The sequence below is a fragment of the Electrona antarctica genome, assembly GCF_951216825.1.
Source record: "Electrona antarctica genome assembly, chromosome: 12".
Lineage (NCBI taxonomy): Eukaryota > Metazoa > Chordata > Actinopteri > Myctophiformes > Myctophidae > Electrona > Electrona antarctica.
In genome coordinates this window covers 5,806,051-5,878,139 of record NC_136793.1, presented here as the reverse complement: position 1 = coordinate 5,878,139, position 72,089 = coordinate 5,806,051, and the positions used below count along the sequence as shown (strand labels likewise).

The following is a 72,089-nucleotide window of genomic DNA, read 5'->3' as shown; positions in this document are numbered from 1 at the left end:
GGGAGAAACTATGCACAGCTGCTAGACATGAGACTAATTAATTAGAGCGACAGAGAGAGAGAGGAGTGTGTGTGTGTGTGTACATGTGTGCGTGTGTCAATTTAACAAAGGTGCAGACGATCAGAAATCAGCAGAGAGTGATCTACGTTTGTGCTACTCTATGCCGTATTGAAGTGGACTCGGACCCAGACTTTTCTTTTCTCCCTGGAAATAAAAACGTCTGGGATTCCGAGGCTATTGTGCAAACTGTCAATCTGCATATGTGTGAGCATTCTGTGTTTTCCCCCTTCAGAGTCAGATTACGTGTGGAAACTGTGGATTACTGGTTAAACTTTCAGACAGTCTGAGTGCTCACATCAAATCTACAAGCTCTCGAATTTGGCCAACATTATCCTTCTTTTTTTTATTTTTTGCGGCTTACGCCTTTTATTGGTTTTTGACAGTAGGCTGACAGGAAACGGGAGAGAGATGGGGGAAGACATGCAGTAAAGGCCGTGTCGGGCTCGGGAGTCGAACCCGCGGCACACTGCGACTGGATTACCAGTCGGGTGCCCAGACGGTTACGCCACCGCCTGGGCAACATTATCCTTCTTTACATAAGCTTGTTTGAGTGAGGACAGCGGGTGATTATTATAATTTTTTTTATTTTTTATCCCATGATTTTGCAACCCATTTTTTCACCCAGTGTCAATTATCTAATGTAATCCTGGGCGCTACACTTCCTCTGCCAACCTGGGGAGGGCAGCGGACTGACCTCATGCCTCCTTCTATGCATGAGGAGTCCAAGCTGCTTCTTTTCACCTGACAGGGGAGAATTTCCCCGGCCGGACGTAGTGCGTGGAAGGAACACGTTATTCTGACCAGTTCCTTTCCCCTCCATCAGGCGCCCCGGCTGGCCAGGGGGAGGTAGTTTAGAGACCAGGATTACTGCATGTTTTTTGTGAGGGTACCTACCCTAGGGGACACGGGGAGAACATGTGAGGGTACCTACCCTCTACCCTAAAAAGCGTTCATATTTTGCGGGAGAGACGGATGAGGAGCAGAAATGAAGCGCCAGTATATCGATCAGTTCAACACCATGGAGAGCGCCCTGGATTAGGAGAGACGAGTCATTCTTTCTGCCGCGCTAACAGCTAAGTCAACGGTAAGCTAACATGAGTGCAGAGCGTAGCATACGGTAGCCGAAAGGCGAACTGAAAAATACAAAAAAGGAAAAAAAATCTGAATATTCCTCTCTCGCCTGGTATCATTGAGGATGCGCTAGGAGGACGTCTACAGACGTCGTATGTACCCCTCGGTTCGATTCCCTATGACGTTTCCAGACGTCCTATGTACAGAATGTGTTAAGAGAGTGCAACGTACACCAGCGTGGCCAGTTTCTCTGCAGTGTAAGGGTCCCACAGGTCTATTAAGAAGAGAGTGCAACGTACACCAGCGTGGCCAGTTTCTCTGCAGTGTAAGGGTCCCACAGGTCTATTAAGAAGAGAGTGCAACGTACACCAGCGTGGCCAGTTTCTCGGCGGTGTAAGGGTCCCACAGGTCGATCCACCAGGTGGAGCCGCTGTACGCCGCGGTGGCAAGCAGGGCCCCGTCGGGGGAGAAATCACAGGAGGTCAGCAGGTAGAAGGTCTTGTGGGCCCCTCCCGTCAGGTTCCTGATGAAGGTGTACGACCGCAGGCTCCACAGACACACCATCTGTTCAGGGAGACCAAACACATCGCTGCGTCACGGACGGTTGTCATTGTCGTTAAACAGTGAGTTTAACCCATTCTGACCTGAGATCAGATTCTAAAAATGTCTTCTACATCCTGACAGTTTTCTGAAAAGGCTATGTTTCTATGTCAGTCGTTCTTCGATTTTTCAAAAATAGCAGACCTACAAGCTCATAGCGCGCCACTCGGTGGCGCGCTATGAGCTTGTAGATCTGCTGTTTTTCAATAGCTAAAGCATAACATAATGCTAACACCAAAAGGGGTTCCCACCCCAAAATGGGTTAAAACACTCATTTTGTGATGCTGTGTGTGTGTGCTGGTCAAGACTGGTCCTTTGCAAAAAAGAGATTTAGATTTTCAGTGACTCTACAGAACAATATAAATATGATCCGTCAGAGAAAATGAGAGCAAGTTTACAACAATGCCTGGAAGCTCCTCTGGAGAGGAAGACAGTAGATTGAGAACAGCTCTCTCTCTCTCTCTCTAGAGGAATGAACTACTGGGCCGAACAGCTCTCTCTAGAGGAATGAACTGGAGAGGAAGACAGTAGATTGAGAACAGCTCTCTCTCTCTAGAGGAATGAACTGGAGAGGAAGACAGTAGATTGAGAACAGCTCTCTCTCTCTAGAGGAATGAACTGGAGAGGAAGACAGTAGATTGAGAACAGCTCTCTCTCTCTAGAGGAATGAACTGGAGAGGAAGACAGTAGATTGAGAACAGCTCTCTCTCTCTCTCTAGAGGAATGAACTACTGGGCCGAACAGCTCTCTCTCTCTAGAGGAATGAACTGGAGAGGAAGACAGTAGATTGAGAACAGCTCTCTCTCTCTCTCTAGAGGAATGAACTACTGGGCCGAACAGCTCTCTCTCTCTAGAGGAATGAACTGGAGAGGAAGACAGTAGATTGAGAACAGCTCTCTCTCTCTCTCTAGAGGAATGAACAGCTGGGCCGCTGGGGAAATTAATTAGAAGAACAGCACCGCTCCGGAACCGGGTGGAGAGAACCAGAGTCATTTTTACTAGTTGACTAGTTGCCTAGTTTACTAGTCGACTAGTTGCCTAGTTGCCTAGTTTACTAGTCGACTAGTTGTTTAACCACCTATTATGTAAAAAAACAAAAACTTGTTTTTGTTTTTTTGGAAATACATATTTGTACATTTAAAAACTGTGTACATTGGTGACTATAACTATAATCTACCTGATCTTGAGGCCTACAAAATCGGGGAAAAAATAATAATATATATATATATATATATTTTTTTTTTCTTATCAACTAGTACCAGCAAGGTCGACTAGTGGATTTACTAGTAAACTAGTCGACTAGTTGCTTAATGCCCTAGAGCATAGCTGGGGATCTAGACCCACCAAACCAGTCCATGCTGCCTGCCGGTCAGCAGGGATGGACGGAAGGAAAGCATTCAGTGGAAGGATGATTTTAACCACTTCACCCATCCAGGACGGGAACCTCCTTTTGGGTGTTTTACTTTAGCTATTGAAAAATAGCAGATCTACAAGCTCGTAGCGCGGCACTCTGCTATTTATTTTTAATCGTGAAAATGTGGCGCAGATCTTTGAATATAAATTCTTTCAGAGCGAACGTTTTTAACTCAAATCTTTGCTTCTGGTGGGGGGGGGGGGGGGGGGGGGGGTTGTCCTGTATTCATTGTTACTGGCAGAGCTGTGTCACTGATGTCGCATCTTCACACTGTGTAAAAGAGACTTCAGTCTCAATGTGGTTTTTACTGGTTAAATAAAAGGTTCAATAAAAAAATAATTAAAACACATGCAGTACTGTGACCTAGCAGCATTCTGGCATAATGCTGTGCCCAAGACTCACTCAACCTTCTGCAGTGTGGTGGCAGAGTCTGGAGGTTAGAAAAGTGTGCTTGTTTCCAGACCAGAATACGGTATTATTTGTGAAGGTGAAGGACTAAAAGCACATTCTATAAATATCTTCTAAATCCTGACAGTGTTCTTCTGAAAAACCCTATGTTCCTATATCGGTGGTTCTCAAACTATTTCATGTCAAGGACCCCCAGAATGATATGTATTTGGCCACGAAGGACCCCCCCAGAAGCAAATATTTGTGTTAAAAACGTTGTGAAACGCTGTGAAATAACACATATTCAAAGATTTGCACACATTTCACGATTTTTCAAAAAATAGCAGATCTACAAGCTCGTACGTAGCGCGGCACTCGGTGCCACGCTATGAGCTTGTAGATCTGCTATTTTTCCAACAGCTACATAATTCTTATAACACCAAAAGGGGTTCCCGCGTCCTAAATTGGTTTTTGTGCCACATTCGCAACACAGGAAATAGCTGCTCTACTTTTTTAGAGATTGTAGATCTGCTATTTTCCGGGAAAAACACAACCATGTAGAAATCAGGCATACAATCTAGGGTGAAAAAAAAGTTGAATGAGGAATGTATGTTCAACCCCTCAAATCAGCAGCAGAGATGGTCAAGCTGCCCTTGAGCCAGGCATGCACTCAGTCCCCGAACCGCTCAGTCAGTGCCAAAAATGGGACGATTTGGAGGTTGAACTTGGCAGGGATGGATTTTGAATATCAAGAATAAACAGGATCATTCCCAGCGGGCCGGTTCTATTTGTGGTGCCCATAGAAGGCTGTGCAGGTTTTTTGTGTGGGTGGTTTCTTTTCTGTTTTTTTGCCCGTGGTAATGAATGTAATGAGCTCACAGAGCGGAGAGAAATCGGCCTAATGGCTTGTCTCTTATCCCATTCTGGGCAGGAACCCCTTTTGGTGTTTTAACTAAGCATCATGTTATGCTTTAGCTGTTGAAAAATAGCAGATCTACAAGCTCATAGCGCGGCACCGAGTGCCGCGCTATGAACTTGTAGGTCTGCTATTTTTTGAAAGATTGTGAAAATATATTCTTTCACAGTGAATATTTTTAACTCAAATATTAGCTCCCTGAAACAACATAATTTCAGATGGGGGGGGGGGGGTCGGCTGGCCAAATACAGATAATCTTGGGGGTCCTTGACGTGAACATGTTTGAGAACCACTGATATAGAAACATAGGGTTTTAACCCTGTGAGAACCACTGACATAGAAACATAGGGTTTTAACCCTGTGAGAACCACTGACATAGAAACATAGGGTTTTTCAGAAAACTGTCAGGATTTAGGAGGCATTTGTTGAATCTTTTCTCCGGTCGAAATGGGTTATCACTGACACTGGCCGAGCACTCCCTCCCTCTCAACATGGACTGGCCAAAAGTCTGGAGGGTCCACAACGAAAACACAGAGCACGCAAACTGCTAACTAAGCAGAAGTACAACTTTCAAGTTCAATCATCGACATTAGGCTTAAATATTTGACAAAGGACAATCAAGGACACAAAATCTAGAAGCGAAAAGAGAGGAAGGACAGTGTTTCTCTGTCTTTTATTTTTTTTGTAATGTTTTTTTTGTGGCTTTCGCCTTTATTTTATATATTTTATGGGGGGGGGGGAGACATGCAGTAAAGGCCGTCAGGAGCGGGAGTCGAACCCGCGGCACACTGCCAGACTGGATTGCCAGCCAAGGTGCCTGGACCACTGAGTAGCGGTGGCCGAACGGTTTGCGGAGCGGTCTTGATACCGGAAGGTCACCAGTTCGTATCCCCGGACCGGCACGTTCAAATTACCACCGCTGAAGTGCCCTTGAGCAAGGCATTGAACCACTACCATGAAATGTTCTATGAGCAGGGCCTGGCTGGAAACAAGTATCTGATGCTTAGTCCAGTTACCCTGGGTAAATATAGTAACTTTGCTTTGCTTTTGCTTAGCCACAGCCCAGGCCTGTCTTTTCTATCACTATAGTGACTATAGTGATTGACTATAGTACTATATAGTCCATTCATTGAAGCCACTAGATTTGGGTTTAGGGTGCTTTGAGTCGGCGTGATTTTCATGGGCTGTTAACGGTGACAACGACCTTGGAATGCGTCATCGGTGAGAGAGGGGCTACCTGCCCAGAATATTAATTAGAGAGGAGCCCGTTACCCCGGGAGGGAGGGAAAGGCAGCACCATGTGGAGATCTGGGGTTCTCAGAGGGTTGGCTTTTTTGCAATCTAAACAAACCCTTCTGCCAAAAGTCTAGGTTTAATCAATTCTGACCTGAGATCAGATTCTGAAAAAAATGTCTTCTACATCCTGACAGTTTTCTGAAAAAGCTATGTTTCTATGTCAGTCGTTCTTCGATTTTTGAGTGGTGCAACCACTCCAAGGAACAGCAATGTCCGTGTTCACCTATGTGACTCGTGTTAACCTATGTTTGTGTGTGACTCATGTGTGACTCATGAGTACCAGTAGGGGCGCTGTCGTGCCAGAAACAGAGAGAGAGAAATAGTGCTGAGAGTTGCACCACTCAGTTCACATGGGTGTGATTTTTCAAAAATAACAGACCTACAAGTTCATAGCGCACCACCGAGTGGCGCGCTATGAGCTTGTAGATCTGCTATTTTTCAATAGCTAAAGCATATCATAATGCTAAAACCAGAAGGGGTTCCCGCCCAAAATGGGTTAAACCCAATAGGCTATATGCGTGTAGAAAGGTATTTACACGACACTGGTTGCTTCCTGAGGCCCCCCCCACCATAAAAGAAGGGATAGATACAGTAAATTATATTTATAATATGGAACAGATCACTTTCTGTCTCAGACTGCAGAAGGAGAAATGTATAAAGTTTTGGTCTAATTTGGGTGAATACCTTTGCGACCAGATTTTGCAGTGGCAAGGATTGAATGACTGAAATTCTGTCTTACTCATGCGTCTATTTTTTTGTTTACTTATTTAAATTATTGCTCACAACTTCATATATTCTCTTATGTCTTCCTATGAGTATTATATTGTATTGTACTTTAACATTTCTGTACACATCATCTCTCTCTCCCAAACACTTTTTTGTTTTGTCTACGTTTAAAAATAAACCTAATTAAGATTAACAGTTTGACGGCCACTAATTGTTTAATCCAGGGTTCCACACCGCGCGTAATACGACATTTGTTTAATGCGTTTAATTCACCGTTTTAAAAGAATTAAAAAGAAACAGCGGATTTATCCGGGACCTGATGACGAGGCCGTCGCGTTATGATGACGAAACCGGAAATCAAGTCATCATCTGGGCTGCTAGGGCTTCTGGGAAATTGAGCTCAATGTAAGTGGACGGGGGGTTTGTTTGGACTACAATGCCTCATAGAGGCGGACCCTGTAGCGCATTGTAATGGCCGCTGCTGTGGATGATCATAACATGCCGACGGACGGATTTTTGTCGTTGAAAGCTGCAAATACTTCAGCGTATGCTCTAAAAGGTAATAAAACAATCTCTGCAGCGTAGAATATTTGATTAAATAGCGGGTAACGCGTATTTCGCAGTAGAACTGTTAAGATAACCCAGACTGTCTGGCCAAGCAAACCAAAAAGAATAAATTAATGAATTTAAGAAGAATAGTACCACATGGTTGGACTGGAAAACGTTAAACGTTTAGAGTCAAAGGATAAAGCAGTGGCACAAACTCAGAGCCATGATGCAATGGGAACTTAACCCATTTTGACCTGGGAACGATTCTACAAATGTCTTCTAAATCCTGACAGTTTTCTGAAAAACCCATGTTTCTATGTCAGTAACGGTTCTCAAACAGTTTCATGTCAAGGACCCCCAAAAATATATGTATTTGGCCGCCGACTCCCATCTGAAAATATGTTGTGCAGTGACCACCCCAGAAGCAAAGTTAAAAACGTTCGCTCTGAAAGAATATATATATTCAAAGATTTGCACCACATTTCCACGATTCTTCAAAAATAGCAGACCTACAAGCTCGTAGTGCGCCACTCGGTGGCGCGCTATGAGCTTGTAGATCTGCTATTTTTCAATAGCTAAAGCATGACATAATGCTTGAAACACCAAAATGGGTTAAATGAAAAAAGAGAAAACACCAACCTTTAGATACAGTCAGTCTATTTCCGGCCACCCTGAAATAGACTGTATGTAGTTCATGCGACTTTGTGCTTTTCTCTTTTAAATTTAGATAAAGTTTTTTCCACAATGGCCGGCCCGGCGCCTTTGACAAGGCCAGAACGCACCAATGCAACATGCAACTACTCGCAACCGTTATTCCCGATGGCAGTTGCAAGGAGCTGCATTGGTGTGGACTGGCCTTAACCCATTTTGGGCGGGAACCCCTTTTGGTGTTCAAGCATTATGTTATGCTTTAGCTATTGAAAAATAGCAGATCTACAAGCTCGTAGCGCGCCACCGAGTGGCGCGCGTGGATAGAATATACAGCAGGCTGTAAAAGTACATTATTGCTCAGTCACGCTTTGTTGAACAAATAAAAGTTAAAGAAAAGACTTAAACCACAAGGACAAAAATAAATAAAAAAGGATATATATACATATGCGCGCACGTACACACACACACACACACAAAAAAGGTGCTTCAAATTCATTTCTAATGGGTGGACCATCTATTTACAGCAGCACCCGTTGATCTAGAATCTAGTGCCACTGTGAATAGACGGTCCATAACCCATTCAGGACGGGAACCCCTTTTGGTGTTTTAACTAAGCATTATGTTATACTTTAGCTATTGAAAAATAGCAGATCTACAAGCTCGTAGCGCGCCACCGAGTGGCGCGCTACGAGCTTGTAGGTCAGCTATTATTGAAAAATCGTGGAAATGTGGTGCAAATCTTTGAATATATATTCTTTCAGAGCGAACGTTTTTAACTTTGCTTCTGGGGGTGGTCCCTGGAACAACATATTTTCAGATGGGGGTCGGCGGCCAAATACATATATCTTTGGGGGTCCTTGACATGAAACTGAAAATCACATGAAAAAATTGAACTGAAAGCTCTGTAGGTCTGCTATTTTTGAAAAATCGTAAAAATGCGGCACAAATATATATATATATATTCTTTTTATAGGCCTAAATGGAATAACTGTCCCAGATCTAGATCCCAGAACTAGGACACTTTGTCACAGTCATGGCCGTCCAACCCAACCCAACCCAGGTAGTGGATTTATAGGTCAGTATTTGTCCCAGTCATGGCCGTCCAACCCAACCCAACCCAACCCAGGTAGTGGATTTATAGGTCAGTATTTGTCCCAGTCATGGCCGTCCAACCCAACCCAACCCAGATAGTGGATTTATAGGTCAGTATTTGTCACAGTCATGGCCGTCCAACCCAACCCAACCCAGGTAGTGGATTTATAGGTCAGTATTTGTCCCAGTCATGGCCGTCCAACCCAACCCAACCCAACCCAGGTAGTGGATTTATAGGTCAGTATTTGTCCCAGTCATGGCCGTCCAACCCAACCCAACCCAGATAGTGGATTTATAGGTCAGTATTTGTCACAGTCATGGCCGTCCAACCCAACCCAACCCAGGTAGTGGATTTATAGGTCAGTATTTGCTACCGTGTCGGGGCCAGAATACATCTTGTTCATGTCAAACCCAGTGATGTGAGGCCAACGAACCAACGCAGGACAAGTGGCTTAACCCATTTAGACCTGAGGACGATTCTATACAAGAAATGTCTTCTAAACCAGGGAAATGGAAATGGAAACGGAAATGCTTTGGCAATGTCTCGGGACCCCCGCCCCGCCCCCTCCCGACCCCCAATATAAATTGACTGCTACAATAACCTTAATAATAGAGACAATACACCATAAATAAATACTGAAACCAGATATAATCATTAGGGAAGGTGTATGCATGTACTATGTGTACTATATGTAAACTCTTCATTTCCATGCCATTCAGTTGCAAAAACAAAAAGATTAAATTTTGTATTTTTTGAAAGTTATTTGGCGACCCACGGGTTGAGAACCCCTGTTCTAAACAGTTCTAACAGTTTTCTGAAAACCCTATGTTTCAATGTCAGTGGTTCTCAAACCTTTTCACGTCAAAGAAGCAAAGATTTTACTTCTGGAAGAATATAATATAATCAAAGAGTTTTTTTTTCACGATCTTAAAAAAAAAAAAAAAAAAAAGCAGATCTACAAGATCGTATATACGATCTTGTAGATCTTGTAGATCTGCTATTTTTCCAATAGCTTAAAGTATAACATAATCCTTGAAACACCAAAAGGGGTTCCCGTCCAGAATGGATTAAACAAAAGGAAGGGTTAGGTTATCTTTGCAGTTCCAAGCTGCTGAGTGCTGATTAATTCAAAAGGCAGCGTCTAGGAAAGCAGACAGACAGACACCGTCTGTCCGTAGAGGGCTAAACTAAAGCAGACAGACAGACACTGTCCCATAGAGGGCTAAACTAGCAGGTCGTTTGACGTCTGCAAATTGTCAAAGGGCTGCTGTGGTTGGTTTATAATTAGCCATTCATCTCCGTCGACAGATAATGAGACGATGAATGTCATCAATATGTTATGAACACAACATTAGCATAACTCACCCTGTCGAATCTGCCCACTGATGCAATCATGCTGCAGTCTGGCGATATGCAGCAGCTGCTCACCCAGTCCTTATGGCCCGAGAGCACCTGCACACATTTACCTACAGGAAGGACACACAGGGGACACACACACAGGGAACACACAGGGGACACACACACAGGGGACACACACAGGACACACACACACACACACACACACACAGGATACACAGGACACAGGGGACACACAGGACACACACACGGGACACACAGGACACAGAGGACACACACAGGACACACACAGGACACACACAGGGGACACACAGGACACACACAGGGGACACACACAGGGGACACAGAGGACACACACAGGACACACACAGGACACACACAGAGGACACACACAGGTAAGCCAAGAGCCCGAGCTATACACTGAATAAGAGACTAACTATTGCTGCAGAAACGTTTTATTTTCCTCTTTTAGATCGCGAACAACAGATCCATTCCTGTGAATCTGACACAGAGCTGATTAAGTACACAAAATCACACCAGACGTGTGAAAAGTGAGGGGCGCTCCTATCGCCGTACATCATCATGACCGCAACATGTCCATTTACTGACGTAAAGTCTCCATTCGTTGTCAATTAATTTTTTTTTTTTTAAGCTTAAGCAGATACAGGCTATGAGAAAAATACATTCAAAGAGCCTATCAATGATCTGCAGCTACTCAGTCAGGCGTACAGTATGTGTAAACTGAATGTTGGATGAATGACAGTCCTTGAGCTTTGTGGGATTACAGTCACATACTTTGTTCAGCCTCTTCTTTTTAATGTTTAATGTTTGTGTTCGGACAAAATAGACGATTTGCTCGTCTACTCTACATATGGCGTAAATTCTGCATTCATTGTCAATGGCATTTAATGTTTGTGTTAGGACAAGAATCTAGCGCCCCCTCAAAAACGGCGTGGATCACCTTTCTTTGTCAAGTCCCAGATCCTCAAGGTCTTGTCACGAGAAGACGATACGAGGGTCAGCTTCCCGTTGGGAGGAAACACCAAGTCCCTCACGATCCCCTCGTGGCCTTTGAGATCAAACAGAGGCTGACCTGGATGTCCAGAAAGATCAGAACAGGGAGACCAAAGCATCAATGTTGTTGTTTTTGGCAGCAAATTTTGATTTTAGTTTTAGTCATAGTCTTTTGAATAGTTTATTTAGTTTTAGTCACATTTTAGTCACCTGGAATGTGTTAGTGTTAGTCTAGTTTTAGTCGACTAAATGCCATGAGATTTTAGTCGACTAAATCTGCAGTTGATTTAGTCGACTAAAATGTATTTTGGTGGGCATTGATGTCGTCGTAATGACTGTTTTTACACTTGCTGAAAATAACCGATCTACAAGCTCACCATGCGTCGCGGCGCGACGCATGGTGAGCTTGTAGATCTGCTATTTTCAGCATGCAACCAAGTGTAAAATGACTTATACTGGATCTCTTGTCCACTAGTCCCTTCCTAACATTTTAGTCTAGTTTTTATTTGTTGACGAAATCGTCAGTATATTTAGTCATAGTTTTAGTCATCATAGCACAGTTTTCATTTAGTTTCAATTTAGTTTTCTTCAGTTGGAAAAAGGTAGTTGACGGACATTTTTCGTCTTAGTTTTAGTCGACGAAAACAACACTGCAAAGCATTCAGCGGAACCAGTCATGTGTGTACAGTAGAGCAGGGGTAGGCAACCTTAGGCACGGGTCACCCTCCCCTGTGCCAACATTGGCACAGGGGAGGGTGATCACTGGCACACTGGCATTAGTGTGAGAGAGAGAAGGTTTTTCTATTAAAATTAAATATTCCAAAAAAGTGTAGTCAGTTAAATTAAGTCCATTCACATCTACAAATTACATGATAATTTACATCCTGCACATAATTGTACATTCATTCAAACTCCTAACTCATGACTGGGGAGGGATTAGGTGGGTTATTGCTCTGAGTTTAATGATGATTACAAAGATATTTTCTAAGCTCGTTATGTATATCCTATAATCCTATATGGATAGGTAGAGCAGGGGTTCCCAAACTTCTTCGTGTCAAGGACCCCCAAATCAACATTTATTAGGCCACGGACCCCCGTTTGAAAACATATGCCAGAGACCCCGACAAGGGAGGAGTTTTACGGCTCTAGCAGTGATTCCGAAACATATTCATTTCAAGGACCCCCCAGTTTCACACGCCATTATGCTACGGACCCCCGATCTAATGGCATTTCTATCTCTGGTACCCCCTATTTATATTGTAAAACCACTGTTAATTTAACTCTGAGAGTGTACAAATGGAACCAAATGGACCCGTTAGGGTCCATTTGGTTCCATTTGTACACTCTCTGAGTTACAGACCCATAAGGGTCCATTTGTTTCCTAATATCTCTAATTGAGCTAGGTACCCCCTGGAACTCCCTCAAGTACCCCTAGGGGTCCCCGGGCCCCACTTTGGGAACCCATGGCATAAACATCAGCGGAACCAGTCATGTGTGTACAGTAGAGTACAGTCCAGTCCAGTGACCCGCTGAGCAGGTACCGCCTGCTGTTTACCTGTACCTACAGTCCAGTGACCCGCTGAGCAGGTACCGCCTGCTGTTTACCTGTTAAGCATCATAAACATCAGCGGAACCAGTCATGTGTGTACAGTAGAGTAGAGTCCAGTACAGTGACCCGCTGAGCAGGTACCGCCTGCTGTTATATTACCTGTTAAGACATTCCACAGTTTGATCACGCCATCCTCCAGGCAGTGGCCAGCAGCAGGGTGGTGGGCTTGGACGGGACGTACTTCTGGTTCTGACACGTGGACGTCTTGTGGGGTCTGGGTCCAAAGGCCAGCCCCCACACGGCCTGGTCGCAGCTGAAGCTCTTGTCCTCTCTGTCGCTTTCATCTTCCTGGCTTTCTCTGAAAGAGACATTATATTTGATTTAATTGAGTGTTTTTTAGTTAAAAGGGGAGAGAGAGAGAGAGAGAGAGAGAGAGAGAGAGAGAGAGAGAGAGAGAGAGAGAGAGAGAGAGAGAGAGAGAGAGAGAGAGAGAGAGAGAGAGAGAGAGAGAGAGAGAGAAGAGAGAGAGAGAGAGAGAGAGAGAGAGAGAGAGAGAGAGAGAGAGAGAGAGAGAGAGAGAGAGAGAGAGAGAGAAATAGCATTAGCAGACTAGAATGAAAAGGATTTACATGCAATTCATTGAAATTGTATTTTTACTTGTAGTTTAGTCTTTTCTTAACTTATATTTGTTCAGCAAAGGGTGACTTACTTAGCAATGAATGTACTGTATCTTATTGTATAAAGCCTGCTGTTATATCATATCCAATGGCATCCATACATTCAAAGCTGGGAACTGACAAAAATGTGGCCTTAGTTGGCATTTATTGCCATGGTTGGCTCACCTTGGCCCACACCTCAGATGTGTGTGGGGGGGGGGGGGGAAGAATGGCTCACCTTGGCCCACACCTCAGATGTGTGTGTGGGGGGGGGGGGAAGAATGGCTCACCTTGGCCCACACCTCAGATGTGTGTGTGGGGGGGGGAAGAATGGCTCACCGAACATTGTTTTATTGCCATGGTTGGCTCACCTTGGCCCACACCTTCACGATTTGAAAAACCGTGAAAATGTGGCGCAAATTTGGAATATATATTTTTTCCGTTAACTAAAATCTTTGCTTCTGGGGGGGGGGTCCCTGGATCAACATATTTTCAGATGGGGGTCGTGGGCCAATTACATATCATTTTTGGGGGGTCCTTGACATGAAATACTGAGCACCACTGATACAGAAACATGGAGGTATTTCAGAAAACTGTCAGAATTTAGAAGACTTTTTTTTTTCATTTCGACGTCAGGCCTAAATGGGATAAAACAAAAACCTTGACCCCTTACTCGGCGTCCAGTGGCCAGGCGACGACCCACACGATGCCGTGGCCCATGGACCAGGCGAACCAGGAGCCGTCCGGAGAGAAGTCCACGCTCCACGTCTCGCAGCCAGCGCGGCCGTCCAGCGCCGGCGGCCGCCTGGTCCTCAGCTCCAGGATCAGGTCCGACGGGTCGGCCGCTGGACGGAGAGAGAGAGAGAGAGAGAGAGCCGGGGGGGGGGGGGGGGGATACAGTCAGGCTTTTGTTCCGACCAGTGGCGTTTCCAGGAATTACATTTTGGGCAGGCAAGATGTGTGAATTGTCCCCCCCCTGCGCACAATCAGTAGCACTAAAAGGTTTTCAAAGAGATTTACCTGCCAGACAGTAGGATCCCACTGAGCATTTTTTGGTCTAATCTAATCTACATCTAATATTCGTCTAAAGGGCCGTCTAAAAATGCGATAAAAAACGGCTAATATAATAGACGGTCTATATATTTAAACAACCGCTAATCAACGTCTAATCTAAGGAAAGACATTTAAAAAACTTCCGAATCGGATGCGAATTCGGAATTTTTATTGGCGTTTCTCCATCGCTTTTCCGAAAAACGCGGCCAGCGTGCAACCACTTTTAGTGTCATTAATTGGTGGTTCCGTCCGTGGCTCAAATGGGGAACAAATAATGGGCCTTCATATGAAAATGGTTGAAAACAAGTTTTTTTTTTGTGATCAAGTTTTTATTTTATATTTTGTTAAAAGAAAAGGGGGTTTCCCCCACCCCACCCCCCCACCCCACAGGTTGAACAGCGAAACAGATAAAAAATTACAATACATCAAAAACAATCATAATAATAATAATAAATAAATAAAGCATTGGAAAAATTAAAAGAAAAGAAAATAAGTCAGAGATGTTGGCATGATTTAAGTTTTTGGGACAAGCAGTTTTTTTGCAGCTGTCAGCCCTAAGAGCAGGAGTCTTCTCCTTGTCAATGTCAACCCAATCGCTGAATCATCATTCAACAAGAAAATATTAGGCAAGAGGGGAATTCTAGTTCCCATTACCTCAGATAGTACTTCTGAAACTCTAGGTTTCTGGGTTGAAAACAAGTTAACCCATTCTGGACGGGAACCCCTTTTGGTGTTTTAACTAAGCATTATGTTATACTTTAGCTATTGAAAAATAGCAGATCTACAAGCTCATAGCGCGCCACTCGGTGGCGCGCTACGAGCTTGTAGATCTGCTATTTTTGAAAAATCATGAAAATGTGGCACAAATCTTTGAATATATATTCTTTCAGAAGACTTTTTTTTATTCATTTCGACATCAGGCCTAAATGGGTTTAAACAACTGGCCTAGACTATATGACTTATAGTCAATGTTAGGTTGAATGTGATGTGACTGCTGTTGGAGAAGATTGGTGCCTTGGAGTCGAGCACAGTTGTTAGCGTAAGCAGTAAGCACGGCACGGCGGGCTGTAATTACAGTAGCAGGTGAGGTGGTCACCAAAACCATCTGGCATTAACCCAGATAAAAAAAACGTTCGCTCTGAAAGAATATATACCTATTCAATAGTATTCAAAGATTTGTGCCACATTTTTACGATTTTTCAAAAATAGCAGACCTACAAGTTCATAGCGCGCCACTCGGTGGCGCACTATGAGCTTGTAGATCTGCTATTTTTCAATAGCTAAAGCATAACATAATGCTAACACCAAAATGGGTTAAAGGAGAATTCCTTGCTAGAAGGCTTTCTTACCTTTATTTGTAGTTGTTACGTCCCCACCAAAGAGGTCCAGGTGTTGTTTTGTGCAAAAGCACATTATTGGCTATTTCCCCTACCATAAGCCCTCAATGAATTGCATTGAATTGAATGGGGCTATGGGGTGTTGTGCTAATTCGCTTATTTCCATCGCTCAAAATATCTATTTATTTTGTATATATCCTCTCTTCATAATGTAAATAGTATCCCAAGCGATAGCCGCAATTTGCAACTCTAGATTTGTTTACAATGGGATGAATCTAGAGTTGCAATACCCTCCATTGACTCCCCACTCATCCAATTTGGTTTGCGATCTGCTTGTCTTAAACGACGTTAAACTCACCAACATTGCAGCTCTAGTCCAAGCTTGAATTATCCTCTTTCAATCTGCCGAGCTTGTTTTTCATAAAAATCCCCCGTAGACATGTTATGAGCTACTTTCTGTCAAGAAATTGACAATGCTGCAATGTTTGTGAGTTTAACGTTGTTTAAGACAATCAGATCACAAACCAAATTGGATGAGTGGGGAGTCAATGGAGGGTATTGCAACTCTAGATTCATCCCATTATAAAAAAAATTGCAAATTGCGGCTACCCAAGCGACACACTTTACTACTTATTTTGATGGAAATAAGCGAATTAGCACAAAAACCCAACCCCGATCGAGGGCTTATATCACGGGAAATAGCCAATAATGCACTTTTGCACAAAATCACACCTGGACCTCTTTGTTGGGGACGTAACAACTACAAATAAAGGTAAGAAAGCCTTCTGGAATTCTCCTTTAATTAAGAAAAGATTGTGGTGGACACGAATCTTAATGCAGATGCCCACATGTCCCCTAGTGCCCAGTTGTCCAGGACGTTTTTTTTGTGTGTGACCGTGTGTGTGTCACAGTGAGTGTGAGTGTGTGTGTGTCACAGTGAGTGTGAGTGTGTGTGTGTGTGTCACAGTGAGTGTGAGTGTGTGTGTGTGTGTCACAGTGAGTGTGAGTGTGTGTGTGTGTGTCACAGTGAGTGTGAGTGTGTGTGTGTGTCACAGTGAGTGTGAGTGTGTGCGTGCGTGTGAGTCCTGAATGCATCAGTGCTGCTGGGGGTCAATGGGTCGTACAGAGTATACATACACCGCACGCACGCACGCACGCACGCACACACACACACTCGCTCAAAAAGAGAGCCATGCAAGCGTTCAACCAACGCTGCGCATCGGCGTTGAATGCTTAATAGAGCTTGTTCCACTACATGATGACAGTACAGTACAGTACAGTACAGTACAGTACAGTACAGTACAGTACAGTACAGTACAGTACAGTACAGTACAGTACAGTACAGTGCAGTACAGTACAGTTCTGTGAATGTTTTAGTACATCCAGAAGCCAGCAGAACAGAAGCAGCAACCTTGCTGCTGGATCATGGATTATAAATAAGCTGAATTAAGTAACTACGCCACGTAGACGAGACAGCCAGTCGAGGGTACGTCCTCCGAGTTTATGATGTGATGTGTGTACTATTATTTTGTGCTAATGTCATCTTTCATGATCTTGCAAATATAATATACTTACATGATGTCCCTTCTTGCAGACGTCCTGCTATGTTTCGCTCCGAGGAGCACATTGTGGCCAAACGGAAGGTTGTTGGTTGACATCCAAAGATTATCACATCCTCCAGATCGCGTTAAAGGCGGACTGGGCTGACTGGACTAGACTTCCTGGGTATGTAATATTCTCCCTACAGCAGCAGCAGGGTCCAGTTCAACAGTCCATTGTAAAATAAAAGAAAATCCACAGACAGGTTCAACAAGAAAGAAGCCCTTCTATAATTATTTCTGGGCGGATTTCCCTGTTTGTTTGTTTGTTGTTCTGCTGCTCACATCTGTCACCACCTCCACGGAATGTAAAAACTGTGGTGTGTGTGTTCACTGTGGTCGGTGTGTGTCTACTGTCTGAGTCAATAACAAAATATTCAGCTGATTTCCTATTCAGCCGGATTCCGCCTCTCCCATTGGCCGCTCGGGGCCGATGCTCTGCGTGTTTGCTTCCAATCCGTCCAATTACGTAACGCGTTGCCTCCTCCCTTTATGGGCGCGTTCGGAAATAGCGCACTGAGCGCACTGTGCAATGCAAACTAATAGGCGAGTGCGCTCCGGTGCGGTATTTCCGAACGTGCCCTAAATCTTGGTCGACTTGTGTTGTGTGACGACGCTAGATGTCGCTGTTTTTGCAATGTCAGGAACGTGCACAGCACTGCAGAAGTCAGTTTATTTGGTTTAAAAGCAATTCCACATTAAATCGTTGATTGATTGATTGATTGATTGAAATATTTATTAACCGTTTGCAGAATTACAGTACATTTCAAGCACAACTCAATACAAAGACTGTTAATTGTGAGTGGACGACCCAATAAAGCATTACACTTGTTTACAAGAGGGTCCACCTTGTTCAATTCATCAAAACATTTAGAGACGTACAAATAGACATTTCTATATATAGCCAAAGAACAGAACAGGAATTCATCATTCTTTGAACAAGCTTTATTGGGTCGTCCACTCACAGTTAACAGTCTTTGTATTGAGTTGTGCTTGAAATGTACTGTAATTCTGCAAACTGTTAAATATAAATATTAAATATAAATATTTCAATCAATCAATCACATACAGTAGCCTATAGGCCAGTGGTTCCCAAAGTGGGGTCCGGGAACCCCCAGGGGTACTTGAGGGAGTTCCAGGGGGGACCCAGCTAAATGATAATTTGTAACCAAATGGACCCTTATGGGTCTGTAACTCAGAGTGTACAAATACTGAGTGTACTCTCAGAGTTAAATTAACAGTGGTTTTACAATATAAATTGGGGTACCAGAGATAGAAATGCCATTAAATCGGGGGTCCGTAGCATAATGCGTGTGAAACTGGGGGTCCTTGAAATTAATGTTTCGGAATCACTGCTAGAGCAGTATAAATCCTCCCTTATCGGGGTCACTGGCATATGTTTTCAAATGGGGGGTCCGTGGCCTAATAAATGTTGATTTGGGGGTCCTTGACACGAAAAAGTCCTGGACTGTTGACCTTTATAGATAATGTCACATTTACTCTGGACGTTTTTGCATTTTCTGTCTAAATTCCAGTGACTCTCACTCTCTCCACACCAATGATGTGTAAACTTGCACCCACTTGCAACAGAAAGAGAAAAAAACGTGCAGATCTGGCAGGCAAATTCAGACTGCTGGAATTTCCCTTTGCAATGTATTGCAACGTTTTCGTTGCATTGTGTGAATCATTGGTTTGCAGTCTGTGCACTCATGGGCTCTATAGAGACCTGCTCTTGTAGTTGTATTTCAACAAATACATACAGTAGGCCTACATACCAATACTAAGTTGCAGGGCCGGCACTTATGAGTATGACTTTAGATATTTTACGTTCCTCTGTCTACTCTACCCACCCACGTTGAGAATGATCAGTTTATACTGGCCACAGGTCAGGTGAATGACTAAACCCAAATTCCTCAAGCATGGTTACTCAATAACTGCTAGCTGTGTCTGTGCACGCCACACCTCAGCCTACATGCTGCCATTCCAGGTTGAGATAGTAAAGAAACAAGAGTATGTAGACTATGTCTGACGCGTCTCACTCTGCCATTGACCACCTACACCATACATGGGCAACTGGCTGCCCCCACCTTCACTTAATGTGGCCCTCAGGTTAATACCAGAATACTGATATATTATTGGTTTCAGCTGTTACAATTCATGCAAACATGACCCGCTGTTATTACTTCAGTCTAAATGAGTAGCTCATTGCTCAACATAAGTATAATTAAAGGCATTTGAATTAAAGGCAAGATTTCAATTAGAATATAGCAAAAATAGCCGATCTACAAGCTCAAAACGCGTCGCAGTGCGACGCGTTTTGAACTTAACTGAGGTTAAGTTTAGGAATAATGTGAGTGGGGGGAATAATCTAACTGGGGGGAATAATCTAACTGGGGGTCCTTGAAATGAAAAACCTTGAGAATCACTAACTTCTCATCAGTGCCAGTATGTTCTTGCACCAACGTTAACAAGACGCTAAAGCACCCGGCCCACGTTTGGCCTTCTGAACGATGTGATGTTGGTAAAAGACAACACATAGATGTCAACATTTTTAAAACAGGTCATTTTTATGGTCCTAAACATTAGAACACCACATTCAAATATCTGCACACACACACAGTCACACACACTACCAATCATAGCAATAAACTTAAAATAAAAACGTATTTTCTTTTCAACTCCCACCAATTCTGTTCACAGTCTCGTAGCAATTAAACGTTATTTGTCTTTAAAAGATCATTTTCCACCCGATGCTAAAATGTTACAAGATCTGCTGCTTCAGTGTCTTCTTCTTCTGTCCGACTCCGTCTCGGGACACTATCTTCTTGCCGATGTAGGCTCGTCTCAGGAACTTCTGTGTCCTCAATTTCACCTAAAAAAACAAAAGAGATATTTTATTTTGGACAATAATAAATCGTACTTACTTAAACAGGGGTTCCCAAACCTGACACTCAAAGATCAATTTGTACATTATTAACCAATTAAGATCTATTTTTGATTTACAATAGCCAATTTTGCAGGTCTGCTATTTTAACTCTTTTTCTTTTAAATAAATGTATGGAATTATTATTTTTTTTGTTAGAACTTTTCTGAAAAAAATAAATCAAATAAAATTAAGTAGTAAGGGATATAGAGCACCAAAGTCTGGTCAATATCACTAGAGAGCACTATTCCATGGGTTTGTGTATTATAATCCCCACATAGGGGATCTTAGATCGCCTATGGGGCCTCATATAATTGTGTTTGAAAAATAAACAAATCATCCCTGCTGCCGAATTAGTTGCAACTAGCCTGGGCAGCATTCCTTTGCAGGTTTATGATCCGGTCTGGAGTGGATGATATTGTTACGTCATGTTGTAGTATTGTTTTGTAGTCAATCAATCATCCGGAACTTCCTTTTCCCTCAAACCGATTTTTCTCAATAAAAGCCACAGGCTACGAGAGCTTTTATTGTTATTTTTCCGGTTTGAGGGAAAAGGACGTTCTGTTTGATTGTTCCTGCCTGATGACTACAAAACAATACTACAACATGACGTAGCGATATCATCCTGATGACTACAAAACAATACTACAACATGACGTAGCGATATCATCCTGATGACTACAAAACAATACTACAACATGACGTAGCGATATCATCCTGATGACTACAAAACAATACTACAACATGACGTAGCGATATCATCCTGATGACTACAAAACAATACTACAACATGACGTAGCGATATCATCCTGATGACTACAAAACAATACTACAACATGACGTAGCGATATCATCCTGATGACTACAAAACAATACTACAACATGACGTAGCGATATCATCCTGATGACTACAAAACAATACTACAACATGACGTAGCGATATCATCCTGATGACTACAAAACAATACTACAACATGACGTAGCGATATCATCCTGATGACTACAAAACAATACTACAACATGACGTAGCGATATCATCCTGATGACTACAAAACAATACTACAACATGACGTAACGATATCATCCTGATGACTACAAAACAATACTACAACATGACGTAACGATATCATCCGGATGACTACAAAACAATACTACAACATGACGTAGCGATATCATCCTGATGACTGTCAAAACAATACTACAACATGACGTAGCGATATCATCCTGATGACTACAAAACAATACTACAACATGACGTAACGATATCATCCTGATGACTACAAAACAATACTACAACATGACGTAACGATATCATCCTGATGACTACAAAACAATACTACAACATGACGTAGCAATATCATCCTGATGACTACAAAACAATGACTACAACATGACGTAGCGATATCATCCGCTCCAGAGCGGTTCACACGGAAATTTTGTAACACAGACCAGGCTTTCCTCCGAGGTGGAAAGCCTGGTGTGACGCGAGTGACTGACGGTCGTAAACGATACAGAGACACCTCCCCGACAATATCGCAGAGACTTTGAGTTTATGAATTTTTGGACCACAATTCTCATACGAGACAATTTTAAGATGACCCATAGAGAAATTACTTCCACAAACCGGGGGATGAGCGAGTGACAGGACTCACTGTCACTCGCTCACAAAACAGTGCCTTACTAGATGTGAATGTGGTGTATCTGGACCAGATTCTTACTGGATGGCATGCGGTGTATCTGGACCAGAGTTGTGTGGTTTCCATTGGTCAGACTCAGCGGGGGGAGCCTGGGCACCGTGCCCTGAAATATCTCCTCCTCGTCGGACTCCACCAGGCTCAGCACGTCTCCCCTATCATCCACCACTTGCCTGGAAACACCAGATGGTCCCGTTAGGATGATATACGTTTGTAATTTAACTCTGAGATTTGTACACACTGAGTTATAGACCAACAAGGTGGACTCTCTTGTAAACAAGTGTAGTGCTTTATTGGGTCGTCCACTCACTGTTAACAGTGTTTTTTATCGAGTTGTGCTTGAAATGTACTGTCATTCTGCAAACTGTTAATAAATACTTCAATCAATCAATCAAAATGATTTGGCTCCATTTGTACACACTCAATATTATACTGTATAACAGGGGTAGGCAACCTTAGGCACGGGTGCCAACATTGGTACAGGGGAGGGTGATCACTGGCACACTGGCATAATTGTGAGACAGAGAAGTTTTTTCTTTTCATTCCAAAAAGGTTTAGTCAGTTAAATTAAGTCCACTCACATCTACAAATTACGTCCTGCACATAATTGTACATTAATTCAAGCTCCTAATTCATGCCTGGGGATTCTGGGAGATAGGTGGGTTATTGGTCTGAGTTTAATGGTCATTACATCCGTATGTTGTTATGTGTATCCTATGGACAATCAAAGTTGGGAATATTTAATTTTGATGTGTCATAACGTAATTATATATGGCACACTGACTATCACACAAATGAAAACATGGCACTTAATGTGAAAAAGGTTGCAGATCCCTGCTGTATAATACTGTAGGTGAGCTAGGTGGCTAGGAGGAGGAATGCTCTTTACACAACTTGCATTGTATGAATGATGTAATTTGGTCCTTCATGGGAGTCATGCATATTATGATGTATTGCATTAATAGTAAATGTGAGGAACTCACCCAAAGATGCTACCTGCAATGGAAATATGAATAGCAATAGTTAAATAAAGGTTGCTGGTGAATTTTTAGATGAATACATTTTTGCATAACAATGACAAAATAAAAAAATACACAAAATTAATTAGTACAAGCACTGTAGGAAATGGATTGGGGGGTAAGTCCCTGCGACATACTAACTAGCGTCATGTCCAGGAGGTGTACTTGTACATCAAGCTGCCTCACGCTACAGAAACAGGAGATAGGCTCCTATGTGCCTCATGGCTCGGCAAGGGTACGTACTTACTTACTTACTGTAGACAATTATGAAAAAAGGACCATAAAGTGGCAAGTAACTAATTTCCACAATTTAACTTTGCAGATTATTAATCTCAGTTAATATTTAACTACCCAGCAGCACATAAACGTCAAATCATCCCCACCTTTACCAGCTGCAACATTAACCCATTTAGGCCTGACCTCAAAATTAAAAAAATAAATCTTCTAAATCATCCAGTTTTCTGAAATAAATATTTCACGATTTTTCAAAAATAGCAGACCTACAAGCTCGTAGCGCGCCACTCGGTGGCGCGCTATGAGCTTGTAGATCTGCTATTTTTCAACAGCTAAATTATAACAATGTTTAAAACACCAAAAGTTTCCGCCCAAAATGGGTTAAAGAGATGAATACATTACTAATTACAGTCTACTAATAGGATTGTGAAATGGGTCATTCTTGAGTTACTGTTACTTTGGAACTGTGAGGACATCTTGATGTCAATAACGATGCACTTTGGCCCACATTGCACAGTTATTTTAAAAAAAAAACATTTGAGAAAATAGCAGATTTGCAAACTCACAAGCGATGCGACCAGCTATTTTCGAATAGCCCAATTATAAAATAGTGCGCAAGAAGTGGTTAATGTATATTTTGTAAGTAAGATGTCAAATATATCCGTTGCCGTCCGGAATAAATAAATCAACGCTATTGAACACCCTTTATGTCCATGTGTTGGTTAGAAAGGGTTAAACCAAATATTGAACCAATGAAAAGTATTAAAAGGCACTTCGACAAAAACCTCATAACTCCACTTGAGCTGTTTTTTTTCTTCATTTCCTGAAAAATTAACATTTTGGAGTTAGGTGGTTTCTTCCAGACAGCATATGGTGTGTGTGTGTGTGTGTGTGTGTGTGTGTTCATATATACTCCAGGAAAAGTAAAAGTACTGTACTTGAGTTAAATTCACTTAGCTACTTCCCACTACTGGAGGTGTGATCGGAATCATCGGATGCAAGTCGAGCCACCCTGACCTTGACCTTGACCCTGACCTTACCCAGGCAAATTCTGTCCCGGCTGGAGTACAGCGTTTTGGCGATGATGACGCCTGCGCCCACAATCAACGCAGCCAGGAAGATTCCGATGATCGCTCCCGAGTACGGAGCGGAAGCTGCGGAGGAGACAAAGCAACACACAGAGACAAAAAAGGGATATGAATGTGCATCATGTTCACACGTGTATTGTGTACAGGTGACAGGTTGGTCAACATTCCAGAGGGGGTGGGGGGGGGGGGGGGGTGAGCTGCAACCTGTCCTGTATTGACTGGCTTTGTGTTGCCGTCACTCATATGTGTGATTAGGTTTCTTGAAAGGAAGAAGCACACACAACTCCAGCTATCTCAGTGTCTTGGAACATTTCACCGGGTGCACGGTCAGGAAACACTTTAGAAGAAGGAGAATACCAGCACTTAGTCCTTTAAGGCACTTTATTGTTTCATCTTTACATGGGAAGGTATGCTGCAAGCAGCAACACAACGAACGCGTTTCGGCGGTTGTGGTGTGTATCTACCCGGACAGGGGAGGATGCCGCACCGTCTGACAGTATAAATGTGACACGTCGCCTTGTTTACAGCAGTTACAACGCTGACGAAGGCCCCTCATGGCCGAAACGTGTTCGTTGTGTTGCTGCTTGCAGCATACCTTCCCATGTAAAGATGAAACAATGTGCCTGGGCCATGGCTCAGTGGTCCAGGCACCTTGGCTGGTAATCCAGTCTGGCAGTGTGCCGCGGGTTCGACTCCCGATCCCGACGGCCTTTACTGCATGTCTTCCCCCCCATCTCTCTCCCCATTTCCTGTCAGCCTACTGTCTGTCCCTCCATAAAATATATAAAATAAAGGCGAAAGCCACAAAAAAAAACATTTAAAGATGAAACAAAGTGCCTCTGTGAGTGCTGGTATTCTCCTTCTTGATTAGGTTTCTCCTCAGCGAGTTCATTCTAGAGCCCGATCTATCATGCCAGATCTTTGGGTCCGATGTCGATCGCGATTTTGGGGAGTCCTAACTAAGCCCAAACCACACCAAAGGGTCACCATGCAACTCCTTGGGGTCCAAACGGTTGCTAGGAGTTGCATCATGGTGACCCTTCGGTGTGGTTTGGGGCCGTTGAATTCCATGCGTTGAATCACTTGGGACGACGTGCGTCAACGTGCAACAATTTACAATTACAATTTAGGCATTTAGCAGACGCTCTTAATCCAGAGTGACTTACATTAAGCAAGAACAAAAATGGGAATGGGAATACATCACATATGTAAAATGCATTTATCGCGAAACATGCGTAAGCTAAGAACGTAACTAGAACATATCTATATAATGACATATCACACCGCAGGGACAACGCTAAAACCGCCTCGACCCTTTGGTTTGGTCAGGGCTTTAGACTACCGATTACAGAGGTCTTTTACTGATATTGACGACAACTTTTTGGTTTTACACAAACTGAACTTTATTTTAACCACTTAAAACTCTGGTAAATGATGTTCCATAATAGCCAATCTACAAGCTCACAACGTACGTTGACAGCTTGTAGTTCTATTGTTGAAACATGTACATTTTCACCTATTATGACATCATAGCCCAGATCAGGAACGACGGGGTGAAAGTGGTTCAAAACCATCTGCCAATAATACTAATGTCAGCAAAAAAAAGTAAAATAATGTCCAGACCGAACTATGGCCAGCTAGAGCCTTATGTCAATCACAGACCCGTCTATAAGCCCCGGAAAGAATCAATGTTGTTACTTTGAAACATTCCAAACCTGCTGATGAACTATGCCTCTACTGTCTGTGTCTACGTGTCAGTGCAACAGTCCAACATAACAGTGCATGTTCTGTCAGTGCAACAGTCCAACATAACAGTGCATGTTCTGTCAGTGCAACAGTCCAACATAACAGTGCATGTTCTGTGTCAGTGCAACAGTCCAACATAACAGTGCATGTTCTGTCAGTGCAACAGTCCAACATAACAGTGCATGTTCTGTCAGTGCAACAGTCCAACATAACAGTGCATGTTCTGTCAGTGCAACAGTCCAACATAACAGTGCATGTTCTGTCAGTGCAACAGTCCAACATAACAGTGCATGTTCTGTCAGTGCAACAGTCCAACATAACAGTGCATGTTCTGTCAGTGCAACAGTCCAACATAACAGTGCATGTTCTGTCAGTGCAACAGTCCAACATAACAGTGCATGTTCTGTGTCAGTGCAACAGTCCAACATAACAGTGCATGTTCTGTCAGTGCAACAGTCCAACATAACAGTGCATATTCTGTCAGTGCAACAGTCCAACATAACAGTGCATGTTCTGTGTCAGTGCAACAGTCCAACATAACAGTGCATGTTCTGTCAGTGCAACAGTCCAACATAACAGTGCATGTTCTGTCAGTGCAACAGTCCAACATAACAGTGCATGTTCTGTCAGTGCAACAGTCCAACATAACAGTGCATGTTCTGTCAGTGCAACAGTCCAACATAACAGTGCATGTTCTGTCAGTGCAACAGTCCAACATAACAGTGCATGTTCTGTCAGTGCAACAGTCCAACATAACAGTGCATGTTCTGTTCAGTGCAACAGTCCAACATAACAGTGCATGTTCTGTCAGTGCAACAGTCCAACATAACAGTGCATGTTCTGTCAGTGCAACAGTCCAACATAACAGTGCATGTTCTGTCAGTGCAACAGTCCAACATAACAGTGCATGTCCTGTCAGTGCAACAGTCCAACATAACAGTGCATGTTCTGTCAGTGCAACAGTCCAACATAACAGTGCATGTTCTGTCAGTGCAACAGTCCAACATAACAGTGCATGTTCTGTGTCAGTGCAACAGTCCAACATAACAGTGCATGTTCTGTCAGTGCAACAGTCCAACATAACAGTGCATGTTCTGTCAGTGCAACAGTCCAACATAACAGTGCATGTTCTGTCAGTGCAACAGTCCAACATAACAGTGCATGTTCTGTCAGTGCAACAGTCCAACATAACAGTGCATGTTCTGTTACTGTAACAGTCCAACATAACAGTGCATGTTCTGTCAGTGCAACAGTCCAACATAACAGTGCATGTTCTGTCAGTGCAACAGTCCAACATAACAGTGCATGTTCTGTCAGTGCAACAGTCCAACATAACAGTGCATGTTCTGTTACTGTAACAGTCCAACATAACAGTGCATGTTCTGTCAGTGCAACAGTCCAACATAACAGTGCATGTTCTGTCAGTGCAACAGTCCAACATAACAGTGCATGTTCTGTCAGTGCAACAGTCCAACATAACAGTGCATGTTCTGTTACTGTAACAGTCCAACATAACAGTGCATGTTCTGTCAGTGCAACAGTCCAACATAACAGTGCATTTTCTGTCAGTGCAACAGTCCAACATAACAGTGCATGTTCTGTCAGTGCAACAGTCCAACATAACAGTGCATGTTCTGTCAGTGCAACAGTCCAACATAACAGTGCATGTTCTGTCAGTGCAACAGTCCAACATAACAGTGCATGTTCTGTCAGTGCAACAGTCCAACATAACAGTGCATGTTCTGTCAGTGCAACAGTCCAACATAACAGTGCATGTTCTGTCAGTGCAACAGTCCAACATAACAGTGCATGTTCTGTTACTGTAACAGTCCAACATAACAGTGCATGTTCTGTCAGTGCAACAGTCCAACATAACAGTGCATGTTCTGTCAGTGCAACAGTCCAACATAACAGTGCATGTTCTGTCAGTGCAACAGTCCAACATAACAGTGCATGTTCTGTTAGTGCAACAGTCCAACATAACAGTGCATGTTCTGTCAGTGCAACAGTCCAACATAACAGTGCATATTCTGTCAGTGCAACAGTCCAACATAACAGTGCATGTTCTGTGTCAGTGCAACAGTCCAACATAACAGTGCATGTTCTGTGTTAGTGCAACAGTCCAACATAACAGTGCATGTTCTGTTCAGTGCAACAGTCCAACATAACAGTGCATGTTCTGTCAGTGCAACAGTCCAACATAACAGTGCATGTTCTGTCAGTGCAACAGTCCAACATAACAGTGCATGTTCTGTGTCAGTGCAACAGTCCAACATAACAGTGCATGTTCTGTGTTAGTGCAACAGTCCAACATAACAGTGCATGTTCTGTTCAGTGCAACAGTCCAACATAACAGTGCATGTTCTGTCAGTGCAACAGTCCAACATAACAGTGCATGTTCTGTCAGTGCAACAGTCCAACATAACAGTGCATGTTCTGTCAGTGCAACAGTCCAACATAACAGTGCATGTTCTGTCAGTGCAACAGTCCAACATAACAGTGCATGTTCTGTCAGTGCAACAGTCCAACATAACAGTGCATGTTCTGTTACTGTAACAACATGACTGATTGAATGACGGTGTTAATGATAATCCACTGAGTAGTTCAGTACGTTGACTCGACTGCTCTGCAAACACATGCACAAGCACACCTATACATATTATTGCTTATAGCAGCTTTAACTCCCCAAAACCAGAATGCCTACCGGTATTTACAATTTCTACTATTTTTTAGACTAAATAAAGATTTTAGTCGACGGCTGATTTTACGGCTGATTTTGTCGACTAAAATGTATTTTGTCGGGCCTTGATGCCGTCGTAATGACTGATTTTACACTAGCTGAAAATAGCAGATCTACAAGCTCACAACGTGTCGCAGCGCGACGCATTGTGTGCTTGTAGATCTGCTATTTTCAGTGTAAAATGACTTATACTGGATCTCTTGTCCACCAGTCCCTTCCTAACATTTTAGTCTAGTTTCTACCTGTTGACAAATTGTCAATACATTTAGTTTTAGTCATCGTAGCTTAGTTTTCATTTCGTTTCCATTTAGTTTTCATCAGTGAAAAAGGTTAGTCGACGGTAATTTTTCGTCTTAGTTTTAGTCGACGAAAACAACACACACACACACACACACACACAACCCAAGTAACTCACTCTTAACGGTCAGGTAGACCTCCAGCTGTTGATGCCGTCGTAATGACTGATTTTACACTAGCTGAAAATAACAGATCTACAAGCACACAACGCGTCGCAGCGTTGTGAGCTTGTAGATCTGCTATTTTCAGCATGCAACCAAGTGTAAAATGACTTATACTGGATCTCTTGTCCACTAGTCCCTTCCTAACATTTTAGTCTAGTTTCTACCTAAATGTATTGACAAATTGTCAATACATTTAGTCTTAGTTTTAGTCATCATAGCTTAGTTTTCATTTGGTTTCCATTTAGTTTTCGTCAGTGAAAAAGGGTAGTCGACGGACATTTTTCGTCTTAGTTTTAGTCGACGAAAACAACACACACACACAACCCAAGTAACTCACTCTTAACGGTCAGGTAGACCTCCAACACACCCCAGTAACTCACTCTTAACGGTCAGGTAGACCTCCAACACACCCCAGTAACTCACTCTTAACGGTCAGGTAGACCTCCAACACAACCCAAGTAACTCACTCTTAACGGTCAGGTAGACCTCCAACACAACCCCAGTAACTCACTCTTAACGGTCAGGTAGACCTCCAACACACCCCAGTAACTCACTCTTAACGGTCAGGTAGACCTCCAACACACCCCAGTAACTCACTCTTAACGGTCAGGTAGACCTCCAACACAACCCAAGTAACTCACTCTTAACGGTCAGGTAGACCTCCAACACACCCCAGTAACTCACTCTTAACGGTCAGGTAGACCTCCAACACACCCCAGTAACTCACTCTTAACGGTCAGGTAGACCTCCAACACAACCCAAGTAACTCACTCTTAACGGTCAGGTAGACCTCCAACACACCCCAGTAACTCACTCTTAACGGTCAGGTAGACCTCCAACACAACCCAAGTAACTCACTCTTAACGGTCAGGTAGACCTCCAACACACCCCAGTAACTCACTCTTAACGGTCAGGTAGACCTCCAACACAACCCAAGTAACTCACTCTTAACGGTCAGGTAGACCTCCAACACACCCCAGTAACTCACTCTTAACGGTCAGGTAGACCTCCAACACACCCCAGTAACTCACTCTTAACGGTCAGGTAGACCTCCAACACAACCCAAGTAACTCACTCTTAACGGTCAGGTAGACCTCCAACACACCCCAGTAACTCACTCTTAACGGTCAGGTAGACCTCCAACACACCCCAGTAACTCACTCTTAACGGTCAGGTAGACCTCCAACACAACCCCAGTAACTCACTCTTAACGGTCAGGTAGACCTCCAACACAACCCCAGTAACTCACTCTTAACGGTCAGGTAGACCTCCAACACAACCCCAGTAACTCACTCTTAACGGTCAGGTAGACCTCCAACACAACCCTAGTAACTCACTCTTAACGGTCAGGTAGACCTCCAACACAACCCCAGTAACTCACTCTTAACGGTCAGGTAGACCTCCAACACAACCCCAGTAACTCACTCTTAACGGTCAGGTAGACCTCCAACACAACCCCAGTAACTCACTCTTAACGGTCAGGTAGACCTCCAACACAACCCAAGTAACTCACTCTTAACGGTCAGGTAGACCTCCAACACAACCCAAGTAACTCACTCTTAACGGTCAGGTAGACCTCCAACACAACCCCAGTAACTCACTCTTAACGGTCAGGTAGACCTCCAACACAACCCAAGTAACTCACTCTTAACGGTCAGGTAGACCTCCAACACAACCCAAGTAACTCACTCTTAACGGTCAGGTAGACCTCCAACACAACCCAAGTAACTCACTCTTAACGGTCAGGTAGACCTCCAGCACAACCCAAGTAACTCACTCTTAACGGTCAGGTAGACCTCCAACACAACCCAAGTAACTCACTCTTAACGGTCAGGTAGACCTCCAACACAACCCAAGTATAACTCACTCTTAACGGTCAGGTAGACCTCCAACACACACACAACCCAAGTAACTCACTCTTAACGGTCAGGTAGACCTCCAACACAACCCCAGTAACTCACTCTTAACGGTCAGGTAGACCTCCAACACAACCCAAGTAACTCACTCTTAACGGTCAGGTAGACCTCCAACACAACCCCAGTAACTCACTCTTAACGGTCAGGTAGACCTCCAACACAACCCAAGTAACTCACTCTTAACGGTCAGGTAGACCTCCAACACAACCCAAGTAACTCACTCTTAACGGTCAGGTAGACCTCCAACACAACCCAAGTAACTCACTCTTAACGGTCAGGTAGACCTCCAGCACAACCCAAGTAACTCACTCTTAACGGTCAGGTAGACCTCCAACACAACCCAAGTAACTCACTCTTAACGGTCAGGTAGACCTCCAACACAACCCAAGTAACTCACTCTTAACGGTCAGGTAGACCTCCAACACAACCCAAGTAACTCACTCTTAACGGTCAGGTAGACCTCCAACACAACCCAAGTAACTCACTCTTAACGGTCAGGTAGACCTCCAGCACAACCCAAGTAACTCACTCTTAACGGTCAGGTAGACCTCCAACACAACCCCAGTAACTCACTCTTAACGGTCAGGTAGACCTCCAACACAACCCAAGTAACTCACTCTTAACGGTCAGGTAGACCTCCAACACAACCCAAGTAACTCACTCTTAACGGTCAGGTAGACCTCCAACACAACCCAAGTAACTCACTCTTAACGGTCAGGTAGACCTCCAACACAACCCCAGTAACTCACTCTTAACGGTCAGGTAGACCTCCAACACAACCCAAGTAACTCACTCTTAACGGTCAGGTAGACCTCCAACACAACCCAGTAACTCACTCTTAACGGTCAGGTAGACCTCCAACACAACCCCAGTAACTCACTCTTAACGGTCAGGTAGACCTCCAACACAACCCAAGTAACTCACTCTTAACGGTCAGGTAGACCTCCAACACAACCCCAGTAACTCACTCTTAACGGTCAGGTAGACCTCCAACACAACCCAAGTAACTCACTCTTAACGGTCAGGTAGACCTCCAACACAACCCCAGTAACTCACTCTTAACGGTCAGGTAGACCTCCAACACAACCCCAGTAACTCACTCTTAACGGTCAGGTAGACCTCCAACACAACCCAAGTAACTCACTCTTAACGGTCAGGTAGACCTCCAACACAACCCAAGTAACTCACTCTTAACGGTCAGGTAGACCTCCAACACAACCCAAGTAACTCACTCTTAACGGTCAGGTAGACCTCCAACACAACCCAAGTAACTCACTCTTAACGGTCAGGTAGACCTCCAACACAACCCCAGTAACTCACTCTTAACGGTCAGGTAGACCTCCAACACACCCCAGTAACTCACTCTTAACGGTCAGGTAGACCTCCAACACAACCCAAGTAACTCACTCTTAACGGTCAGGTAGACCTCCAACACAACCCCAGTAACTCACTCTTAACGGTCAGGTAGACCTCCAACACAACCCCAGTAACTCACTCTTAACGGTCAGGTAGACCTCCAACACAACCCAAGTAACTCACTCTTAACGGTCAGGTAGACCTCCAACACAACCCAAGTAACTCACTCTTAACGGTCAGGTAGACCTCCAACACAACCCCAGTAACTCACTCTTAACGGTCAGGTAGACCTCCAACACAACCCCAGTAACTCACTCTTAACGGTCAGGTAGACCTCCAACACAACCCAAGTAACTCACTCTTAACGGTCAGGTAGACCTCCAACACAACCCAAGTAACTCACTCTTAACGGTCAGGTAGACCTCCAACACAACCCAAGTAACTCACTCTTAACGGTCAGGTAGACCTCCAACACAACCCAAGTAACTCACTCTTAACGGTCAGGTAGACCTCCAACACACCCCAGTAACTCACTCTTAACGGTCAGGTAGACCTCCAACACAACCCCAGTAACTCACTCTTAACGGTCAGGTAGACCTCCAACACACCCCAGTAACTCACTCTTAACGGTCAGGTAGACCTCCAACACACCCCAGTAACTCACTCTTAACGGTCAGGTAGACCTCCAACACAACCCAAGTAACTCACTCTTAACGGTCAGGTAGACCTCCAACACAACCCAAGTAACTCACTCTTAACGGTCAGGTAGACCTCCAACACAACCCAGTAACTCACTCTTAACGGTCAGGTAGACCTCCAACACAACCCAAGTAACTCACTCTTAACGGTCAGGTAGACCTCCAACACAACCCCAGTAACTCACTCTTAACGGTCAGGTAGACCTCCAACACACCCCAGTAACTCACTCTTAACGGTCAGGTAGACCTCCAACACAACCCAAGTAACTCACTCTTAACGGTCAGGTAGACCTCCAACACACCCCAGTAACTCACTCTTAACGGTCAGGTAGACCTCCAACACAACCCCAGTAACTCACTCTTAACGGTCAGGTAGACCTCCAACACAACCCAAGTAACTCACTCTTAACGGTCAGGTAGACCTCCAACACAACCCAGTAACTCACTCTTAACGGTCAGGTAGACCTCCAACACAACCCCAGTAACTCACTCTTAACGGTCAGGTAGACCTCCAACACAACCCAAGTAACTCACTCTTAACGGTCAGGTAGACCTCCAACACAACCCCAGTAACTCACTCTTAACGGTCAGGTAGACCTCCAACACAACCCAAGTAACTCACTCTTAACGGTCAGGTAGACCTCCAACACAACCCCAGTAACTCACTCTTAACGGTCAGGTAGACCTCCAACACACCCCAGTAACTCACTCTTAACGGTCAGGTAGACCTCCAACACAACCCAAGTAACTCACTCTTAACGGTCAGGTAGACCTCCAACACAACCCCAGTAACTCACTCTTAACGGTCAGGTAGACCTCCAACACAACCCAAGTAACTCACTCTTAACGGTCAGGTAGACCTCCAACACAACCCAAGTAACTCACTCTTAACGGTCAGGTAGACCTCCAACACAACCCAAGTAACTCACTCTTAACGGTCAGGTAGACCTCCAACACAACCCAAGTAACTCACTCTTAACGGTCAGGTAGACCTCCAACACAACCCCAGTAACTCACTCTTAACGGTCAGGTAGACCTCCAACACACCCCAGTAACTCACTCTTAACGGTCAGGTAGACCTCCAACACACCCCAGTAACTCACTCTTAACGGTCAGGTAGACCTCCAACACAACCCAAGTAACTCACTCTTAACGGTCAGGTAGACCTCCAACACAACCCAAGTAACTCACTCTTAACGGTCAGGTAGACCTCCAACACAACCCAAGTAACTCACTCTTAACGGTCAGGTAGACCTCCAACACAACCCCAGTAACTCACTCTTAACGGTCAGGTAGACCTCCAACACAACCCCAGTAACTCACTCTTAACGGTCAGGTAGACCTCCAACACAACCCAAGTAACTCACTCTTAACGGTCAGGTAGACCTCCAACACAACCCAAGTAACTCACTCTTAACGGTCAGGTAGACCTCCAACACAACCCAAGTAACTCACTCTTAACGGTCAGGTAGACCTCCAACACAACCCAAGTAACTCACTCTTAACGGTCAGGTAGACCTCCAACACACCCCAGTAACTCACTCTTAACGGTCAGGTAGACCTCCAACACAACCCAAGTAACTCACTCTTAACGGTCAGGTAGACCTCCAACACAACCCAAGTAACTCACTCTTAACGGTCAGGTAGACCTCCAACACAACCCAAGTAACTCACTCTTAACGGTCAGGTAGACCTCCAACACAACCCCAGTAACTCACTCTTAACGGTCAGGTAGACCTCCAACACAACCCCAGTAACTCACTCTTAACGGTCAGGTAGACCTCCAACACACCCCAGTAACTCACTCTTAACGGTCAGGTAGACCTCCAACACAACCCCAGTAACTCACTCTTAACGGTCAGGTAGACCTCCAACACAACCCAAGTAACTCACTCTTAACGGTCAGGTAGACCTCCAACACAACCCCAGTAACTCACTCTTAACGGTCAGGTAGACCTCCAACACAACCCAAGTAACTCACTCTTAACGGTCAGGTAGACCTCCAACACAACCCCAGTAACTCACTCTTAACGGTCAGGTAGACCTCCAGCTCGCGGACGGCCAGGGGGTTCTCGCTGCGGCAGAAGTAGAGACCCTCGTCCTCCTTGGTGACGTTGACGATGGTCAGCTTGAGGGCGGGACCCTCCACAGACCCTCCAAGGATGTACTTGGACCCGGGAACGATGGGCTCCTGATTGATTGTTTTCAGATAATCGTGATTATGATTTGTTGCATCATCATAAGAGTGATGTGTTGGAAAAAGAATGGCTGAAATTATTGTAGCCATTTATTATCTTATTTTTGCCATTAGATATTTGAAACCAACTTTTTTTTTTCTTATCAACTAGTCAACTAGTAGACTAGTCGACTAGTGGATTTACTAGTCGACTAGTGGATTTACTAGTCGACTAGTAAACTAGTCGACTAGTTGCTTAATGCCCTACTCGGTGCACGTGAGGGTCTTACCTGCCGGGCGGTCTTCAACCAGGCGATGTTGGCAGGGGGGCGCGAGTGTTGCTCGGTGCAGGTGAGGGTCTTGTCGGTTCCCTCCAGCGCCGTGACCATTGGCTGTCCTTCGGGGAACGGGGGCTCTGAGAGGGAACACACATCAGCCTGCGTTCAGTCTTTGGGACTCATTTGAATGAATAAACCATTGTTTTAGAGAGACTGTATTTTAACCCATTTTGACCTGAGATCAGATTCTAAAAATGTCTTCTACATCCTGATAGTTTTCTGAAAAAGCTATGTTTCTATGTCAGTGGTTCTTCGATTTTTCAAAAATAGCAGACCTACAAGCTCGTAGCGCGCCACTCGGTGGCGCGCTATGAGCTTGTAGATCTGCTAAACACCAAAAGGGGTTCCCGCCCCAAAATGGGTTAGTAAAAATATAACCAAAACATCAGCACACTACACTACACCTACACTTCCTTTGAAGAATCAGGAATAGGACGGCATGCCATATTGGAAAACTACAGATTGCCCCACCACAATCTTTATTGTAGTTCTTCTTCGGATACCGTTGCAATTACCTCCCTCCGTCAGGAGAGAGAGACACAACGCACATCATTGTTTTATAACAATTATAGCCTCACAGCTAGAAGGTCCAGGGTTCGATTCCCACTGGGGACGCTGTGGGCGTGTTCCCTCCTCCGTGTCATCAGTGCCCATACCCGATGCGGGGTTGGCGAAAGGGCCTTTCTGTGTGGAGTTTGCATGTTCTCCCTGTGTCCCCTAGGGTAGGTACCCTCACATGTTCTCCCCGTGTCACCTAGGGTAGGTACCCTCACATGTTCTCCCCGTGTCCCCTAGGGTAGGTACCCTCACATGTTCTCCCCGTGTCCCCTAGGGTAGGTACCCTCCCATGTTCTCCCCGTGTCCCCTAGGGTAGGTACCCTCACATGTTCTCCCCGTGTCCCCTAGGGTAGGGTACCCTCACATGTTCTCCCCGTGTCCCCTAGGGTAGGTACCCTCACATGTTCTCCCCGTGTCCCCTAGGGTAGGGTACCCTCACATGTTCTCCCCGTGTCCCCTAGGGTAGGGTACCCTCACATGTTCTCCCTGTGTCCCCTAGGGTAGGGTACCCTCACATGTTCTCCCCGTGTCCCCTAGGGTAGGTACCCTCACAAGAAACATGCAGTAATCCTGGTCTCTAAACTACCTCCCCCTGGCCAGCCGGGGTGCCCGATGGAGGGGAAAGGAACGGGTCGGAATAACGTGTTCCTTCCACGCGCTACGTCCGGCCGGGGAAATTTCCCCCCTGTCAGGTGAAAAGAAGCAGCTTGGACTCCTCATGCATAGAAGGAAGCATGAGGTCAGTCCGCTGCCCCCCCAGGTTGGCAGAGGAAGTGTAGCGCCCAGGATTACATTAGATAATTGACACTGGGTGAAAAAATGGGTTGCAAATTTGTGGGGAAAAAAAAAGTCATTGCTTTCATTATGAGTTATTGTGTGATCATTTGGGGAATGTTGTTGTTTATATCATATCCACTTTCCATGTGTTTATTGTAAGCGTATCTTCTTGCATCTGTTGTGGAAAGACCTAACTGGGGACAGGGGTTGCAAATTAGCCTATATGCAATACATCAGTCTCATTATATATATTATTTTATCTTGAAACAATGTTTTGAGCATTGTCCATGTCAAATAAACACGAAGACGAAAAATAAGTGGATTGAAGCTGACATATGCTGCCATTTGTTGTTTGTTCAGGAGGTGGTGTCGAAGTGTCCTTGAGCAAGACGCTGAACCCCTAATTGCTCCCGATGTGCAGGTTGGTGCCTTGCATGGTTTATTCCGCCATCGGTGTGTGTGTGTGTGTGTGTGTGTGTGTGTGTGTGTGTGTGTGTGTGTGTGTGTGTGTGTGTGTGTGTGTGTGTGTGTGTGTGTGTGTGTGTGTGTATGAAATGCACAATCATTGTAAAGTGCCTTGGATAAAAGGCACTATATAAATGCACAATTTACCATTTTTTACAACACAGTATTAAGATATCCATAGACGATATCTAGTCTCATATTACAATCCGATATAATATATATTGCCCAGCCCTGGCAGGGAATCAAATCCATAAAAGATCCAGTTCCATAAAAAAAAAAAGGCTATTCCCACATAATGTAGACCATTTTTTAACAAATCAATGCAGAGGGAGGTGATACGTGTGCAAGAAGGAACATCTTGGGAGAATCACAAGATAACAGATAGTTGAGGGAGATATAGCTCCTCTCCTTCTGATTGTTCCAAGTCATGTCTTCATAACCAGGTCTTGTGACGTTGAAACCCACAGCACTGAATGACTCACTCACTGTTCGCTCCAAACGCTGAATGACTCACTCACTGTTCGCTCCAAACGCTGAATGACTCACTCACTGTTCGCTCCAAACGCTGAATGACTCACTCACTGTTCGCTCCAAACGCTGAATGACTCACTCACTGTTCGCTCCAAACGCTCCCATGATGCCAAAAACGTTTATTTGTTTTGGCACGGGACCAAAATGTGTGTCCAATAATGGCCAAACCTTTCTGTGTACACTGGCGCTTCAATAACGCAATCAACCTGGGCTGGTTGTGTACACAGCTTGGTGTGTGTGTGTGTGTGTGTGTGTGTGTGTGTGTGTGTGTGTGTGTGTGTGTGTGTGTGTGTGTGTGTGTACACAGCTTGGTGTAACTACGGGTTAGAGCGGACCCTGATCAAAGCCTCCAGTAGTAAGGCTTCCATACAGTTACACCATAGCAGCAAACACACAGTGGCAGCCTCTTGACAGGAGCTAAATCAATGATATTGGCTGCATTTTCTTTTATATATATTTTTTTTAGGAGGTTCATATACGGATACGGATTACATGAAACCTGTACGCCTCATAGAATTCTCATTTGCAAAACATATCAACAGTTTAACCCATTTTGACCTGAGATCAGATTCTAAAAAATGTCTTCTACATCCTGACAGTTTTCTGAAAATGCTATGTTTCTATGTCAGTCGTTCTTTGATTTTTCAAAAATAGCAGACCTACAAGCTCGTAGCGCGCCACTCGGTGGCGCGCTATGAGCTTGTAGATCTGCTATTTTTCAATAGCATTTGCTAAAGCATAACATAATGCCAACACCAAAAGGGGTTCCCGCCCAAAATGGATTAACTAATCACTCAATTAGGACTGCAACTATCAAATATGTTCTTAACGATTGTGACATGTTGATTATACGGTTTAATAGAATAACCAAGATGCATGTTAACAAACCAATGCCAAAAAGGTGATCTTTTATAATCAACTGAATCAAATAGTATGATTAACCACTTTTAGACGTTGTTGTGCAACGGTGTCATGCAAAGATAGTGAATATAGCCGATCTATCTACAAGTTCACAATGCATCGCACATTGTGAGTCTGTAGATCTGCTGTTTTTGCTATATTTGAAAATACATTTGATTAAATCAGTATTGTATTTATTTAACCCATTGTGGGTGGGAACCCCTTTTGGTGTTAGCATTATGTTATGCTTTAGCTATAGACCAATTATTTGTTTACAAACATTGGGACTGGGCGCACGACTGTTGTGAGCGTAGAGGTCTGCGTGTGCGACACCATCGCGGAACGAAGCATAAATTATACTTGATGGGCTGCAGGTGCGCGTGCAGCCGTGCACAAATAGGCTCTGCTGCCGTGATCATGAGCGCACCTCCCGTTCTTATGACAGCGCCTGGAGGTGTGGTTTTGAGGACAACTGTTTTGAATTGCTATTATTGTTCAAACACAACAGAAACCAAGGATTATATATTTCAAGGGCGAGAGATCACAATAAAAATCCTAATCATTCTTCCTCCACACTGGGAGAAAAACAGCATCTGAAAGTTTGATGGGGCATTTTTTACACGTGAGTGCAGTTAGAACTTTTCCATTGCATCTTATGAGAGGTGGTGTTCTTCTGCTGCCTTTATGCGCGCGCATGCCGTTTCTTATCAGTGTGACGTCGTCTGATAAGGCGTCTATTGAAAAATAGCAGATCTACTGACATAGAAACATAGCTTTTTCAGAAAACTGAAACGTTGCTCAATAAAAATAATACTGTAAGTGAAGACAGTGTGCAGGATTCCATTCTTTCTTTCTTTTTTAATAATCGATAAAAGAAAATTAAGGGCGATAATTAACCGTCTGCCTGCCGCCATTCATTAATCCCTCGATTGCGTATTGCCAAGGTTTTATCGCGCGTAACACTTACTTTGAAGATCCAAATATCCGTAATCGCATTGTTCCTGTGAAAAGCTGCTGTGTGTGGTATCATGACCGGTTGTTGTTGTCTCGCTCGGCGGTGGAAAAAGCTGACCGCGAGTATCACAGCGCCTGCTACAGGCCGTTGAAAACGCTTGTCTGGGACAAAGCGTCCTCTGCAATGTCGCTTCTGTGAGATAAAGCCGTCTGAAACCAGAGCCGGCAATGTAAGTGGATGCGCGCGCATTTTCAAAATGGCCGCGCCCATTGTGTCAGAAGCATAACAAAGCGAACTGACGGTAGATTTCGATACGATCGTATTAAAACATGCATTAATTAATACATCGCTGTTAAAACGGCTTTTCCGTTTGTGGCAGGCCACAAGATTCTACGTTTTAAAATTCCTATGTTCCCGGCAGGCCTCGTGTTAAACGATTGTGTCTCCAGGATGGTTTAATTTACTTATTGATCCTGTAAACAATGTAATATACTGTAGGTATGTTTTTGCCCACTCAATTCATAATTAACCCATTCTGGGCGGGAACCCCTTTTGGTGTTAGCATTATGTTATAATTTAGCTATTGAAAAATAGCAGATCTACAAGCTCATAGCGCGCCACCGAGTGGCGCGCTATGAGCTTGTAGATCTGCTATTTTTGAAAAATCGAAGAACGACTGACATAGAAACATAGCTTTTTCAGAAAACTGTCAGGATGTAGAAGACATTTTTAGAATCTGATCTCAGGCCTAAATGGATTGAATGTTCCAGTTTTGGAGGTCTGGCTCATGGACTAAAAACTGGTTCTGAACTGAAGCGGTTCCCAACCGCTGGAAAAGGGGTCAAAGAGTCTCAGGTGGTCTCAGGTGGTCTCAGGTGGTCTCAGGGGGTCTCAGGTGGTCTCAGGTGGTCTCAGGGGGTCTCAGGGGGTCTCAGGTGGTCTCAGGTGGTCTCAGGGGGTCTCAGGGGGTCTCAGGTGGTCTCAGGTGGTCTCAGGGGGTCTCAGGGGGTCTCAGGTGGTCTCAGGTGGTCTCAGGTGGTCTCAGGGGGTCTCAGGGGGTCTCAGGTGGTCTCAGGGGGTCTCAGGTGGTCTCAGGGGGTCTCAGGGGGTCTCAGGTGGTCTCAGGTGGTCTCAGGGGGTCTCAGGTGGTCTCAGGGGGTCTCAGGGGGTCTCAGGGGGTCTCAGGTGGTCTCAGGGGGTCTCAGGGGGTCTCAGGTGGTCTCAGGGGGTCTCAGGGGGTCTCAGGGGGTCTCAGGTGGTCTCAGGGGGTCTCAGGGGGTCTCAGGGGGTCTCAGGTGGTCTCAGGGGGTCTCAGGGGGTCTCAGGGGGTCTCAGGTGGTCTCAGGGGGTCTCAGGGGGTCTCAGGTGGTCTCAGGGGGTCTCAGGTGGTCTCAGGTGGTCTCAGGGGGTCTCAGGTGGTCTCAGGGGGTCTCAGGTGGTCTCAGGGGGTCTCAGGTGGTCAGTGGAAAGTACATGAATCATTCAACACATCTTGGTTCTGTCCTGGTCACGGGACACGTTTCTGAAGACATGACAACTAGGGCTGTGAATCTTTGGGTGTCTCACGATTCCATTCCAATTCTTGGGGTCACGATTCCATTCCATTCCAATTCTTGGGGTCACGATTCGATTCAAAATCGATTTCTTCGATTCAACTATCAAGATAAGGGAGATAAGGGAACCAAAGGGTCCATTTGGTTCCCCTTGTAACTCTCAAAGTTAAATTAACATTGATTTTACGATATAAATTGGGGTCCCAGAGAGAGAGAAATGCCATTAAATGGGGGGTCCGTAGAATAATGAATGTCAAACTGGGGGGTCCTTGAAATGAAACGGGTTGAGAATCACTGCTAGAGCCGTAAAGATCTTCTCTTATGGGGGTCCCTGGCATATACAGTATTTTCAAATGGGGGGGGGGGGGGGGGGTCCTTGACATGAAAACGTTTGGGAACCAATGAATGATCTAGGTACATGAGGAACCAATGAATGATCTAGGTACATGAGGAACCAATGAATGATCTAGGTACATGAGGAACCAATGAATGATCTAGGTCAGGGGTTCTCAACCCGTGGGTCGCGACCCCTCGGGGGGTCGCCAAATTATTTTAGGGGGTCCCCAAATTATTAAAAAAAAAAAAAAAAAAAGATTATTTTTTAAATTTTATTTTCACGATTTTTCAAAAATAGCAGACCTACAAGCTCATAGCGCGCCACCGAGTGGCGCGCTACGAGCTTGTAGATCTGCTATTTTTAAATAGCTAAATTATAACAATGCTTAAAACACCAAAAGGGGTTCCCGCCCAAAATGGTTTAAGGTTATTGTAGCAGTCAATTTATATTGGGGGTCGGGAGGGGGCGGGGCGGGGGTCCCGAGACGTTGCCAAAGCATTTTCGGGGGTCCCCGGCCAAAAACGTTGAGAACCCCTGATCTAGGTAGTACATCATGCTTACCGAGGACAAACAGAACCAATGAATGATCTAGGTAGTACATCATGCTTACCGAGGACAAACAGAACCAATGAATGATCTAGGTAGTACATCATGCTTACCGAGGACAAACAGAACCAATGAATGATCTAGGTAGTACATCATGCTTACCGAGGACAAACAGAACCAATGAATGATCTAGGTACATCATGCTTACCGAGGACAAACCCACAGCTGTTCTCGTGCTCCGGGTTGAGCGCCGGATGTTCCGCCTTGCATTTCAGCGCCATCCCGTCGAACAGATCGGTTCTGTTGAGCACCAGCGCCACGGTGTCGTTGTGCTCCGAGACGTAGAGATGGCCGTCCAGGCCATGGCCAGGCTCCCGGTGGTTCTCCCCCCAGCGCAGCGTGGGCGCCGGGTAAGCCCCCAACCAGCTGCAGATGAAGTGGACGTGAGCCGGGTCCTCTCCCAGCTTCCACAGGCACTCGGGGTGCCTTTCTGGGGTATCTGAGGGGTATAGGATATTTGTTTTGAGTGATTTGAGTGATTTCACGATGGATAAAAGCAGTGGTGGTTTGACCTGAGATCAGATTCTAAAAATGTCTTTTTCCTGACAGTTTTATGAAAAAGCTATGTTTCTATGTCAGTGGTTCTTCGATTTTTCAAAAATAGCAGAACTACAAGCTCGTAACGCGCCACTCGGTGGCGCGCTATGAGCTTGTAGATCTGCTATTTTTCAATAGCTAAAGCATAACATAATGCTAACACCAAAAGGGGTTCCCGCCCAAAATGGGTTAGTTATCAAACATTTTCATTCATTTCAAAGAATGTTGTAGATCAGCTATTTTCGAACAGCCGTAGAATAACCCATTCAGAACAGGAACCCCTTTTGGTGTTTTAAAACATTTTGTTATACTATAGCTATTGAATAATAGCAGATCTACAAGCTCATATCGCGGCACTCGGTGCCGCACTATGAGCTTTTAGATCTGCTAGTCTGCTAGGGGGGGGGGGTCCCTGGAACAACATATTTTCAGATGGGGGTCGGCGGCCAAATACAGATAATTCTGGGGCTCCTTGACATGAAATAGTTTGAGAACCACTGATACAGAAACATACAGAAAACTGTCATGATTTAGAAGACATTTTGTAGAATCGGTCTAATCCTCAGGTCTAAATGGGGACCCCCTGGAACGCCCTCAAGGACCCGTGGGGACCCCCTGGAACCCACTTTGAGAACCACTGGCGTGAAGCATATTGTTGCTGTCTGGGCGAAACGTGATATGTCCAAAACCTGTTAACTTTCCAGGAAATGGATGGAACAAAGAACCTGTGTTCCTTCCAACTGGTTTCAATGAAGTTATCATTGAGTCAAAAGCTCGTGTTAATACTTTTCATTGGTTAAATATTTATAAAAGCCACAGACAGACTACTTTCAATCTGGCATTCCAAGCGTGGGTACATATTGTTATTGGGCAAAGGTTTTGGAAATGTTTCTACTCACAACCCGACAGAACTAATTGTAAGCTTGTAGATCGGGGTTTTTTGGCTACTTTTGTGTGACAAGTATAAACTAACTACTAGTACGAAAGGTGGCCTTACACTAGCCGATAATCGGGCATTTTTGACGCTCTGGGGGTGCCCGACCGCTCAAAGCGCGATCGGGATCGGCCCGATCAACATCAAGAATGTTTGATATTTGCTCTGCCCCGCTCCGATTATCCTATAGTGTGTGGTGCTATCAGATTTCAGATTGAAAAAAATCGACTAGTGTAAGGCCACCTTCCGGCATATATTTCTGAAGGAACAAACATGAAATAGATACAAGGGTTGTTTGGACACAAATGGACAGGAGGTCAATCTGTGACCTGCCTATTTGATGATGTCAATTGATGCAACACCAACATTCCCGCTCAGCCCCCTCTTTTCTCATAAACTTCTAAATCGAAGTATTATAGACCTGATGGCTACACAGAATCACATGCATGAGTTAAGCAACATCCTGTGTGTGTGTGTGTGTGGGGGGGGGGGGGGGGGGGGGCAGACAAAAGAAGAATAAAAAAAAGAATTTAGGAAGTCAATCCATCGTATCAGATTAAAGTGTCCACAGCCCTATCCTGGGGATGAAGATAACATTGATTCTCTTCACTAAGTTGCTCTCAGAACCGAGACCATACACAAACAAATACATTACACAATACATTACACAAACAAATACATTACACAATACATTACACAAACAAAACTGTATGCAATTGTTCTGGTTGTGTGTGTTAGTCATGAAAGCAAAGTTCAAAGTTCAAATTCTTTAAATCTCTATTGTTGTTTTTACCATAAATATTGGGATACGGTCCAAAATCCATTTCAATTTCCTTTTGAAATAGCTGAGTAAATTAAAAATAAGTTAAAGAAATATCTCGTCACTTGCTTTGTGATGATGGTCAACACATTGAACACCGTTTAAAATCCTTCATACTGTAACGGACGGTACTCAAACTGAAATTGTATTCATGGTTGCGATGTTATATTTATTAATCACTTGTTTTATATTTAGTTGTATTTAAAAAATGTAACTGTTTTTCTTATACAGTCTTGTAAAATGTATTCATATGATGTAGTGTATTTTATGTGTGGACCCCAGGAAGAGTAGCTTCTAATAAGTTAGTAGCTAATGGCCAATACCAAATTAAATGAAATTAAATGATTACTATATTTACCCAGGGTATCTGGGCTAAGCTCAAGAACTTGTTTCCAGCCAGGCCCTGCTCATAGAACATTTCATCGTAGTGGTTCAATGCCTTGTTCAAGGGCACTTCAGCGGTGGTAATTTTAACGTGTCGGACCGCTGATTCGAACTGGCGACCTTCCGGTATCGAGACCGCTCTGCAATCCGTTCGGCCACCGCTGCCACAATACCAGCTCAGTGGCCTTGTGGTTAGAGTGTCCGCCCTGAGACTGGGAGGTCGGGGGTTCAATCCCTGGCCGGGTCATACCAAAGACTCTAAAAATGGGACCCTGTGCATCCCTGCTTGACACTCAGCATCAAGGGTTGGATTGGGGGTAAGTCCCTGCGACATACTAGCGTCATGTCCAGGGGGTGTACTTGTACATCAAGCTGCCTCACGCTACAGAAACAGGAGATAGGCTCCTGCCCCTATGGGCCTCATGGCTACAGAAACAGGAGATAGGCTCCTGCCCCTATGGGCCTCATGGCTACAGAAACAGGAGATAGGCTCCTGCCCCTATGGGCCTCATGGCTACAGAAACAGGAGATAGGCTCCTGCCCTATGGGCCTCATGGCTACAGAAACAGGAGATAGGCTCCTGCCCTATGGGCCTCATGGCTACAGAAACAGGAGATAGGCTCCTGCCCCTATGGGCCTCATGGCTACAGAAACAGGAGATAGGCTCCTGCCCTATGGGCCTCATGGCTACAGAAACAGGAGATAGGCTCCTGCCCCTATGGGCCTCATGGCTACAGAAACAGGAGATAGGCTCCTGCCCTATGGGCCTCATGGCTACAGAAACAGGAGATAGGCTCCTGCCCCTATGGGCCTCATGGCTACAGAAACAGGAGATAGGCTCCTGCCCCTATGGGCCTCATGGCTACAGAAACAGGAGATAGGCTCCTGCCCCTATGGGCCTCATGGCTCGGCAAGGCTACTTACTACTACTAATGGGGATCCAAATAAACAAATAAAATACACCTACAGTAGACCAGCAGCTGGGTGCTCCAGGTGGCGTTCTTCTGCGAGAGGCTGTTCCGGGCGGTGCAGCTGTACTCTCCCTGGTCCTCTGGCTGGACGTCTTCTATCCTGAAGTCCAGCGAGGAGGAGAGGGATCCCCCCGGGGAGAGGGATCCCCCCGGGGGATCCCCCCGGGGCGACTCCCTGGCCGCGGCCAGGGAGTCGTTGCTGGACGAGCCTCCCCTGAAGCTCCACGTCAGGCTCGTAGAGGGACGCGCGGCGGCCGAGCAGCTGAAGGACACGGTCGCGCCTCGCTGGACGAAGAGCGTGCCGTTGGCCAAGGCCGTGGCGGGACCAATCGATGCCGATATGTTCGATGGACCGCCTGGAAAGAAATTAAATAATGCAATGACTTATTACTGTATGGATTTGACACGCAGGTCTTCACCTACACAGGTCTTCACCTACACAGGTCTTCACCTACACAGGTCTTCACCTACACAGGTCTTCACCTACACATGTCTTCACCTACACAGGTCTTCACCTACACAGGTCTTCACCTACACAGGTCTTCACATACACAGGTCTTCACATACACAGGTCTTCACATACACAGGTCTTCACCTACACAGGTCTTCACCTACACAGGTCTTCACCTACACAGGTCTTCACATACACAGGTCTTCACCTACACAGGTCTTCACCTACACAGGTCTTCACCTACACAGGTCTTCACATACACAGGTCTTCACCTACACAGGTCTTCACCTACACAGGTCTTCACATACACAGGTCTTCACATACACAGGTCTTCACCTACACAGGTCTTCACCTACACAGGTCTTCACCTACACAGGTCTTCACCTACACAGGTCTTCATCTACACAGGTGGTGGAAAAACTACTCACATTCTTTTACTTAACCCATTTAAACCTGAGGCCGATTCTAAAATTAACAGTTTTCTGAAAAACCTATGTTTCTGTGTCAAGGACCCCCAGAATGATCTGTATTTGCCTGCGGACCCCCATCTGATAATATGTTGTTCCATAGATTTGATTTAAAAACGTTCGCTCTGAAAGAATATATATTAAAGGATTTGCACCACATTTTCACGATTTTTCAAAAATAGCAGATCTAGCACTACGGTGCCTACTCCGTTACAAGCAAAAGTCCGGAATTCAAGACGTACTTGAGTAAAAGTACAAAAGTATCTGCAACAAAATGTACTTAAGGTAAAAGCACTCATTGTGCAGAATGTCCCATTCCTCCACACGTTCAAAATGAATAAAAATTACTTTGAAAATAGCTGATCTACAAGCTCACAATGTGTTGCATCGCGACACATTGTGAGCTTGCAGATCTGCCATTTTCAAATAGCCATAATTGTTTTGGATTTTTCATTATAGTTAGTGTTGACATATTTTTTTCTAATTCAGTTTTAGTTCGTTTTAAGAGCGGGTTTGCTAGTTTTTATTTTTGTGACAACACTTAGTTTGAGTTTCGTTTTTTTTAAGTTTTAGTGTTAGTTTTTTCTGCCCTTTTCAATCGTGCACCTGACGAATAAGTCGTGTGCAGGATTGTGGACCACTTCTCAACCTATCTTCATATAATATGTCCTCACAAATAATCATGATAAAATAGACATTTTTCTCTACTCAGTCTGTCTCTCATAGGAGGGCTGTGGGCAGTTCAGAAACCAGTGACATCATCGATGGGGAATCCAAGCTAATAGAAACTGCAGGCTTTTTCTATTCCTGAAAAGTTCCTGAAAAATGTGAAAATGTAAATCCCTGCAGCTCCAGCTCATCTCATACCTGTAGCTACAGTCATACAGTATACTGGTGACGCCCGCTGAACTTACCACACCGGGGATCAATGAAGGCCTATCTATCTCGCTATGCATGAGCCACACGCGAGCTATGTTAATCCCGAAGAACCAGTTTCTGTAGAAACTCGCAGTGGTGCCCGGCATTTACATGTCAGGTTGGTACACCACAAAAAAAGACACCCATCATATCACCCTGTAAGCTTGTGGTGGACAGCGTTAACCCATTTTGGGCGGGAACCCCTTTTGGTGTTAGCATTATGTTATGCTTTAGCTATTGAAAAATAGCAGATCTACAAGCTCGTAGCTCGCCACTCGATGTGCTATCCCGATTGATCCCAGGAGCACCTTTTTACTATTTTTACATTTTTTTATACCTGCACACCTCCTGAGCACCTGGTTGCCTCCTTGCTTATGCTTTAGCTATTGAAAAATAGCAGATCTACAAGCTCATAGCGCGCCACCGAGCTTGTAATCTGCTATTTTTGAATAATCAAAGAACCACTGACATAGAAACATAGCTTTTTCAGAAAACTGTCAGGATGTAGAAGACATTTTTAGAATCTGATCTCAGGTCAAAATGGGTTAAAAAACATCCTGTGGCCAATAACAGAGTCTATAAATACTCACTGACTACTCGAAGTTGGACTGGTGTTAGCGCGGCGGTGGCGGTGCCGTTGAGCGATGCGTTGCAGAGGTACGTGCCCTCATCAGCAACATGAATAGCGTGGATGAATAGCGTGCCGTTGGCCATTATTATGACGTGGACGTGGTGGTGTTGGTGCTGTTGTCCGGGTGGTGAGGAGGACTCGGAGGAGGCAGCGGTCGCAGCAGAGCCATCTCTGTCCGTGATTTCTCGTCCGTCTTTGGTCCATCGCGTCGTGGTGTAGACCGGCGGCGATCCATCGCCATCAGAACACTGAAGCAGAAGGGCTTCTCCCAGGCTTCCATAGACTGTTTTGGTGGAGCTTTGACCTGAGACTGTAGAGCACAATATCACGTTGTTTTAAATAATTATTCAGCACGTACAGTAGTCGGTTATAAAATAATAACAATTAATTATAATGTATAAACAGACTCTACTGCAGTGGGGTCCGGCCGGGGACCCCCAGGGGGTCCTTGAGGGAGTTCCAGGGGGTCCCCAGCTAAATGATAGTTAGGAACCAAATGGACCCTTATGGGTCTGTAACTGAGAGTGTTTAACCAACACTTTCAGAGTTAAACTAACTAGTGATTTTACAATATAAATTGGGGACCATCCCAGATATTGAAATGCCATTAAATGGGGGGTCCGTAGACTAATTCAGGTCAAACTGGGGGGTCCTTGAAATTAAACAGGTTGAGAATCACTGCTATAGAGCCGTAAAATAAATCTTCTCTTATGGGGGTCCCTGGCATATCTCTTCAAATGGGGGGTCCGCGGGCTAATTAGTGTCAATTTGGGGTCCTTGACGTGAGAATGTTTGCGAACCACACTTGCTTTACTGAAAATCTGCAGTGCTATACAGAGTAAAAACATTGACAAACATTGCATACATGAAATACTATTAAGAGACAATTAGGTACAGAACCCCCAGTCACACTCCCAACTAACAGCAACTTAAATAAATGAATACAATTTAAAAACGCATAATAGTTTGCAGTGAAATTGTGGGCCCTATTTATTGTAAACAAGTGTAATGCTTTATGGTGTCGTTTATGGTGTTTGTATTGAGTTGTACTTGAAATGTACTGGAATTCTGCAAACTGTTAATAAATAAATCAATCAATCAATCAATCAAACTGTGAGTGGACGACACCATAAAGCATTAGACTTGTTTACAATAGCCACCATTTTCAATTCATCATAATGAAAACGCAAGGCTATAGTTATAGGATAGTTATAGGTTAGAATCACTGCAGATATAAGCAAAATGTTTAGCTAAAAAGGGACAGACGGTTTATAGAATATAGTCCAATTTTGAAGTGAGAAAAGGGGGATTTTTTTTGTTTTGTTTACATTGTCAAAAATAACTCTGTAACAACTCTGTAATTGATTGATTGATTGATTGAAGTATTTAACTATGTATTAACAGTTTGCAGAATTACAGTACATTTCAAGCACTCAACTCAATACAAATACTGTTAACTGTGAGTGGACGACACCAATATAAAGCACTACACTTGTTTACAAGAGGGTCCACCATTGTTTGTTCAATTCATCATGACATTTAGAGACACATAGCCTACAAATATACACTAATAGATTAGTTATTTTCTGACAGACCGACTGTCTGTTTGGCTATAATAATATACGCGCACTGTCTGCACTCACCTGCCGCCCGCAGCAGCTGTAGAACCGCAGCGATCATGACAACCTTCATGATCAAATATAATATGACCAACACAGACTGTCAGACTCACAACAACAACAACATGAACAAAAAGGCTGTGTTTCCCCAAACCAGTCCGACTAGTCTGACCGTAATAATAACAGTTGATCCACAGATGAACTCCACACACTTTGATATAGTTAGCCCATTGTAATAATACACTTTTTAAAGTTACAAGAAAACTATAGGTTATTATTATATCCTGACGAATTCGACCGATAGCTGCTGGTTAACTTAATAGTCATCTTCTCTCCCATTGCGCGTAGTACCAGATTTCTCTCTCACACACACACACACACACACACACACACACATTACACACACACCTGCATTGTTTACGAAAGCAGCACGTACGTAGTTCATCCGGAAACTCTGGAGATGATAAACCACACCCTGAAAGTCCACCTTGTTAAAGGTACAGTAGCCAAGGTACAGTGACACACACACACACACACACACACACACACACACACACACACACACACACACACACGCACACACGCACGCACGCACGCACACACACACACACACACACACACACACACACACAATACACACGAGTATAGTACACTCCCTCAATGTGACGTCACCTTAGGACATGGACCGCCCATTTAGTGCAGTGGGGTCCCAAAAAGTCTTACCCCCCTTGTAAATAATAACAACAATTAATTATAATTTATAAACAGACTCTACTGCAGTGGGGTCCGGGGACCCCCAGGGGTCCTTGAGGAAGTGCCCAGGGGGTCCCCAGCTAAATGATAGTTTGGAACCAAATGGACCCTGATCACAAATGGGTTTCCATTTGGTTCCATTTGTACATTCTCTAAGTAAAAACTAACAGTGATTTTACAATATAGCCTAAATTGGGGGTCCCAGGGATAGAAATGCTATTAAATGGGGGTCCGTAGACTAATGCATGTCAAACTAGGGGGTCCTTGAAATTAAACGGGTTGAGAATCACTGCTAGAGCCGTAAACATGTTCTCTTATGGGGGTCCCTGGACCCTGGCATATCTTTTCAAATGTGGGTCCGCGGGCTGATTAGTGTCAATTTGGGGGTCCTTGAAAATGAAAAAGTTTGGGAACCACTGCGTTAGAGCTATATATGTATACATTTGGTTAGGTTAAATGTTACACTATGTGCAAACATTGTTAATCCCTCATAATGTTTTGTTCATGTCAAGATCAATACAATTACATTTACTATAGTGATATTCATACACCTTATTTGGCGGGGGGGGGCCTTGAAAGCCACAGGAATATAGTAGGGAGGCTTAATCATGGGGGTTATCATTTATCAATGCATCATCATCATTTTTCACTTCATTCGTTTATTTAGTTGGGACAATGTATATTAATGAACATCACATTAAAAATGCAGTGTAAATATACCAGCTTTAGCAAAACATGCTAATTTCCATCTGCAGTCCCCAGACATCGAACATCAAACAATACAAACAGGACTGACATACAGGACATAGCATACAAATACCTAGTACATTTCAAACGTATTAAGACTAGTAAGAATAGAAAACTAGAAAAAGTGCCCTTCTGGGCACAGGTCTCCACCAGGAGGAAGCCAATCGTAGGCAATGAAGGTGCATTATGACAAATCAAACACACGCGTCTTGATCACATGACTATGGAGAGCATGTATTGGATAAAATCTGAAGGAGTAATATTAGAAAATGTGTTTTACATATGTCGGCCTCCTGGTGGCGCTATAAAGAGCAGATGTGAAAAATTCCAGGCAAAGGTTTTTCCTTGGTCTCTAGGGAGTTGGCATACAAAGTTATCCACAGATCCGTGCAGTTAGAGGTAAAAACACGCGAGTTATAGCGCCACCATGAGGCTGAGTTGAAAATGTTCACGTGGCATTTCTTCCTCGGCCTAGTGGGAATGTGCGTGCACAATTTCACGGAAATCACACGATGTGTCCATGATTTGCAGCATTTTGTTTGAAACTGAGCACTCCTGCAAACTTTGGAAGCCAATCTTAGCCAATCAGGATGGAGTCTGAGAAATCTGAAAGACCCGTTTCGTTGAATGGCTCTAGAGAGACTGTGTACCAATTTGCGTGATGTTTGGACAAAATATGTAGGTGTACTGTCCAAAAACTTGTTTTGCACAAAGCGGCCTCCTGGTGGCGCTATAACAAGCCGTTCTGGTAATTCTGGGGCAGAGGTTCATCGTTGGCATCCAGGGAGTGTGTGTGCAAAATTTGACATCAACCGGGTTAACGGTGCCGGAGATTAGCTGTTCACAGACGGACGGACGGACACACACGGACACACGGACACACACACGGACGGACGGACGGAGTGCAAAACATACTCTCTCCCCATGCCTTCGGCCTGGTGGAGACAATAAGAAAATATTAAACTATCATCATCATCAATCATCATCATCATGCCTGGTTCATGCAGCTAACAGTAGGTGGCGGTAATGTGCTATACAGTTGTAAAGTCCTCAAACCTTTTACTTTGAAGGACGGTATAAGGACCCCATAGCTCTGGTCCATTTGGTTCCATTTGTACCCCCATGGGCTCTCAGACATCATTATACAGACCTGTAAAGTTCCATTTGGAGACCCTCAGTCCAGGGCACCCTTAGCTCTGAACCATAGCTCTAATGACCAGAGTAGCCCTGGTCCAGTGCTTACAGCGAGTCTAGACTCGCTGTAAGCACTGGACCAGGGCTATGGACCAGAGATAAGGGACCCCCTGGGCTGCACCGGCTGGACCTTAGAATATATACTCTAAGCCTTTAGAGTATATATTCTAAGGTCCAGCCGGTTTGGCTGTTCTTAAGGTGGGGTCCAGACTCCAGGGTCCAGCCCTTAGAGTCTGGGGTCCAGGGTCCAGCCCTTAGAGTCTGGGGTCCAGCCCTTAGAGTCTGGGGTCCAGGGTCCAGCCCTTAGAGTCTGGGGTCCAGCCCTTAGAGTCTGGGGTCCAGCCCTTAGAGTCTGGGGTCCAGGGTCCAGCCCTTAGAGTCTAAGCCAGGGCTGGACCCTGGACCCTGGACCCCACTTTAAGAACAGCCAAATAAAGCAGCACCAAGCAGACTGCGCCCCCCAGTGGCAAACCTCGGTAGTACTCTCTCTCTCTCTGCAAGCAAACAGAAACAGTCAGCCAACTGAGCCAAGCACACAGCAGCAGCAGCAGCAGCACGTAGTTAGTATTGTACAGTAACAACAGTGTGTGGACATTACAACATGCCTGTGGATGTGAGCCAGTGGAGCGGGCCTCTGGAGCTGACCGAGGTGGAGGAGAAGCCTGCGGCGGCTCTCACCGTCAAGTATGACTCGCTGGAGATCGACGACCTGGGCAAAGTTCTCACGCCGACTCAGGTTAGTGGAGCTGATGTTAGCACGGCAAGCTAACTGGGCTAACAACGTTACAATGAATGGATGGAATGGAAGCCAGCGGGCCTTCTGTGCTTGCAATGCTCCATTTCGTAGAAACATGTAGAACAGGTTGTGTACTGTGTTTTAATTCTTCGTTCTCTAGTCTAACAGATCATGGGGTGTGATATTGGACGGCTGCAAAATATGTTTCTTTTCCCTTTTTACCTCTATGATGAATTCCTGTTCTGTTCTTTGACTATATATAAGTGTCTATTTGTACGTCTCTAAATGTTTTGATGAATTGAACAAGGTGGACCCTCTTGTAAACAAGTGTAAGGCTTAATTGGGTCGTCCACTCACAGTTAACAGCTTAGAAGGTTAACAGTCTTTGTATTCAGTTTTGTACTGAGGTAACGCTATCCTACACTCGCGAACCGACAGTAATGTGATCCGACGCCCGAATTTCGTTGCGCAGTTGAGTAGTACGTGCTTGAAATGTACTGTAATTCTGCAAACTGTTAATACATATTTCAATCAATCAATGCATTTTATGTTATAATTTTATAAACCAGTGATTTTCAACCAGTGGACCGTCCGTCCAGGGATCACCAGTGGTCCTTGAGGGGGTTCCAGGTGGTCCCCAGCAAAATGATGGGGAGTTGTTATTAACCAAATGGACCCTTAACAGCCAGGTCCATTCATATTTTACACTCTCAGGAGTTAAATTATTGTTAAACATCTATATTACTTACATTTACAAGTCTACACAATTAGAGAATGTAAAATAATTGTTATTTTTGATCAATGTTTCCCTGTTGTCTCTCCTAATGGTACCAACATCAATACAGCATGGAATTGTTTGTTCCCTTTGGAACTTATTCAAATGGAACAAAATATTATAAAGTGTTCGGTCTGAGGGCTAAATGTCATCAAATGGTTACAATTTACAATTTAGGCATTTAGCAGACGCTGAGCGATTTACATTAAGCAAGAACAAAAAAGCATGGGGATACATCACATAAAAAAGCATTTATCATGAAACATGCGTAAGCTAAGAACGTAACAGTAGAATATCTATATAACGAAACTATACATATACTATACTATGCTATACATATGTACTATATGACGTGCTATGACTACATACAATGCAATTATTGTGCTGTCTACATGACATGCTATAAGTCTGTTTCAAATGCTATCTAAGTCTACAGAAATGCTATCTAAGGGGGTAATGGTGGTCCGGACCCGTGACTCAAATGCCGAATAAATAATGAACCAACGACACAACAATAACCATGTCATAATTATTATGTCTCTGACTGTTGCACGGAGGTACTCCTCAGCGCCACCTACTGTATGTTTGAACTATTGCCTGCTCCCAGTCGTGAGTCCTGACAGACAATGAGACTACTGTTTTGTTGTCCTCTTTCCAAATTTCCAGCCAAATGCAGGTCAATTAATCTTTGGCCACTTTTGTCTTTGACAGGACCTACAAGCTCGTAGCGTGCCACCGAGTGGCGCGCTACGAGCTTGTAGGTCTGCTATTTTTGAAAAATCGAAGAACGACTGACATAGAAACATAGCTTTTTCAGAAAACTGTCAGGATGTAGAAGACATTTTTAGAATCTGATCGGGTCAAAGTGGGTTAAATAACAGTCAGTTGTTGCTTTTGATATGATGTGCAGGTGCAGAACCGGCCCACGACGGTCGAGTGGGAAGGGTGTGACCCCAGTAAGCTGTACACTCTGGCCTTGACTGACCCCGATGCCCCCAGCAGGAAAGACCCCAAATTCAGGTGAATTGTGACGTCATGCAGCCAAAAATAATCAAGGTGGCTACTTAAAGCATAAGGAAATTTAGAAAATATTGCCTTATAATAGGATGCCAATGGTGGCCATACTGTACAGGTCATTTTCAACACTTTCCCCTCAGACAATTCCAGGCAACTTTTCTTCTGTTATTCAGGATATATTGAAGATGCAAAATCAGCTGAGTTTATTGAGTGGTGTAAACCACTCCTACAACTGGCTTTGTTAGTCTGTCTGTCTGTGCAAAAAAAATGAGCATGGATGCTACGGTCACCCAGTTCACCCGGGTGTGATTTAATTACGTCAGACATTACGTCAGACCACAGCTGATCAGGTTATATAAGACCTTACACCACTCAGTTCACATGGGTGTGATTTTTTTCTTTTTGCAATTAGATTGAGGTTGACCCTGTATTTTCCATAGATTTCCTGTACTATAAGTACTGGGAGCTGATGGTAGGTGTTGCGCTCCACCTCAGCAATCCCTCTCCCAGGGGTCTGCTCTAGCGCATTGTGAAACGGGGATAGACTCCCGCACCATACCGACAAAAAGCCTCTCTGACTTAGGGCTGATTCATACTCCTATTTTAAGATATATTTTTTGTGGCTTTCGCCTTTATTTTCTTTTTTATAGAGGGATAGGTATACAGTAGGCTGACAGGAAATGGGGAGATAGAGATGGGGGGGTGACACGCAGTAAAGGCCGTCGGGATCGGGAGTCGAACCCGCGGCACACTGCCAGACTGGATTACCAGCCAAGGTGGCCAGACGGCTACGCCAGCCGCCCGGGCCTCATACTCCTATTTTACCGCTGTAGTGCCGAAATGATTTCGGCTCATCAGAAATTTTCAATAGCACCGAAGAGCCGACTTTAGGACGGTACCCGCCCCCCGAACCTCAAATGACGTCACATTGTAGGCTCTACAGAGACTTTTATTCGGCTCTAAAATAAGAGTATGAATCGCGCCTTACTTACATAATAATGCTCACTATTCATAAAATCCAATCACGTCAAACATGCGATTTATTATTAAATGACAACAATGGCCAGTGAGCTGTTGCATGGTGTTTGCCGCAAGCAACTTGGAGGCTATCCAACCTCAAAATAGAAATCCATACGCTTCTTTCCAACTAAGTGTTGGCAACGCCAGGCTAGGTGCTACGCCGGGTGTTGAATTCTCTTTTAAACAATGGCTTGACAGTGGCTATCAGGTGTATGCAGGGCAACACTAATGGAGTACTATGGATACCACAATTGGTACAGGAAGGTTGCAAAGATGCTCATTGGGACATTAATTTGAGGAGCATATTTGCCTATGATGAAAATGTCTTGTACTGCATCTGAGATAAACAATAGTGCTTTTTTTCTCCATTTTAAAGGGAGTGGCATCACTTTCTGGTGGTCAACATGAAGGGGAACGACGTGTCCAGTGGCTGTGTCATGTCCGACTACGTTGGCTCGGGTCCCCCCAAAGGCACTGGTAAGAAAACCGCATTAGGTAGACGACGTGGTACATACCGGTGAAACCTGGTTTATACTTGGTTGCGCTACACTGGTGTTAGCAGTCGCGGAATTCACATTTCGTATGATTTCAGCAGACTTGAATTACGGTAAGGATTTACCAGGCTATGCTGGTGTCGTCTTGTGGCGAGAATTACCGATCTGCAAGCTGGCAACGCGTCGCATTGCAGCGCCATGGAAGCTTATAGATTGTCTATTAACCCATTTAGGCCTGACGTCGAAAATAAAGAAAAAACGTTCGCTCTGAAATAATATATATTCAAAGATTTGTGCCGCATTTTCGCGATTTAAAAGAAAATAGCAGACCTACAAGCTTGTAGCGCGCCACTCGGCGCGCTATGAGCTTGTAGATCTGCTATTTTTCAATAGCTAAAGCATAACATAATGCTAACACCAAAAGGGGTTAAGCATCGAAGATGGTTGTGGGACAGCACAATAATCAATTAATCAAACTGCCGATGACCGATCCAGAACTGTAGCCTCCATTGGGCCACTCGGGCACAAGCCCAATCATTTGAGATCTTGCCCAGTCTAGCTTTTGAAATGCTGGAGGCGAAAAAACCAGATAGTCTACATTGTGGCAGTCACCGGTCCTCGCGTCACCAGACTTTCTAGTGACATTTGGCAGCCCCTCACCCTGTGCATGCACATTTCTGTTGTAGCCAACGTGTCCAAAATCACACCAACCACAGCAAGCCGCCTTTGTTTTAAATGGTCCCCTATCATGAAGTCGGCAAAACCAGTATCGTCCGTCCGTCCGGCTGTCCCGTGCTTGCGATGTTAATTTGCCCAGTCAACATTTGAATCCACTCTAGGCGCCTGGACATATCGGCATAACATGCCCTGTGAATCCAAAATGTATCTGAAGTGAGGTATATGCAGGTTCAGGTTCAGGTTCATTTATTTGTTTGTCCCCGAGGGGTGATTTGGTTTACAGCAAGGCATAACACAGGCAGGTAACATGAAACACAAAAACACAGTAAAAAGGCACATAGTACACATAGAACAATAAAACAGGATGGCAGTTCAAGGTATCAGTGTAACATTATCATTCATAACATTTTCAGAACAGTATAAATAATTAATAATTCATACAGGCGAGTCAGGTGACAAGTTACCTCCTCCTATCGGCATTTAGAGCCTGGATAGCTACAGGCACGAAGGAGAACTTATACCTGTTGCTTTTGGCCTCTGGAACCTTTAGGCGAAGGCCAGAGGGAAGCAGCTTGAACTCTGAGGGGATGGGACTTGTCCGTACAAATGGACTTGGCTTTCTTAAGCACCTGATTTTTAAATACTTGATCTAGACTACTGAAGTTAACTCCGGCAATCTTTGAGGCCGTTCTCACAATCCTACCAAGGTGGTTTTTGTCCTTTATGTTTAGGTTTCCATACCAACAAATGATGGAGAAGGAGATAACTGACTCAATAAAAGCACTGTAGTAAAGTTTCATTAGGGATTTGTCAACCTGAAATTTGGCGAGCTGCCTCAAGCAAAAGAGGCGTTGTTGGCCTTTCTTGCACAATATTTCACAGTTCACATCGAATTTTAGTTTGCTGTCAAATGTAGTACCCAGGTATTTGTAAGTGGTCACCAGGTCGACTTGCTCACCATGGACGACCTGGTGACCACACAAATACCTGGGTACTACATTTGACAGCAAGCTATGCATATCAAATATGTGCATATAAATATACTCCTAAACGTTGTCAAACATGGTATTTTTCATCATTATTTATATGTATACTTATTAGTTTGTATTACAGCCATTTGGATGATTGTCCAGAATTCTGAGGTTCATACTGTAAATGTTTTGTTGCTGCTATAGAGGGTATGCGTGACATCATCGTACCTGGAAGTTATGCGGGAACGCCCACTGAGTGGCAAAAAACTACTTTCTGGCCTTGACAGCCCATTCATCCACACAGAAAAGTCCTGTCTGATTGCATTAAACAATGTTAAACTCACCAACATTGCAGCTGTACGAAAAGCTTGAATTATCCTCCTCCTATCTGCAAAGTCTTTGTTTCATAAAAATCACACCCGTGTGAACTGAGTGGTGTAAGGTCTTATATAGCCTGATCAGCTGTGGTCTGACGTAATGTCTGACGTAATGAAATCCAGCCGATCCCCCAGCATCACACCCGGGTGAACTGGGTGACCGTAGTAACCATGCTCATTTTTTGGTACGAACAGACAGACAGACAGACACGTAAACTAACAAAGCCAGTCGTAGGAGTGGTTTACACCACTCAAAAATCCATAGAAACGTTATGAGCTACTTTCTGTCAAGAAATGCCCTGCATTTGATTATTTTTTTGTCAGAGTTTGGAAGTGCTTGTTTTCAATTACACAACATTTTGCTGCCGCCTGCATTATGTGACATTTAGAAACAGGTGGTACGCAGGACGGTTGAGTGATTTTAATGGTATTTCTATCTCTGGTACCCCAATTTATATTGTAAAACCACTGTTAATTTAACTCTGAGAGCGTACAAATGGAACCGTTCCATGTGTACATTCTCTGAGTTACAGACCCATAAGGGTCCATTTGGTTCCTAACTATGTCTAATTGAGCTAGGTACCCCCTGGAACTCCCTCAAGTACCCCTAGGGGTCCCCGGACCCCACTTTGGGAAGCACTGCTCTATAAGACCTGGCTAACAAAGCCTGTTCTCTGCTGCCCTCCTCAGGCCTGCACCGGTACGTGTGGCTGGTGTATGAACAGTCAGGCAGCCTGTCCTGCACGGAGGCCGTCCTGACCAACCGCTCCGGAGACAACCGTGGAAAGTTCCAGGTCCAGGCCTTCAGGAAGAAGTACGGGCTGGGAGCCCCCGTGGCCGGGACCTGCTACCAGGCCGAGTGGGACGACTATGTTCCCAAACTCTACGAGCAACTTGCTGGGAAATAAACAAACAAAAGAAGTATATGAAAAGACTTTTGGCTTATGGAGCACACTCTTCTGCACTAGGAATTACCAGGCACGTGTTTTGGGGTAATTTGGAAATTCCCATACGTGCTTTAGCAACAAACCAACCCCAACAATATTAAAGCCTTTTATGTTTGAGCTTTGCTAAAGAAATTTTCAGAGCATTGCTCTGCCATTCTAACTGAATAACAAAGAATTGCTGTAAATTTCCTGAGCATTTATAATAAATGTGTTTAGCGCTGGGCATGGTGGTTGACTGGTTGTTATTTAATTAAGGGGGAATGGTACTGACCCAAACTGGGGGGTTGGCACAGGGGGAATGGTACTGACCCAAACTGGGGGGTTGGCACAGGGGGAATGGTACTGACCCAAACTGGGGGGTTGGCACAGGGGGAATGGTACTGACCCAAACTGGGGGGTTGGCACAGGGGGAATGGTACTGACCCAAACTGGGGGGTTGGCACAGGGGGAATGGTACTGACCCAAACTGGGGGGTTGGAATGGTACCGACCCAAACTGGGGGGTTGGCACAGTATGTTGTATTATACAAAAATAATAATTACAACAACAAAAAAACATGTGATGTCCTTGTCCAATGAACATAACATCACTTAACATCAGGTATAAAAGAGGGTGACATTTTAGAGTAGAAATAAATTCTAAAGTAAAAATAAGTGTACAAATATCAAATATAGATAATGCAATAAAGATGGAGCAGCAGATGATAAAATATTCATAAAATGAAAGTGTAGAATAATGCTTAATTTATGCTTAAGTGGTATGATGGTAGGGGGTTGTGTGTGTGCTGAAAATAGCCGATCTACAAGCTCAACGTGTTGCATGGCCATGCACGACACCGGGCCGCGTTGTGACTGTGAGCTTCTTGATCTTCTATTTTCAGTATGCAACGCAGTCGTACACCACAAGTATAAGTGCTGCTTTCGACTGGCATGGTGAGAGGGGTCCATCGGTGCCTGTTAACCCATTTTGGGCGGGAACCCCCTTTGTTGTTTCAAGCATTATGTTATACTTTTAGCTATTAAAAAATAGCAGATCTACAAGTTAGCAACACGCTTTGATCTGGCTGCAAAGAGGGTGCCTATGGGCTATAGTTCCACACATTCCTCCTATGGCTGGAACTATCCCATTGAGATAGAATGAGCACTTCCGCACTCTCTTACTAGATGAGTCTGGGAGAAGCGAAGCACACTCCTGTGGTTGACTCACCCACAGTGCTAGAGGGCAGATAACAAACAGGGTTAAGTGACAGTTAACCCAGACGGAAACCCTATTTGGTGTTGTAAACATTGTTATACTTTAGCTAAAAATAGCAGATCTACAAGCTTGTAGCGCGGCACTGAGTGCCGCGGTATGAGCTTGTAGGCCTGCTATTTTTTTTAAATCGTGAAAATGTGGCGCAAATCTTTGAATATATATATATATTCTTTCAGAGCGTTTTTAATTAAAATCTTTGCAGTCCCTGGAACAGATGGGTCTGTCGCCAAATACAGATCATTCTGGGGGGGGTCCTTGACATGAAAAAGGTTGAGCAACACTGACATAGAAACATGAGGAATTTCAGAAAACTGTTTTAACTGATTTAGAAGACATTTGTAGAATCGTTCCCAGGTCAAAATGGGTTAAGCAGCCTGATGGCCTGCCTGTGGAAATGGTCCGTTTGTCTGTTCGTTTGGCATTTGATACTCTGCGGTATTGCCTTCCTGATGGTGCCATGTTTACTTGTGGTTCTCAGCCTGCCATACTAACCCATTCTGACCTGAGATCAGATTCTAGAAATGTCTTCTACATCCTGACAGTTTTCTGAAAAGGCTATGTTTCTATGTCAGTCGTTCGATTTTTCAAAAATAGCAGACCTACAAGCTCGTAACGCGCCACTCGGTGGCGTGCTATGAGCTTGTAGATCTGCTATTTTTCAATAGCTAAAGCATAACATAATGCTAACACCAAAAGGGGTTCCCGCCCAGAATGGGCTAAAGGTGGCAGGCAGCAGACCCCTGTTGTGCCCAGTGTTGATTTTGTCGACTAAAATACTATGACGAAAAATGTTCGTCGACTACCTTTTTCCCACTGACGGAAACTAAATAAACTAATTTCGTCAACAAATTAAAAACTAGACTAAAATGTTAGGGGACTAGTGGACAACAGATCCAATGTAAGTAAAAGACACAAGTCATTTTACACTTAGTTGGATGCTATTTTCATGTGTAAAATCAGCCATTAATTAATTATTAATTAAGCCATAATGTTGCTCTGGAGAGGGAAGTCTGGAGCACTCTGGTGGAGCTGTTGCCCCCGCGACCCGACTACGGATAAGCGGTCTACAGTCGACTAAATCAACTGTAGATTTAATCGACTAACATCTTATGATGTTTAGTCGACTAAACCTAGACTAACATAAAAACATTCCAGGTGACTAAAACTAAATGAAAAATATTCAAGAGAGTCACCTGTGAGTGACATACTTACATAATGCACCGGAATATGTCATAAATGTAAGGTGCTACAAAGTAACAATGTAACTCAGGGGTGCTGTGGGTGAAAAAGGTATTTACACATAGGGGAGCCCTGAGCCAAAATGGTTTGAGAACCTCCACTGACATGATATGATCTGGCATTACTACTGTTGTCTGTACTATGGCTGCAACTATTAGCAATCAGATTACATTTTTGATTAGGCTAATCAAATAATCAAGTAGCATACTTTGTAAATACCGTATAGTCTAAATCTTTATGCATCAATGAATGAATCAAAGCAAAACACCTCTAATTGATTTACCTTTTTTAATCATTTTAAATTGATGACCAGGTTGTATATTTTGTATTTTAAAAAGGCGATACCATGGCTGAAATCCTTAAATCCAACACTAGGTGGCAGGATTGCATTTAATATGCTCTGTTGGTACAGTTGAGTTCGTGAATGCCACATAGTTATAAAACAGGTACCTGACATACACTCATGTTCTAGAACTATTTGCCATAAACTAAAAAAAACAAAACGTTTCATAAAAATTCCAAACAGTGAAAATGACTCCTTGCATTATTATTATTATTATTAGTATTATTATTATTAGTATTATTATTATTATTATTATTATTATATATTTTTTCTCCATACCCTTATATATTCAACCAAAATATAATAACTTTATTATCAATACCAAAATACCGTACATAATTGTCGTAAAAGAACGTGTTTGCGCCTGTCAAAAATAGCTGTAAAAAAAAACCACTTTCCTCGTACGACGGTCTCGCGCGCCGTAAAACAAGCCGACCTACAAGCTCTCAAGCCTTCGCCTTCGCTGCTAGTTGTGAGCTTGTAGATCGGCTGTTTTCGGCACGCGAAGGAAAGAACGAACGAACGGCGGCTGGCTGCTCATCCAGGAAGTCCTCGAATGACAGCAGCCAAGCAAGAAAGCACGCACACACACGCGCACACACACACACACACACACACTTCACAAAGTCGGCACCGAACGTGTTCACTTCTTCGCCAAGTTGGGACTTTTTTAAATGAACAACGCGAAGCTTGACGCCACATTTCAGCGACACAACAGGTAAAAGAAGTACATTCTCTTTGGTGATATATAACTGGCATTATAGTTTTTGCTTTGCTTGTTTGCATATTTAACCGTTATTTATTAGTACACTTGTGTGTCAGACAGACAGACAGTGCGTGTGCGTGCCACTGACAGGAGTGACTTCCTCCTCTCTCTCTTCATGGCTTCGATACTACTAGGTGTGTGTGTGTGTGTGTGTGTGTGTGTGTGTGTGTGTGTGTGTGTGTGTGTGTGTGCGCGCGCGTGTGCGTGTCGTTTCGAGGCGAATACAAAAGTGTCATCATGAATTAATAAATGTCACTTTCACGCCGAAATGCATAGTTTTTTTTTTTGGGTTGTTCCAAGTTTTAAAATATCGTCCACCTGGTGTTCTTATATTATTGTTCGGTGGGTTGGCGTCAGACCTACTATATACGGGAAACAGAACAACGTTCTCTCTCTAAAATAAAAAGATGTGGTGGTGACTGATGATATAAATAATATGTTACTAAAAGAACTCCCGTCGTGCGACGACGTAGGCTACGACGCGACGACGGTGTCGCTCGCCGACAACAACTGACGGACGGTCTAGTGTCTGCGAACTAATATAATATAGCTTGTATTTTCAGTTATTCTTCGAGCGACACCGTCGCGCGACAGAGTAGGGCGCTACAAACGAAGCAAGCAGTAGTAGAGAGAAGCGAGCGACACCGTCGCGCGACAGAGTAGGCTACAAACGAAGCAAGCAGTAGTAGTAGGAAGAAGAATCGCGCGGCGGCGGGCCAGCCAGCCAGCCAGTCAGTCAGTCAAGATATAAGTGCGTAGGTTCTGTTCAACTGGGCAAAGTACACACACACATAACATACCAGCGGGTTGTGTGTGTGTGCGTGCGTGCACGGACCGTGCACCACCACCTGCACACCGTTTATTGACGCTGCCAGTTCGGATTATTATTGCTATATTCCTTCCTTTACTACTGCGAACGTGTGGATGAAAATGAGACGGGATTAATATTACTCTCACCTCACGGGGTAAGGAAGCAACACATAATAATGGAATGAATGACAGGTGGTGACAGCTTTGTAAATAAGTGTTGTTTGGTTGTTTTAATGTTGAGATCCGAAAGCAAATATATATAAACACACCATGCCAACTTGCCTGTCAAAAGCTTGTTTATTGCCATAATGTGTAAAAAAAAGTGTAGTGTTGTTGACTAGATGTGTGTAGCGCAGCTGCAATGTTTTTTTTTGCATCAGAGAGTGTACAAATGGAACCAAATGGACCCCATTTGGTTCCATTTGTGCACTCTCTGATGCACTGTCTTGTCTTTGCAAGGCAGCTACGGTAGAATCTCTCTGGTGTTGTGGTCCATTTGGTGCCATTTGTGCACTCTCTGATGCACTGTCTTTGCATGGCAGCTACGGACGGTAGATCTCTGTAGTGTTGTGATGGACCCGTTAGGGTCCATTTGGTGCCATTTGTGCACTCTCTGAATCTGATGCACTGTCTTTGCATGGCAGTCTACGGTAGATCTCTGTAGTGTTGTGATGGACCCGTTAGGGTCCATTTGGTGCCATTTGTGCACTCTCTGATGCACTGTCTTTGCATGGCAGTCTACGGTAGATCTCTGTAGTGTTGTGATGGACCCGTTAGGGTCCATTTGGTGCCATTATTTGTGTACACTCGTCTTTGCATGGCAGTCTACGGTAGATCTCTGTAGTGTGTGTGTGAGTGAAGCTGCCATGAATGAGCCAGCCTCCTCCACCACCACCACAAACGGCTCACTCACTAGCCGATACAAACGTCCACAAATACGGGAACACGGAATGTCACCTGCACGGTCGGTCGGTGCGTTTGGCATTTCAACGTGTTCACCAAGCCGAATTATGTTTTATTTATACATGTTGTTGTTTTTTTTGCTTCTGTATTGCCAACCGACCGATTCAAAGAGGATATGGAGGGGGTTTGTTTTCATTTGCAACAACGTCGTATATGGCTACTACGCTTTCTCGTTTTATCATGTGTCTTTTATTGGTTGGTTGGTTTCTGTCGTTTTTGAGTCATTTCTAATCATGTGAATGCTTGAATATGATCATAATTAAGCTGGTCTTGTTGTGTTTTCATTATCCGCGCGGTAAGTAAATTATAGATACACACGATAGCAGCTGAACGCTGTCACTACCTACTCAGAGTCACTACACTATGCCCAAGCTGACCTAACATGATGTCATCCCTCTCTGTGGAGGGCGATGGATGGATGAGTGAGAGAGAGAGGCATCAGGTATACAAAAACCAACACAATATTATATTGTGTTTTGGTTTTTTATAACCTGAACGTTACAAATATCATCATGTATTTATAACATTTGGAAGACCTATATATTCCTCAGGTCAATAATATTCTTTCGTGGTAATATTTTCTGTGTTGTTCTTTTGTATGTGGTTGACAGTATAATATGGTCTCCCTGTAGTTTTTGAGCAAGCCTCGTTTTTTTAAATTTTTCACCTAGTGAGACTGGATTATCAATCATACGTACAAGGTACAATATAGGTCCTCATATCACCTCCTAGCATCAACAGCTCATACTGTAACAACACGAACAATGACCTGACCTGGCTGGGAGGCAGTTAAAATTAAAATAAAGTCCAGTTCCTTATTGGTGTATAATTCTGTATATGAATGAATGAATGAATGAATGAATGTTTATTTCGAACTCTTTTAAATAAAATGACAATAAAAATATACAATAATACATTAAAAGAAAAAAGTTAAAACAAAAGCAAAACAAAATATAGTACAACTGTACTATATTTTGTTTTGCTTTTGTGGTGGTGAAAAGGAGCAGGAATGAAGCCTATAAGCTTATCTGGTCCTACCCCTAATTATACAATTTAAAAAATAAACAAATATGTCAAGGTTCCCTTTTATATTATATTATGTATTTGTCTATTTATTTTAGCACTACTAAGTGGAACCATAATGTACCCCTCAACCCCCCCCTCCCCCCCTCATCATATCATCATATCTTACAGTACAGTGATAATGATTTGTAGTACACGACTCAGCAATTGTGAAGGCAGCCCACTTTCACTTACTTGTGTAAGATCAAGGTATTGCAAGCAAAAGTGATAGTCAACATAATTAGTGTTGTTGTTGTTGTTGTTGTTGTTGTTGTTGCACACGAGATCAATGTGTATACCTGGCCTCAGTAGGTGTATCAGTGGTTCTTCGATTTTTCAAAAATAGCAGACCTACAAGCTCATAGCGCGCCACTCGGTGGCGCGCTATGAGCTTGTAGATCTGCTATTTTTCAATAGCTAAAGCATAACATAATGCTAACACCAAAAGGGGTTCCCGCCCAAAATGGGATAGTTACCTAAGCCAATGGTTCCCAAACGTTTTCATGTCAATGACCCCCAAATTGACACTAATTTTACGGCTTTAGCAGTGATTTTCAACCATTTTCATTTCAAGGGCCCCCAGTTTGACATGCATTTGTCTACGCCACGGAACCCTCTTTAATGACATTTTTTCTATCTCTGGGACCCCAATTTATATTGTAAAATTACAGTTAATTTAACTCTGAGAGTGTACAAATGTAACGGGTCCATTTGGACCCCGGCCGGACCCCACTTTGGGAACCACTGACCTACGTTTTTTGTATTTACGATAACCCTACCATCTTTTTATTTCTGTATTTCATACAGCTTGATATGAGGACACTCTGCACATTATGTGATGTGACATGGCTTATAGCTTTCTAGACACACAGGGGCTATAGAGCGTCGCAGTCCCGCCCCCTTTCATGACGACGCCAGACCCAAGGATAGTCTAAGAAGGATGAGACGCGAAGACCGTACGGGCGACGCCATGTTGCTTTGGAAGGAAAGAAACATGCGCAGTTGAGACCAAGGAAGCTGAACGCGGAAGTGTTGGCTGCATATAGCCCATTGCGCATGTTTCTTTCCTTCCAAAGCAACATGGCGTCGCCCGTACGGTCTTCGCGTCTCATCCTTCTTAGACTATCCTTGGCCAGACCCAGGAAATAGTTCCCAATGCATTTTTCCCATAGACATTTCAAAAAGTACTTATTTAAAGACCTTTTAAGCGTCGTACGAAGCTAACTCGAGTCGTGACAAATCATGACAACACACACAAGAAAAAGAAACAAAAAAGAAAAACAACAAAAAAAGTGTTGTAACCTGCCGTTTCTTCTACTTTCTAATTCTTTGTTTGGCCCGAAAAATTGTGTTTGTTGTCATGATTTGTCACGACTTGAGTTGGCTTTGTCCGCAGCGTAAACGTCTTTAAATAAATACTTTCTGAAATGTCTATGAGGTAAAATGAACGGGGAATCATTTCCTGGGCCCTGGTAGGGGGCGGGACTGCGACGCTCTATAGGCGGTAATGTGCTCAAGGTTAGCAGGCACTCAACTGATAAGACTATCAGTCAAACATGCAGTGCAAAAAGTGACACACATTCTACTTGTTGTCTGTGTAGAAGTATGACCATGCTGTCTTTGTGGAATGGTGGGCCTGGCGTCGTCATGGAAGGGGGCGGGACTGCGACGCTCTATGGTGGGCCTGTCTGTCAAAGCTGATGTTGCTTTGCTTTCATTTAGCCACGCTGATGATGACGACAACCCCCGTCCAGCATATGTATGGCTCAGTCTTTTTATAGAGACGTGATGATGAGAGTGGTCACGCAGACTGTCTCCTTGTTAAAAATGCACACATTTCCTGTGTGTGTGTGTGTGTGTGTGTGTGTGTGTGTGTGTGTGTGTGTGTGTGTGTGTGTGTGTGTGTGTGTGTGTGTGTGTGTGTGTGTGTGTGTGTGTGTGTGTGTGTGTGTGTGTGTGTGTGTGTGTGTGTGTGTGTGTGTGTGTGTGTGTGTGTGTGTGCGTGCCCCCCCGCGTGCCCCCCACAGTAGGGATGGGGGGGGGGGGCACAACTCAGCTGCTCCTGACAAGTGGCTGATGTGATTGTCAGGAGAAAGTAGTGAGGGGTGGCATCATGGCAGGCAGGCGGGCGGGCGGGTTCAGGGCTCGTGCCGAAGCAGCCGGCAGAAGCTGACATCAGAGGGGGGAGGAGGTTTAAACCCAGGCAACAGGCTTAATCGCTGCACACTGGCTGCTCTGTAGAGGGCTTTGGATAATCTGGCTGTGAATAAAAGTTTGAGATATGAAGGAAAAGGAAAGGGGGGGGGGGGGGGGGTGTGCACTGCTGTTTTTGCCTTTCCTCATGTCCTAAACTTCCCTCGAGGACTGTTTATATTTAGGACCCAATTTCTATGATTTTTAAGAAGGGAAAAAAGGGGGAAGGGAAGAAGTATCTTCTAAACCGCCATCGAAGGCTTGTTTGTGGACGAAGCACGTTTCTTCGGACCATGTGTCCGAAAAGAGATGCTGTCCAGCTTGCGTTGGACTATCGATACTTCCCTCTTCTGGAGTATTAAAGTCATAGTTTCCTCGTCAGTAGGGGTGACCTCCATAAGGCCATCTTTTAGCTCCTGCCTCACAGCAGCAGTATGATGTGGTGCCACCGACCCCTGATGCAATCATCTTCACTCTCAGTTGAATCCTGAGATGTCTAATTTAAGAACGACCAGAAGAGACGGGAGGCCAGTGCGCGTGGCCTCGGAGAACCCAGGCCTATTCTAATTAGCACTGATACCCGTGCTCCAGGGATGGCTTTCTCTGGCGTAGTCATTATTCAGTGTTTGATTCGTTCACCATGAGTTTGACTTTGGTTTTGTCCCCCTGCGCACCTTGCCCGGGGAGGGATGGATGGATGGATGGATGGATGGCGGCGGTTAGCTTAAACCATTTTGGACTGAGGTCGAAAAAAAAGGCTTCAAAATCCTAATTCTTTTCTGAAAACCCCCATGTTTCTATGTCAGTGGTGCTCAACCTTTTTCATGTCAAGGACCCCCAGAATTATCTCTATTGGGCCACGGACCCCCATCTCAAAATATGTAGTTCCAGGGACCTCCCCAGAAGCCAATATTTTAGTTAAAAATGTTCGCTCTGAAATACATATTCAAAGATTTGCGCCACATTTTCACGACTTATTCAAAAATAGCAGACCCACAAGCTCGTAGCGCGCCACTCGGTGGCGCGCTATGAGCTTGTAGATCTGCTATTTTTCAATAGCTAAAGTATAACATAATGCTTTAAAACACCAAAAGGGGTTCCCGCCCAAAATGGGTTAACAAGTTTTACCTACATTGCTGATGAAGGAAAAGGCCCATGACCGATGCAACCATAGACCTATATAGGTAGACGCCCCTTTCGGCTCTGGAGCGTATATGTGCTCAAGGGAGGGCAAAAAAATCCCGAGATTCCTTTGCGAAGCCCTGCGGAAGCATGAGCGTGCGTCACAGAGCGCATGTTTGGGTCTGTATAAGTCCCGGAAAAGACGCGCTGTGATTGGCCAGTAATCACTTGAGTGGCAGCGTGACGGCCGTAGCGTGCCTTCCACTCTTCCGGCGTACTTCCTCTCCCAGTGGAAATTCTTCCGTCCTCCCGTCGACTCACATCGCTCCAACGAACTGGATCGGCCAATGAGACGTCTAATCTTTTTAACCCATTTTTGGTGTGGGAACCCCTTTTGGTGTTCGCATTATGTTATGCTTTAGCTATTGAAAAATAGCAGATCTACAAGCTCATAGCGCGCCACCGAGTGGCGCGCTACGAGCTTGTAGGTCTGCTATTTTTGAAAAATCGAAGAACCACTGACATTAGAAACATAGCTTTTTCAGAAAACTGTCAGGATGTAGAAGACATTTTTAGAATCTGATCTCAGGTCAAACTTAATATCTATGGATGCGACCATATCTGTGTTGTTGGAGATGGTTTCCCATACCGTACTACGCCTGCAGTGACTGTACTGTCTGTTTTCATGCCCTGTCTTTCATATTCATACCGTATTTGACTGGCAGGCACATCTTTCACGCTGCCCTGTAAACTGTCAGACAGACACACGCTTCTGGTGGTGTAAGTGTCATTTTACAGCCCTCACTGGGTGTCCCATCTATAGGGTAACTAACTCAGCCCTCACTGGGTGTCCCATCTATAGGGTAACTAACTCAGTGCATTGGTACAGCATATCCCTCTCCCCAATACCCAATCCACTGTATCATCTCCCCTATCAAGCCTCTCTGTCCCGGAAAGCGAAAGCGTTCAGCCTTCCTTCCTCGCTGCCCTTCATGCTACACGATGGAAGACAGACTTTTATATAATATGTATATATATATATATATATATATATATATATTGTGAGGTTTCGGATGTAAATCAAACACAGGGCTCAGGTTAACCAGGGTCTGGACTTTTCTAGTCACGGCTTTTATTTTCTCAGGGTTTCTCACCGGGGGAAATAAACAGTGTGAGGCAATGTTCAGGGGGGTGAAGCTCTGTTCTCCTCTGGAGTCCGGTCTGTAGGGTGAGAGGGCACAGAGTTACACACTGACAACCAACAGAAACATACGTTGGGGCCCTGGGTCCACCCAGGGCGGTCTACCAACGTTAAACACCCGATAATAATCCTCTTCTTAGCACTTCACTTTTTGGACAGTTGGTACGGCGGCAGAGCCCTAGGGGGCGCCCTCGGGCAGCCTGACTGCCGCAGGTGGGTCTAGAAGAGGCTTTCTCTGGTGAGCGTCTAGACACGGAGCCCGGCCCAACCGGATCTTCAGACGGATACGGTTGAGTGGGTGGGTCCTTCACCGCTATACGATATCTTCGGCCAAATAGTAATAATAATAACTGCTTCTCAATGTCTCTTCCCCTGCGATCTCTTCTTTCAGATCGAGGCGCTCACACAGTGTCCATGGGAGCTGGCCAGGCTCGAATTGTTAATCACCGTCTTCTTTAACAGTCTTCTATGGCCGTCCATAGAACGTAAGAGTAAAGGTGAGCTTACGACCTGAGATGAATGAAGGCGTCCGGGAGATGCGAGCTCCTTGTCCTCGCATTGATCGACCGGGCCATTTACATATATTCGTCCATAGACGCGGCTGCTCCGCTCTCCGTCTCCGCGTCAGGACTGCTACTGCTGCTGCTCCATGAAGCCACCCAAGGCTCGCTGTACGAGCGCGCTGCGTCTCTAGCTCTCTCTACGTGGTGAACCAACCTGCACTGACACGCGAGTCCGTCTGTGTTTATATAGTCCTCGTTCAGGCTCGCAGGTGAGTGTGGTTACCTGACGAGTAGGCGGCGGCATCAACCCTGACTGGCCGAGTAGGAGGTTCGGTAGGTAGGCGTTGTCTACCACGACACCCAGAGCGCGTCTCGTGACGTAGGGTTTCTGTCTGCTTGGTGCGCTGCTGGTTACCATGGCAACGTATGCCGGTGAATGGTGGCTGTCACTGGAGACACCACACATCCTCCCCCTAAGCTTCTCGCCCCCGCCAGAAGCTTCACTGACCTGTCCGTCTTCGTACCGCCTCGAGAGTGCATCGGCGTGTTTTAGCTCTTTACCTGGGCGGTGTTCCACCTTGAAGTTATAGTTTTGCAGCTCGACGAACCACCGTGTCACTCTGTCGTTCCTATCTTTGTTCGTCGACATCCACTTGAGTGGTGCGTGGTCGGTTATGAGCGTAAACCTCCGTCCCCATAAATAATAGCGCAAGTGGTGAATTGCCCACTTCACCGCTAGGCATTCTTTTTCTACTGTTGAATAATTCCTCTCGTGTTTCAATAGCTTTCTGCTTA

At 44.4% G+C, this 72,089-nt stretch overlaps 3 protein-coding genes across 3 annotated transcripts in view; 1 reads left to right on the top strand and 2 right to left on the bottom strand.

Annotated features, from left to right (window-relative positions):
* Positions 1-17,692, bottom strand: part of wsb2 (WD repeat and SOCS box containing 2) — a 29,290-nt gene extending 11,598 nt beyond the window's left edge. Inside the window, 7 exon segments of the mRNA XM_079517156.1 lie at positions 1,499-1,695; positions 10,129-10,229; positions 11,081-11,212; positions 12,842-12,883; positions 12,886-13,040; positions 14,012-14,183; positions 17,304-17,692. Coding sequence (XP_079373282.1) covers positions 1,499-1,695; positions 10,129-10,229; positions 11,081-11,212; positions 12,842-12,883; positions 12,886-13,040; positions 14,012-14,183; positions 17,304-17,355 — 851 coding nt within the window. The 5' untranslated portion in view covers positions 17,356-17,692.
* Positions 17,693-19,880: 2,188 nt separating this feature from the next.
* vsig10 (V-set and immunoglobulin domain containing 10) lies at positions 19,881-50,455 on the bottom strand. Its single transcript, XM_079515569.1, has 10 exons — positions 50,154-50,455; positions 48,470-48,820; positions 46,040-46,399; positions 42,546-42,836; positions 35,668-35,792; positions 35,227-35,392; positions 24,237-24,350; positions 22,927-22,939; positions 21,968-22,116; positions 19,881-20,198 (listed from the first exon to the last, which is right to left on the bottom strand). The coding sequence occupies exons 1-10, from the start codon at positions 50,200-50,202 to the stop codon at positions 20,080-20,082; spliced, it is 1,737 nt and encodes a 578-aa protein (XP_079371695.1). The 5' UTR covers positions 50,203-50,455; the 3' UTR covers positions 19,881-20,079.
* Positions 50,456-53,300: 2,845 nt separating this feature from the next.
* pebp1 (phosphatidylethanolamine binding protein 1) lies at positions 53,301-60,061 on the top strand. Its single transcript, XM_079516281.1, has 4 exons — positions 53,301-53,559; positions 55,245-55,354; positions 56,748-56,848; positions 59,582-60,061. Exons 1-4 carry the CDS (start codon positions 53,425-53,427, stop codon positions 59,797-59,799), a joined length of 564 nt encoding a protein of 187 aa, XP_079372407.1. The 5' UTR covers positions 53,301-53,424; the 3' UTR covers positions 59,800-60,061.
* The last annotated feature ends 12,028 nt before the right edge of the window (positions 60,062-72,089 follow it).

Coding starts and splice junctions, on each gene's coding strand:
- vsig10 (XM_079515569.1), bottom strand. CDS start 50,202: ATGAAGGTTGTCATGATCGCTGCGGTTCTACAGCTGCTGCGGGCGGCA. Junction 46,400..48,469: donor AGTCCAACTTCGAGTAGTCA/GTGAGTATTTAT, acceptor ATTTCTTTCCAG/GCGGTCCATCGAACATATCG. Junction 24,351..35,226: donor GGTCTACCTGACCGTTAAGA/GTGAGTTACTGG, acceptor TCTCCTCCGCAG/CTTCCGCTCCGTACTCGGGA.
- pebp1 (XM_079516281.1), top strand. CDS start 53,425: ATGCCTGTGGATGTGAGCCAGTGGAGCGGGCCTCTGGAGCTGACCGAG. Junction 53,560..55,244: donor AAGTTCTCACGCCGACTCAG/GTTAGTGGAGCT, acceptor TATGATGTGCAG/GTGCAGAACCGGCCCACGAC. Junction 56,849..59,581: donor GGGTCCCCCCAAAGGCACTG/GTAAGAAAACCG, acceptor TGCCCTCCTCAG/GCCTGCACCGGTACGTGTGG.